This window comes from Sinohyriopsis cumingii, chromosome 8 (assembly GCF_028554795.1).
Source record: "Sinohyriopsis cumingii isolate HCF-2022 chromosome 8, ASM2855479v2, whole genome shotgun sequence".
Classification (NCBI taxonomy): domain Eukaryota; kingdom Metazoa; phylum Mollusca; class Bivalvia; order Unionida; family Unionidae; genus Sinohyriopsis; species Sinohyriopsis cumingii.
Window position 1 is genome coordinate 53,690,114 of NC_142968.1, and position 72,089 is coordinate 53,762,202.

The 72,089-nt window shown below is 35.3% G+C and overlaps 3 protein-coding genes across 9 annotated transcripts in view; all 3 read right to left on the reverse strand.

Moving 5' to 3' along the window:
- Positions 1–10,209: 10,209 nt before the first annotated feature.
- LOC149793538 (uncharacterized) lies at positions 10,210–22,605 on the reverse strand. Of its 2 annotated transcripts, none has more exons than XM_089966410.1 (5): positions 21,965–22,594; positions 20,822–20,992; positions 14,638–15,146; positions 11,904–12,391; positions 10,210–10,863 (listed from the first exon to the last, which is right to left on the reverse strand). In XM_089966410.1, exons 4-5 carry the CDS (start codon positions 12,237–12,239, stop codon positions 10,741–10,743), a joined length of 459 nt encoding a protein of 152 aa, XP_089822536.1. In that variant the 5' UTR covers positions 12,240–12,391; positions 14,638–15,146; positions 20,822–20,992; positions 21,965–22,594; the 3' UTR covers positions 10,210–10,740. The 2 variants fall into 2 exon arrangements, 1 of the variants encoding a protein (XP_089822536.1); XR_016422572.1 differs by having other exon boundaries at positions 10,211–10,863; positions 21,965–22,605.
- Positions 22,606–30,039: 7,434 nt separating this feature from the next.
- LOC149793539 (uncharacterized) lies at positions 30,040–58,324 on the reverse strand. Of its 2 annotated transcripts, none has more exons than XM_089966411.1 (9): positions 58,220–58,324; positions 57,454–57,756; positions 56,305–56,604; positions 43,104–43,142; positions 42,419–42,457; positions 41,253–41,291; positions 40,515–40,628; positions 33,731–33,957; positions 30,040–31,279 (listed from the first exon to the last, which is right to left on the reverse strand). In XM_089966411.1, the coding sequence occupies exons 1-9, from the start codon at positions 58,287–58,289 to the stop codon at positions 30,821–30,823; spliced, it is 1,590 nt and encodes a 529-aa protein (XP_089822537.1). In that variant the 5' UTR covers positions 58,290–58,324; the 3' UTR covers positions 30,040–30,820. The 2 variants fall into 2 exon arrangements, 1 of the variants encoding a protein (XP_089822537.1); XR_016422573.1 differs by lacking the exon at positions 30,040–31,279 and adding an exon at positions 35,523–35,768 and having other exon boundaries at positions 33,820–33,957.
- Positions 58,325–70,052: 11,728 nt separating this feature from the next.
- The window catches only part of LOC149793540 (uncharacterized), a 25,007-nt gene continuing 22,970 nt past the window's right edge, over positions 70,053–72,089 (reverse strand). For all 5 annotated transcript variants that reach the window (XM_089967512.1, XM_089967511.1, XM_089967510.1 and 2 more), the window contains one exon: positions 70,053–71,379. In XM_089967512.1, the coding sequence (XP_089823638.1) occupies positions 71,138–71,379 (242 nt within the window). In that variant the 3' untranslated portion in view covers positions 70,053–71,137. The remainder of the gene's footprint in view (positions 71,380–72,089) is intronic.

Genomic DNA, 72,089 nt, shown 5'->3' on the forward strand with positions numbered 1-72,089 from the left:
TACATCTAACATACCTATCCAGAAGCCAGAAAACTCGTTCAGGCCAAAACCATCCTTCTCCACTTCGGTGAAGAACAATCTGAAAACAACAAAATTCTCTCAAACACAAACAGATAAACCCGATTCAACACCAAGTTCTAACACACTCCATTACTAAGCACAGAAGAACACGGCATCTACTCATACATGGAAACAGGCAACAAAAAGGGTCAGATGAACCCATCAAACTCTATAACAGGTTTGGTGACATTGCGAACAGGGATGCAGAAGACACTGTTCCATGTGCTCAAGGTAGCTCCAAACCTACAAACCAAACATTCACCACCGTAATGCCTTCAGAGAAATTACCACACAAATTGCCTCCGCGAAAGGTGTAACCTAGCTCCACAATCTTCAATTTAAATGTATAATAGAAACCTTCATCATACAATGGAACTGTCGAGGACTTAAAGAAAATTACAATGATATTCTCCTCCTTTTAAACAAACATGATCCTGCGGTAATATGCATTCAGAAAATATTTTTGAAAGTTACGGGTAACATTACACTTAAAACTACTCCCTATTTAACACATACTCCCAAAATGTTGAGAGGGCCCCATGAGGAGTTACTGTTGTTGTGAACAATACAGCCCCTCATAGCGTCATCCCATTAAACACAATCTGCAAGGTACTGCTGTAAGCGTCACTCTACATCGAGTGATTATCTTTTGTTCTATTTACTTACCACCAAACACCAAGGTAGTACCAAACAAATTAGTCTAACTTGTTCAACAACTTCCCGCACCATTTGTTTTACTCGGGGATTTTAATGCCTATAACAATGTATGTGGGTCAAGCGGCATAAATGACTGAGCCACAAAATATATGGATTCATTTCTAGACACGATTTGTGTTTATATAACAACAAATCACCGACATATTTACACCCTGGAACGGGTACATACACGAGTATCGCTTTGACAATTTGTTCTCCTTCGCTGCTTTTCGATTATGAATTGAAGGTCGCTGATGACCTTCACATCATGGATCATTTCCCAATCTCTCTTAAGTACACCGACGCTACAATTAACGAAACAATTTCGCAATGGAAGTTAAAGAAGGCCGACTGGGCCAAATATGAAACGCTTTGCACAACTAGGCTAGACAGAGATACCGTGTTAAACGATCAAAACCTTTTCAATATTTTACTTCTGCTTTAAACAACATTGCAGTAGAATCCATTCCTAAGTCCTCACCAAACTGTAAAAGTTCTAAAAAACCGTGGTTCACAAGCGATTGTAAAGAGGCCATTAGACAACGCAGAGAAGCACTGAAAGAATTTAATAATCGTCCAGCGCCCGAAACTTTATCTAAGTACCGTATTGTTCGGGCCAAAACCCGCCGCACGATTAAAGAAAGTAAAAGAGAATCATGGAAAAAATATCTTTCAAATTATCGTTACTCTATAACGAAATTTTGGGACACGATCCGCAAAATAAATGTGAAAGGGAAAATTCAATTCCCTTCGACATCGCAAACTAAACAACAAGATTTTCATATCCAAACTTGGCATAGTTAATATATTTGCTGATAGTTTCGCAAACTTAACAACAAGACTTTCAATTCCAAACTTGGCATATTTAATATACTTGCTGATAGTTTCTGCAAAAACTCATCCTCGTTTAATTTTTCAGAAGCCGCCAGGAGATACAAAACTCAAAAAGAAAAGACGGTTGAAATTCACATTGAATAATTCAACCGTTTACACTGTTTGAGCTGATTGAATCCCTGAACAAGGCCCACGATACATCCACTGGACCTGACGAAATACATTACCAGTTTTTAAAACACCTTCCATAACCTTCATTAACAGTTCTTCTTGAAATCTTCAATGAATTATGGATTACTGGTAATGTACCTAAAATTTCGAAAGAAGCAAAATTAATACCAGTTCCTAAACCAGGTAAAGATAGCGCAGATCCTAACAGATATCGACCTACTGCACTCACAAATGTGCTTGCAAAACATCGGAACGAATTATCAATTCTGTATGTTACCTGTAAACTAATAATTTAATATCTCATTACCAAAGTGGCTTTCGATATGGCCGGAGCACCAGTGGTCATCTGTTCAGACTGGAAACATTAATTCGCGATGCATTTATCAAGAAGAACATTTAGTATCGATTTTCTTTAATTTAGAAAAGGCCTATGATACGAAATGAAAGTACGGGATATTAAATGACCTGCACGATGTAGGTCTAAAAGGCCGTCTGATCCTCTTTCATATCATACTTTCTCTCAGACAGAGAATGCAAGGTATGAGAGGGCTCTACCCTTTCAGATCTGCACAAGCAAGAGATGGGTGTACCCCAGTATTTTATGTGACGCTTTTCAACATCAAAATTAATAGCATCACCAAGCTTTTATCTCCTGGTGTGGATTGCTCGCTGTACGTTGATGATTTTCTAATAAGTTATCGATTAAAGCAAATGCATAAAACAATCGAAATTCAACTACAGCAAGATATAAACAAGATTCAAAATTGGGCCAGTACTAACTCTTTCAAATTCTCGAAATCAAAAACGGCATGTTTGTATTTCTGTCAGTTACGACGACACCATGAGAGATTATTATTCCACACCAAAAGAACTTGAAAGATAAATGCTTGAAATCTCTAGATTCTTAAAGTAGTAGCGCACACTGACTGGGTGCTAATAGAAAAGTCATACTCAATTTATTAAGAACAGAGTAATTGAGCAGAGCCTTTCCGATGCAATACACTTCTTTGGCCTGTACTTCATCTAGACCGGTGGTCGGGAGGGCCCGGTCTCGACAAATCGTCTGGTCACGACAGGCCCTAGGAGATCTTAATTTACTTGATCACTTTCTCAGTTTTTCTTCATGTATTTCTCTTGATTCCACCGTTTCCCTTACTCTATACCCATTTCTTTTTCATTTCTCCTACTCAAAGATGACTTCCTAGAAGGCGGTTCTCAACGGGTCAATCGGGAGATAATATTACTTACTTAGTATACCACCTTTGTATTACTGGCACTTGAAAAGTGTCCCCCTTGTTGGACTTCGTGGCGGGTGGGGAGGACGTGTGACGAAACAAAATTATCAAAAAGAAACATAAAATGGAAAATCAAAAAGAAAAGGTCAACACAAGAGAACAAAAACCGTTTTGGACTCTGACGATGAGCCATGGGGCGTGGAATCTTTTCCTCGCTTCATGGTCATTCATTCCAAAGAACAAACCAAACCACTAGCCGCACTATTGCCATTTAAAGTTGAAAAGACTGTACTTGGATTAGCCGGAAAACCCAAAAGCTTTAAAAAAACTTAAATCAGTTGGTCTGCTTGTTGAGTGCGAACGTAAAGCACATACTGAGACCATCCAAAAAATTAAGACCATTCATGAAATTCCAGTAACTTGTTTCGCACTGACATCTCTTAATACATCAAAAGGTGTCTTTTTGTTGCCGCGACCTAGCTGGATTGAGCGACAATGCAATCATCGAAGGGGTGAAAAATGAAGGTGTCACCGCAGTCCGTCGAATTCGTATCAAACTAAATAACAATCTGCAGGACACCAACACCATTATACACACCTTTAACAAACATACAGTACCTAAAGTAGTCAAGGTTGGATCTTTATAGGTAAAGGTTGAGATATATATATGCCAAATCCCCTTCGATGCTTCAAATGTCAAAAACACGGCCATCATGAGGACCGATGCTCGAGAAGCCAAGTAAGTGGCCGATGCGGTGACCCTTTCCATTGGGAATCCGAGTGCAGATCCGCTCCGCATTGCGTCAGCTGTGGAAAGGAACACCATGCTAATTCAAAGGATTGTGACACCTGGATACAGGAGAAGGAAATACAGAGAATTACATTACCTCCAACATCCCCTATCCAGAGGACAGGAAGCGTGTACAAATTAGAACAAAAGCAACGAAAGACACACAAACCAAAACAAACCTATTGAATACTCTACCAGCCCAAACATTCCGCGTTACAAACTTCTGAAATATTCAATATCGACCCAAGCGATATTCAACAACACTACACCGACAAAATCACCAAACAGTAAAAATAAATCTCAAACAAATAGGCAACAAAACTGGTCCGATGACATTATAAAGCTGCACAACAGGTTTGGAGAATTTTAGGATATGGACGCACAAGAAATTATTCCATTTCCTCAGGGTGGCTCTCAAGGTAGATCCAGACGTACCAACAAAACATTCACCCCTGTAATTCCTCCAGAGAAATAACCTCACAGATTGCCTCCGCTAGAGGTCTAACCTAGCTCCACAATCTTCTTTTTCAATATATAATGAAGAACACCACCGTACAATGGAACTGCCTTCATGAAACGTTCTTGAAAGATCCGTATAACATCACTCTTAAAAGCTACTCCCTGTTTAACACCTACTCCCAAAATGTTGACAGGGTCCCAGGAGGAGTTTCTGTTGTTGTGAACAATAGATCCCCTCATAGCGTCATCAGTATAAAAACAAATATGCGTGGCCTAGTGGTTAGAACATCTGCATCGGATGAGGGAGGTCGTGAGTAGGATCCCTGGCCGAGTCATAGAAAAGACTTACAAAAATGGTACTAACAGCTACCTCGCTTGGCTCTCAGCATTAAGAGGTTAGTGTTATGACTGGTCGGCCTTGTGTCATGATAATGTGACTGGTTGGGACATCATACAACATGTCTGCGGCATGATGTCCAGTGCTAGACATCACCATAAACTGCCACAAAACAGACATCGTAGCGATAGGACTGAAAAATTGTTACAGCTACGTTAAAAATCAAAATCACACACATATGCAAGTCTGCAAGCCATTGCTGTAATAGTCACACTGCATCGAGTTATTACCCTTTGTTATATGTGCTTACCACCAAACACCAACGTAGTACCAAACTATTAAGACAGACTTGTTCAGCAACTTCCCTCACCATTTGTATTACTCGGGGATTTTAATGCCCATAACATTTGAAGGAGTTCAAACCACATAAGTGACCGAGGCAGCAAAGTAGAAAACTTCATTTCAAGACACGAATTGTGTCTATATAACACTCAGTCACCGATGTATTTACACCTAGGAACGGGTACATAAACATGCATCGATTTGACAATTTGTTCTCCTTCGCTGCTTTTAGATTATGAATGGAAGGTCGCTGATGACCTTCATATCAGTGATCACTTTCCAATCTCCCTTGAAATATTATTTCTACAATTGAGGACGCAATTCCAGAATGGAATATTAAGAAGGTCGAATGGGCTAAGTTTGTAACACTCTGTCAAACTAGGTTGAATGAAGATACAACGTTAATTATCCTATTCAGGATTTTACTTCTATTTTAATCGAGATTGCAGAAGAATCCATTACCATGTCCTCAACAAACTGTAAAAGAACCCCAAAGCCTTGGTCCCCTAAGGGATGTTAGGAAGCCACTAGACAAGCCGAGAAGCATTGAGAAAATTCAACAATCGTCCGACGTCTGGGAATTTAAGTTTACATCGTATTGGCCGGGCCAAAGCTCGCCGAACTATCAAAGGAAGTAAACAAGCATCATGGAAGAAATATTTTTCTTCTTTAAAATCTAGTTTCTTTATTACAAAAGTTTGGGAAACTATACGCAAAATAAACGGAAAGAGAAACCACACATCTCTTCAACATCTGAAACTGAAAAATAACAATTTTAGTTCAAAACGTGACATAGCAAATATTCTTGCTGACAGTTTCTCTAAAACTTCTTCATCATCTAATTATTCAGAAGCCATCCGAAGATTAAAAACTCAAAAAGAAAGGTCACGTCTAAAATGCACATCCAACAACTCGGAAACTTATAACCAACTGTTCTTACTACTGAAGCTTAAGGAGGCTTTAGATGAGGCCTATGATACATCCACTGGTCCTGACGAAATACATTGCCAGTTTTTGAAACACCTTCCAGAATCATCATTAAAATCTCTTTTGAAAATCTTAAATGATTAATGGATTGCTGGTAATGTACATACAATTTGGAATGAAGCAACAGTAATACCAGTTCTCAAACCAGGTAAAGATAGCGCAGATCCTAACAGCTATCGACCTATTGCACTCACAAATGTGTTTGCAAAACATTGGAACGAATGATCAATTCTGTATGGTACCTGGAAACTAACAATTTAATATCTCCTTTCCAAAGTGGCTTTCGATATGGCCGGAGCACCAATGATCATCTGGTCAGACTGGGAACATTTATTCGCGATGAATTTATCAAGAAAAAACACTTAGTAGCGGTTTTCTTTGATTTAGAAAAGGCCTATGACACGACGTGGAAGTACGGGATATTAAATGACCTGCACGATCTGGGTCTAAAAGGCCTTCTGCCCGCTTTTATATCAAACTTTCTCTCAGACAGACAATTCAAAGTACAAGTGGGCTCTACCCTCTCAGTTTTGCACTAGTAAGGGATGGGTGTGTCCCAGGGAAGTATTTTATCTGTGACACTTTTCAACATGAAAATTAATAGCGTCACAAATGTTTGACTCCTGGTGTGAATTGCACACTATACTTTGATGATTTTCTAATATGTTATCGATCAAAGCAAATTCATACAATCGAAAGATAACAACATCAACATATAACCAGGATTCAAAATTGGGCCAGTACAAACTGTTTCAAATTCTCGAAATCAAAAACGGTATGTATGCATTTTTGTCCGTTAGTAAGACAAAATTATGAAGCTAAACTCACGATGGACGGAACACCTATTCCAGTTGTTGAGGAAACAAAGTTTTTAGGTATTATCTTCGACAGAAAACTGACTTTTATTCCACACCTAAAGAACTTGAAAGCTAAATGCTTAAAATCTCTAGACCTACTTAAAGTAGTAGCGCACACTGACCGGGGTGCTGATAGAAAAGTCATCCTCAATTTATATCAAATGTTTAATCGCTCCAAACAGGATGATGATTGTGTTGTGTATGGTTAAGTCAGAAATGATACACAAACACACACACAGATATATATATATATATATATATATATATATATATATATATATATATATATATATATATATATATATATATATATATATATATATATATATATATATGTATGTATATATATATATAGATATATATATATATATATATATGTGTGTGTATGTGTGTGTGTGTGTGTGTGTGTGTATCGTTTCTGTATTAGAGTAATGTTTATTGCTCTTAAGTCTTTTTCCACCTCAAAAATGTAGCCTTGAATTTCATGCATTTTTTCCAATTTTATTTTAATGGTTGTTTTCTGCGCTTTTAAATAAACGTATATATTGCTCCTACATTACATTTTTCAGCAGTACATTTTGATGGAAAACTTGAAATATGTCTAGCCCTAAACAGATATGATTCCAAATCAGTTTAAAAATCGTGCCGATTACTCTGGATGCATATATTTGCCACAGGATGGCTACGATGCAAACTCCAATGATCAGGAGGAAGACGACAGCAGTGATTAGTCCAATCCAAAACAGTCCCAATTGTTGACCTGAAATGCGGGTTGTTTTGTAATTGTGCCTTTGTAATAAGAACACACAAAAAACAAGTATGCATTGTGAAATAAAGCAATGCTAATGATATGTAGACTTCAAACTGTATATAAATTGTAATACATAGTGACAGCAGAGTTGAGTTATGCACGATATTGACAGTTAGGTAGCAACAAAATGTTTATCCATACGCTAAGGAGAATTCCTATATCGGATGCTGTATATAGACTTAAATGTGTCAGAACTGCATGTTGATATAATACTTTTATCAGATATACTTTTTTGAAGACTTTGTACTGGATTAAGATGCAGGAACAGTTCCAAAGATTGAGTCACCCAGATAGGATCCCTTATGAAACGAATGAAACAATAAAGACTGCTTTTAAGCAGCTGGTATTCGAGAGAGAGAGAGAGAGAGAGAGAGAGAGAGAGAGAGAGAGAGAGAGAGAGAGAGAGAGCGAGAGAAGAAAGCAAACGGTCTATTATAGTGCCAAGACGATCACCAGGCAAGTGATGTGATGTGATTAGGATTTTTAACGTAGCTTTGACAATTTTTCAGTCATATTGCTACGATATCTGCAGTGTGACAGTTTATAGTGATGCCTTGCACTGGGGCATCATGCTGCAGACATGTAGTATGATGTCCCACCATGTCACATTATTCTGACACCAGGCCGACCAGTCCTAACACTAACCTCTTAATGCTGAGTGTCTAGCGAGGCACCTGTTAGTACGATCTTTGTAAGTCTTTGTATGACTCGGCCGGGGTTCGCACTCCCGCTTCCGAGGCTGACGCTCTAACCACTAGGCCACCGGTGCAGTTCTCCAGGAAAGAGCGATACCTTTCTTAAATTATACGTGAGTTTCATTTATGTGCTACTCTAAGTCTCTGCTTTGAACAATTGAAAGTTAAAACCTATTTTTCCTCATACTCTTGTAAGAGTAATGTTGTGTGTCTACAAACTTTGCCTTACCCTGATGTGTAAAGGTAAAGAAGTGTGTTTATAAACACTGCCGTAACTCTTGTATGCCATGGCATGTTTGCAGGACTGTGCGAAAGTCTGTGTCTACAACCTCTATATTCACATTGTAGGGGTGTATGTGTTAGGATTATATATGCGGTATATTGAAATAGTATATACAAATTTCATCATTACATTTTCTCTTCACTATTTTAAAATTTTCATCCCTTTTTAATCCATAAACACTTTTGACCATATATGCGCTTTTGACCAGATTAACACCTTATGCACATACATCACCAAAACACGATGACCAGATTTTGTGGTACCTTTATACAGGCTGCCAGTGTAAGCTGTTTTAAATATTACTAAGCTACTCAAATGCAGTCGAAATACTGCCAGCTTGTACATTATTCGTCTCTATTGAGTAATCAGTTTATGCCACTTCCACTACACATATACCACGAAGACCGCTACTGAACTAAGCTATGCACGTGGAAATTCAAATTTTAATTAATATCAATTTTATGGGTAGTTTTTTTTTTTAAATATTGTTCTTGGCTCGTATTTTAGTTTCATAAGTAGTCACATTGTAGAATATTTCCATGATCGGAAATATAACCGAGCATATGACATGGCGAAAGGCAAATAGATGATAATAATAAATAAAAAGGAAACTCCAACTTGGCTTGATACTGAATCAAGTTCATTGCACAAATTTTATTTTTTTTTAGATGTCACGATTTAGAATTTACTTGTGCCTGGAGAAATGGAGGGATATAACGATGAGATGCTGAATGGGTCGTATATATTAAATAAATTCACATACATCAATTAGATTTAATACAAATGCTATAAAATGACTACTTCCTTAAAATTAGAATTGGGTTGCATCTGATATATAAAACAAAGCAACACTGAAAGAGCTTAAGTACTACTTGACGGAAGAGCGTTATCTATCATTGAAATCAAACGTGACATCTGGCCATTGTTAAGTTACAAATAATGAAAAACATATGAAGACACATGTATAACACTTTGCTGCTGTTTTTCTTCCTCTTGGTCTAGCTTCCGATTCGTGTTTAGATATTTATTAACAATTGTGATGGTTTCAAATCGCAATATAACGTATCAATGAAAATAAAAAAAAAACTAGAATATTTACAAAAGTATTTAGAGAAATATGATGTACACTATATACATATATATAAATCCTACTATACGTAGATGCGAACCCAGGTCCGCGGGTAAATGGCACCCATCGCCTTGCCTGCACACACGAGCCCCTATTCCCTCCCGACTGAACCAAATCGCTTAAAAATGATCCTACGCAATCGGTGTTATACGCACTCCTGTGTAGCAGGCACACTCGAATGACGACATAGTAATGAATTATCTACACAGTCATTCCGGATTCCTATGAGAGAACTCAAGGCAGATATAATTAATTATAGAGATTTATAAATATACACAAGAGAGATAATAATATGTCTGAAAATATTAATTATGTCTACTATTATCAAGTATTCTTCTATATAATCGAGGGATATCACTTTCCGTTCTGTTTGGTGCATATTTATAATCCCCCCCATCTATCTATGTATCTATCTATCGATGTATCTCTCTCTCTCTCTGTCTCTCTCTGTCTCTCTCTGTCTCTCTGTCTCTCTCTCTCTCTCTCTCTCTCTCTCTCTCTCTATATATATATATATATATATATATATATATATATACTCTGTGAAAACATACAAAATATTCGCTATTCTTGCCGCACAAATCTTTCTAATAATAATAATAATAATAATAATAATAATAATAATCATTATGAGGAATTTGTATAGCGCCTAATCTTTACAAGCTCTAAGCGCTTTGCAACGTTAGGCCACACCTATAACATAAAAAAGACATGCATAATGATATTATTACAGAAAACAAACACCACGAAATTAGAAAACATAAAAACATGCAGTAAATATTTAAGGTATGGAACATTATTAGGTCTTTAAGTTTGTTCTTGCAGTCGAAATCAGTGCGTTTTAAGAGCACTCATGAATGAGATTGCTGTGTCTTTGTGTCTGAGTTTAGTGGGCAATTAATTCCACGTTGATGGGTCCTGGTATGCAAAAGACCGTTGTCCATATGACTTCGTATTCATAGTGGGAAAAATGAGTAAGCGGACTGTTAATGCTGGTTAGATTTCATCCTCTATTAGAAGCGAGTGCTTCAGCATTACAAAAACTTCATGGATTTCAAAGAACGGGCAGAATAGCAAAGTCATAATCGTTGTTTCCAGCGTCAGGACTTCTGTAGCCGTTTTGTAGAGTTTCATCATCCTCGTTGGCTTTGAAACAATGGTAGGCAGACAATTTAGCCTACGAGAACAATATGAAGAAAAAATAAATATATTCAAAGAAAATAAATATTTAGATGGACGGAAAGAACGAAATAAATATCTGCAAAATATCGCCAACACAAGATACATGATAAGTGATTACATGCTTGTAATGAAACATATATCACGTCCTATGTGGGTAAATATTAGATCAGACATATTGTGCTGAGTAATGTAAAGTTTTATGTGGTAAACTGTAAATCATGTGTATTGCAAGACATAAAACACTAGCCACTGCATTTCTAGCCATGAATGTAACCGGAGTCCGATTCTCTTAATTTATTTGCATAAATCACGAAGTACATCAGGGCGGAAGATATATCATCCTGCCAGCACATGAATTAGGTTAGAATGAAAATTCTTTCTTTTAATGACCTCTGGTGGCATAAACTTTTAGATTGCGAACATAATACTCGGATGACTATATTTCTGAAATATAAGTTATCCGTATAGTGAAACATTAAACAATTAAACATCAAGATTTTCGACATGTGAATCAACACACTAATCAATATAAATTAATAATTGCGATCGCCATAGTTATAAATTAAACTGCGATGCATTGGTAGTTTTCTTTCAAAATCCTAATTAAATTGTGGTCTATAAATCACCCGTCATAAATGCACTCTCTTGGCACTCATAAATAACATGATTCAGTTCAGACAATATGAAACGTAAACGTTTGCTTATCTATGATAATTTATATTCCATAAGAGTAAGATATTCTTCAATGTATATGACCAATGAAAGTCTAACATGCTCCATGAAGTAATATTATTCTGTTTTGGAGGCTTAGAATTAGAAAGAATACATTAGATAAAGAAAGCAAATACGGCTTTAGTGAAGAATCTTGTTCAGAAAACAAATTGTTTAATTTGGGTAAAACTCTTATATTAAATCCAATATCATTAAACCCTTTTATCAGTTGCAATCTCCCTTTGAGATTATATTTTCCCGCTCTGACATGCATATATTGAGAGATACAGAGAGGTATTGAGAGAGGAAGCTGTCACAGTTTACCTCATCTATAGTACTGTATTGTTCCTCCTTGGACTGTTGCTCAAAACCGTCAGGTGGGAAGTTGTTCAGGCTTACAGATCTTGTACGAATAGTCTCCTCATAATGGCTAACTCCACTGTCTCTTTGAGCCTTTGAAGACAAGTCATCCAGATTAAGTAGGTCTGCAGATACGTTCAGACTTGACATGCTGTCTGTCTTAGAGCAACATGTCGCGTTCATCGAATCATTACTCTGAACCTGACTTCTATTCGCATACAATAATTGTGTCAAAATTTGCAAAGTCTGCAAAGACAAGGCTTGTCGAACTGGATTCCAAATACCGTAGGTATGACTCATAAGTGTTTGCAAACTCCCGGATATTCTATTTATAACTGGATACCCCGATCTCCACGTCCGTGGGACAGTTAAAGATCTGCCAAGGTTGAATCTGAACGATTCTCGAGCGACTTCTCTATTTGAAGATTCTACACTTGGCTGATGCTTTGTTCCTGAAGTTGTACAAATTTAATAACTAAACTTGAAGGACAGGAAGAAATTTTACATTTTTTAATATATTACTTATTCGTTTATCCTACCCGTATATGGAATTCATACACATTTTTTGTGGAACGAGAAATGGTTGTGAATTCAGACTTTAGGTGCTAATTATCACCTTATTATTACAAATGAAACGTGTAAGAAAGCCCCCTTCCACACACACACACACACATACACACACACAATGCGTTAGTATACAAAGTTCACCTATTTTGCGTTTCCATCGGAAAATATATAAAATAATGCATTTCAGAGTTTTGTAAAATTGACGGTTTCTTCGGTTCTAAGCACGTTTTGAAATCAGCCTAAGGAGTTCAAGTCCAAATAATAATATTTATTGTCGATGCAAACTATATCGTTCCTCTATTTCCTTAAGTAAATGAATCAACAAACTTGAAGTAAAAATAAATAATGTGGTATTCACTGCTTCTTGTATTCGCTTTGTTCCATTGTGAATTTGCTCCTAAGGCCTTGTTTAACAAGTGTATTTTCTTCTGAAACACTTTTTTCATTCCTTTGCATTTCGTCATTTATTCAGCGAAGTGACATCTCTAGATAGATAGATAGATAGATAGATGGCCTTTGTTCCTCTACTCAACTCAACAAAATATACTCTATCCATGTCGAGGTCACATCATCGATCTTTCTTTAATGCAATAGTACCTTCAATCTTCACCTCATCTGGAACATTATGAGTTGCTAGTTTCACGCGCACGTTATGCAAGTTACGTCCGTCTCAGCTGCTTGTTCCGTACGCACATTATTTGTTATCATTGTGTCACATCTCTCCCAATATATGCCCTTACCATAATACAAGCTTCGCATTAGAGCCTTGCTGTTAGTCTAGGTTGCGTCAAAGCAGTTTGAACTTTACTTTGTTGTGTTTAGAACATAGCCCTGATTGTATTTCTTGCTGTGCTATATCATGCATTGCTTTCCTATCTAATTTTCCTTACGTCAGTTATTGTTTTATTTCAAGACCTAGCACACAATCAATATTTCACTTGTGAAAATGGTTCATGCAAAAGAAGTTTGAAGTTGCGTGTTGTGATTGTGCATTACAAAATGTTCTGCTATTGCAATTCGGTTATGTCGGTCAGATCGAAGACCATGACATTTGATTTTCGTATCAGATTCCTTTATTTGTTTTGCATGGTTATTTGGCGTAATATTATATCTGATTTTTGCTTCCTTTCTTTCTATCCGGTTTCTGAATGTTTCCTTCATTTTTCTGTTAACATTTTGTGAATATTTCTTTTTTTTCAAATGTGTCATAAACAGGTTGTCTTAATTGTAAAAATGCGCATTAAACAGTCCACAATCAAGCTGCTGTTTAAATATACAGTCTCTACATCTCTGGTAGCAGACATTTTTAAAAAAAAATTCCATTTCGTCTGGCGATTGTCAGGTATAAATAGTGTAGCACGATAACATTTCTACTGATTGTCGCACCAAAGTTCCAATAACATGATATTCTAATAGTAGGTTGTCTTGTGATCATCTCCATTTATGTCAGCAAAAAAATGTGTTTTGCTTATGCACCTCAGGCATGTACTTGTGAAAGAGTTGTGCAGATGTTGCAACTACGACAAATGGTTTCGTTCTTATGCACTTTATTATATCTATTTTCTGCACTTTTCAGTGAAAATAAATTGTTGAATGTAACGGAAGTAAATTCTTATTTACATACTACGTTCAGCGTATTTTCCCTGCTTGCAAAATCAAACCTGCCAAAGTGTCATGGCAGAGACGTATTACATATGTTTAGAATTATGCATTATACCTGACACAAGTATAGCATAACCTGCCATCAATGAATGCATGTGTATAAAAAAGAAGCCGAACTAGCAATGCAAATGTTGTGCCATGAAGTTTATCCCAGATGGTCAGCAAGGACTTGTCAACGGCCGTGTAACGTTTGGTAGTATAAACCCATCTATGAGTTGTGTAAAGTAACAAAGTTGCAACATGCACATCAGCTAATTGTATCCAGCTCTTTAAGCTAGAATGGGACAAACTAAGTATGTTACCAGAGAGCACTAGACTTGGAAAAAATTTAGTTGGTGACCATTTAGAGAGATTATGCTTTTAATATCAACATTTTTCATTTTCATTTGGAGACAGAATTTATGCTAATATTTAAATCTTGTGAACCAATTAAATGTGGACACATTTAAAAACTAGAAGATAATCGTACCCGATCTGCTGAATGCGACTTTACACCTCTGCGTGAATAAAATTAGAACTCCAACGATGATCAAGGAAATGGCAACAATTACTAGTCCAACCCCAAGAAGCGGACCTAGTAGACCTGGAAGGAAAGACAAATATTCACTGTTTCGAAGCTTACATGTAGGAATAAAATCATGAAATCAAAACAGTATTATGAAATACAACACATTGGATCTAATGGCATGATTGTTTGCCATGTTATATGTGATACAATTTATAATATTGCGGCGAGATATCTTAGAGTAGATGCACTTGTATGATCGGCAATATTCATAAGCTTTTCCCAGCTATAAATGACTCTTATTTGATTGCTAAAAGCATATATGCATTTCATGGTCTGGTGCTTGAATCTCTGTGTCTGATCATTGTGATATGTTGTATTATAATAAATACACTATGGAGTGCCATAATACTTATCATTGAAATCTTGCTGCACAAAATTACTTCCGTTGATAGGTTTGGTACTTGATTGAGCTGAAAAGAAATGAAACGGGAAGTCAAACTTTCGATTGGCCAACCAACATATATCAATCCATTTTTAATATTTATATATTCAGAGCAATATCTTAAAACTGGATAAAGATTACACAGATGGCAAAATAAAGGTCATATTTATCAATATTTGTACTGAAAAGTTGTATAGAAGCAATAATGTATGTATTCAGGTGTGTATGTATATATTCGTGCAATGTATGCATCGGATGATTTAAAATATACCCATTGGATATAACCATTAAACCCAAGTCGGAACATTAAACTTTAAGGCATAGCAAATATTATGCAACACGAGCGATTATGAAATGTAAGTGGGTCCCTTTTGCGACGGACATGCAATTCTGGGGAAACAATACATATCATATAATACTAAAAATATGGTTTTAATATGGTAAAGAAATGAAGCAGATAAAACACTAAAGAGACATTATCAGGAAATAGATAAATAAATAAATATCATTAAAATTATTAATTATTATTAAAAATAAGAAATAGTTTAAATATTGGTCTCTGGAACATCAATAAAGGAAATGATTTTAAAGATTTAATGCATATCTTATGAAAAGTGTGCACAGTTAAGATCAAATTAATCAAATGATGAAATACACAAATACTTTTGATAAGTCATTTACAACTTGTTTCGGTTGGTAAAAGTCCAGCTGGATGCCACTGATTATATGGTTTGATAGAATTTAACGTTATATGAGACAGTGTCCTTAAAAAAATATCATAACATTCAAAACAAGTGGAGCAAAACTCAGAATGATCATTTATATGCTAATAAATTCTCCTAAGTTTGTCACAACAATACATAGTAAGAATGCGGGCATTTTTATTATTTTGTTACGGTAACTGGGTCATTTTTATAAGCACGCATTATAGTTGCAACTACTTAGCAAAGGTTTGATATCAACTATTTTCTAGAGAGCCACTATAATGCACGACAACCGGGTGGGATTTCATCGTGACACATTGTTAGATTTGTAAGGTTTTTGACGATATAAACGAAATGCACTATACGTACATGGAAAATTTTACGTAATGCCGCCATTTCGTAACCATGACCCTCTTGATACATGGGGAATATTTCATATAAAAACATCCATAGGCGTAGCATTGGAGTAAAACCAAAAGGCGTAAAAGTGGCTGTCAGTATGAGTATGTAAGGAACTATACATTGTTATCCAGTATGAGTATTTGTGCAGGACATTTTTCATTCTCCACACGTAAATGCCCTTTAGATATATTTCCGCGACACAGTTGTTGTTTGTGACATACCTCTTTGCTATCAAACCTCTTTGCTATTGCCTAAGGAAAACAAAATTTGGTTGTCCAATATATTGACAATTTTCTATTATTTTTTCCTTTCCTTATATAACAAAATTTTCGTGGCATCCGTCCGTCTACGGGAGACGATGGTGTAGCTTCAGAGTAAATTGTTGCTTCGCCTTCTTCCTGGCTCTCGTTTCAGAGTGCTTTATGTTATTGTTTTCCTTGGCCTTTTGAACGCCCTGTTTGACAACTATGCGCTAGTTGGAGCGGTCGTAGCACAGCTCTCCCAGATCGTTGACGTTGATGTTGGCCGTGTTCATGTCATTCTTACAACCGTCTTTGTAACGCAGATGTGGCAGTCCAGTCGGTCTCGCGCCTTCTGCTAGCTCACCGTACAGCAGGTCCTTGAAAATGCGGCCTGGGTCAATTTTCTATGTTGGGTACTTTGTCCAGCCACTGGCTATGCAGAAAACGCCACAGACATCTCAAGTAGAAGCTGCTGAGTTTCCTCTCGTGTCTCGCATAGGTGGTCCATGTCTCGCTGCTGTAGAGGTGCGTGCGGAGCACACAGGCTCATTAGACACGCAGTTTTGTCTTTGCAGTGAGGTTGGTGTTATTCCATACCCTCTGATTCAGTCTTGCCATCACTGTTTCTGCCTTGGCAATGGTGCTCTTTACCTCAGAGTCAATGAAAAGCAAGTTGGAGATGGTGAAACCGAGGTATATGAAATTCTCAACAACGTCCAAGTTGTACCCCTCGATGGTGATGGAGGAATTGGAGTCTGTCTCCATCGCCATGAGGTTCATTTGCTTCAAACTGATGGTCAGTCCAAACTCTTTACAGGCGTGGAGAGGTGGCATACCAGCAGTGCAGTTCATCTTCCGTGTGTAATGTCAAGGCTGCATCGTCGACGAAGAGCAGTTGACGGATGAGGACCTCTGTGACTTTAATCTTAGCACGGAGACGGGCGATGTTGAACAGCTTGCCGTCAGCCCTGGTATGGATGTACACTACCTCGCTGCAGTCCTTGAAGGCTTACCAGAGCAGCATGGAGAATAAGATTGCAAAGACCGTCGGCGCAATGACGCAGTCATGCTTCATTCCGCTGATGACTAGGAAGGCCTCCGATGCTGCGCAACTGAAACATACTGTGCTGTGTATGGTCTCGTATAACGACGTGACGACACGACAGCGAACAATCGAGGTGGGGGGGGCAGCCGATCTTCTGCAGGAGCCTAAAGAGTCCGCTCAGACTGACCAGGTCAAATGCATTCGTTAGGTCTAGGAAGGCGCAGTGAGACGACCATATTCACAGTTGACCGGCCGGCTTGGGAACCATGCTGTGACTCTGTGTAGACGCGAGAGGCTAGGGTCTGCGAGCGCGCCAAGGCGACACGGGCGAAAGCCTTTCCGACGATGTGGCCCCGGTAGTTGTTGCAGTCGCACGTTCTATTTTTTTCTTGTACAAAGTGACGATGTTGGCGTTTCGCCTGTCCTGGGGGATGTGTCCCGGTTCTCAGCAGAGGCAGAGGAGTACATACCGGGGTACGATCAGTGCTGATTCCCACTCTGGAGGACTTTGTCACACTGAACCGTTCAATAGGGTGTCTTTTGGAAGAACTAGAATTCTCACTTACTTAAGAAGTGCAAGATCCAAGGCCATGCATATAAAGCGTCTGCGTTATTAACGGCAAATTGGAATCTATGTAGGATGAGTTTACTACGGTTTAAAATCTCCCGTACGGATTTAATTTAGTATTCCTTCTGAATCAAAACCATCCAAAATATTTGACATAATTAAACGTTTTTAACAATTCATAGAAGAATTTGACATTATCGATGACAAAACACTCTCAAGATGAATCCGGTTTCACGTCCTACAGGCAGCATTAAACGTACAAAACCGTATCTCACATGTGCATTGTCTCCCTACTTTTAAGCGAGGTATCATGGAGATCGACATCGACTAGGATTATATGAGTGTGGCATGCATTATTGTGGTTTCCACAGCATATGCATCAAAAACCAATGCACCAGAATGAAAGCGAAAAAATTAGGGTGACCAAAAATGCAAGAAGCACTAGCCCCTCGCTATACGTTGAAAATATATCTTCAGTTAATTCGAGGGGGTCTGTTTTGAGGGTCCCCATTTCCTGTCGAAAACTGCATTCATGTTTATGATCGTCATTATCATTGCGATGTCAGTAGAAGTATCAACGGACATGCAGGGTGCAGTTTCTGCCATGAAAATGTGACCAGGAATTTATCAAGCAAGAGCAACATGTTCAATGTGGTAAGATATGTCTTCACAGTTTGTCTTAGAATCCTTTTGCTTGTCAAGTCGTCGATATGTTTGATCAGTGTAGGCCGCAAATATGTTAACACACTGAATAAGTTATTAGATCATTCAAATATATTCAGGGGACTTCATTATATCAGTTTCGAAACTGAAACGATATCGTACAGATATGTCCTCACTTGTTCAATACCGACGAAAGCAACACGTCGTGCTCCGTTATATTGCTAAGTCGTCGATGGTATGAAATAGATACAGAGGGAATCTATCTGAACTTGATTCCAATCCTCACAAGCGCTCCTTTTGATTTTGAATTGATGGGGAGTTGCTTCTGCGAAACAGTTGTTCTCGGGCAGCAGGTAACAGTTCAGTGACAACATTTATGCTGATTAGTTATCGAAAGAACTTCATGCCCGAGGATACCCTAGTACTTTTACCATCTCAATCGTACCATGCTGCCAAGGCTTCGCGTTTGTTATTTTATTAGTGCGAAGCGCGACAAAAGTTTACACAACAAAAATGGTGGAGGAAAACAGCTCGGGCTATATTCCATGGATGAGTGGTGCTATACTGCTTTGCCGCATTATTTTCAAGTAAAACTACCTTTCTCTTTCCGAAATCTTTAATCAAAGTTAAACTCGTCCTCACCATGACGCAGAAAGCTCCCTGAAAGAAAACTAAGTGGATGAGCGCAACATTGTGAGTTAAATCTCAAACAGATATAAAAGTTCTAACACAAGTCCAAAAACACGAAGTTCCATTTGCATTCCGAACGTATTCCAAATAAATTCTGATACTGAACGTTTTGATGTGCCTGCAGTCTCGAATGTGCTAATGTGACAATGACAAGGAATCTGGCGATGTGTTGACAGTATTATGATGTATCACAATACTATACTTCAAAATGTCCTAGTTTGAATTTTGCTATAATTCCAAATTAATATAATTAATGTAGTCCAATCATTTTATTGAGCACTTTGAAATTCAGCGAATAATAGTTTGACTAAATTAATTAACCAAAATTAAACACTGAACACAACAATAAGAATGATTCTGCTTCGGATGTTAAGGCAAGAATGAGTAATTTGCCAAGTATACAACATTTATAAACAAGATGTGATACAAAGATAGAGCCATGCTGTACGTCAGTCTACTCCCTAAACCATTTAAAGTTGGCAGCAATTTTAGGAATGTCCAAGCGAAAAAATAATAACCTACATTCAGATAGAAGTAAACAAAATTACTTCCATTGGTAATGATCTGAATGTTGAATCGATAATTTTACAGGCATATTATATGTGTATTATGTTGCTTACAAAATATTTTGTCATTGGTAGGGTACACCATATACTTGATTTTAGACAAAACTCAAGCACAAAGAACATTTATAAATAACGTATAATTATGGACAAAGTCAACAAACCGTATATATTAAATATACGCCACAGGGAAATATTTCGTTTCAGGTTATTGTCTTCTCAAATGGAAGAAGAGATCGAGGGGCTATTCAATCTGATGTCATACCGCAGAAGAAAAATACCATTTTAATCAAAGGTACCATTCCATAGAAGGCATCGACTTAGAACACATGGAGCTGACGACAATGGTAAATTCAAGTACAAATCAGCACAATTATCCATAATACTGAATCCGATGTGGAATTGTATCGTCATGCAATATATTAAACAGTCTATATCTCTCTCTCTCTCTCTCTCTCTCTCTCTCTCTCTCTCTCTCTATTTATATATCTATATATATATATATATCTATATATATATAATATATATATATATATATATATATATATATATATATATATATATATATATATATATATATATATATATATATATATATATATATATATATATATATCTGTTTGTGTGTGTGTGTGTTCAGAACAACAATTATTATAAACTTTTATTTGACACTTTCGAGAAAGTGTAATAATATAGTCTTTAAACTTGCATTATTTATAGAAGAACATTCTTTCACGGAAAGGTAGATTCACGGATACCGGCGTGTTGCAATATCAGACGACAAAAGGGCAGTAACTAAATAGGATAAAAATACCAATGTACTTACAAATATTTAATGTACATGGATCACTCTCAAATCCACCTCCGGACTGATTACATTTGTAAATGTTGTGCATACCATCAACTGTTAAATTTTGTATAGCAGGAATCGTGTTGTTTTGAGAATATGTGCCATCGCTTTCTATGATAGATCCATTGAGGCTCCAAGCAACCTTTCCTGTGGATATATTTAGGGAATTACACTGTAACTCTATGTAAGAATCAAATATGACATGTAAAACCATAGTTATCCAAGAACTGGTTCTTCGTCTGGAAAAATGTAAAACATACCCATAATGAGGATGGCTTAATCTATAGAAAATCAAACACTAGCGGCTTCATTATGAAAATAATTTATTGTCTGTAGTCGTTATCGAATTGTCATTGTAGTGAATATGCAGTTGTCATATTGAACTTGTCTAAATTTATCTTCTTCTCATGAAGTTTATAAACGTCTCTTCATGCAACTTTGGAAAAGAGAGGATAAAATGTCTTCAGCAGAATTAGTAACGATTTGTGGAAGGTCTTACATTGGAGACTTAGTCAGACAAAGGAATGAAATTAGTGGTGCAGAGGCCACAAATTAATAGAAATGATATCGCTCAAATGTTGAAATTCTGCAAATGTTAAACTATACCTTTGGCTCAGACATACTTTGGAAGTGCGATGCACTTAAAAAATCAGGCCACACGTTTATACGTACTATCGTCAGTTAAATCCTTCATCATAAAGTATGAAAAATTTGATTGATCTAAGATGTTTAAATATGCTTAAAAACAAGATGTAACCAGATTATTGTTTGTAGGGTTACACAGATAATTAAGAAGGTCAATATAAATCTTGGACAAAGTGTGTTAAAGACGTGTTTGTACAAAACAAATGAAACTCTTTAGAAACGTGTAAATGCGAAATACATAAGTTAGATCGTGCCTCTTTGTATAAATGTCTTCTGACATGAATAGCCAGCTGCAGACATGCTTTCAGTTTCTCAATTATTAACTATGATTATCCAATTAGGCATTATGTCTCTATATTAGTTATGACTTTTAACTACCTTAAACTGGCAAATTTATATAATGCTAGTAAAACGAACGCTTCCACTGTTGTAATTAACGAACAACTGATGAAATATAAGGTTTATGCAACATACCAATTTGTAATGTGACACTATCGTTGAAGTCCTCTGAATCCCATGATCGTTCCAACTTGTATATGCCAGCATCTTTTCTTGTAACGTTTGAAATGCTAACATTAACAGTTACCGTTTCGAAGGTAGCATTGTATACGTACACTTGTAGTCTCTCGTCTTTTTCATACCAGGCGACATGATTTGTAATTGGCCATACAAACAGAAAATTTGACGAGTTACGACTAATACGTATATAATTCCTGTTTGTATTGTTGTATGTCCATGATAAAGACACGTTTCTTCCTATAATACCTTCCACGATCCTTCCTTCTGAGACAAAACCAAATATTATGCAGAAAACTAAAACATACAATAAGAACATATTTCCTTGCACTTAAATGTGCTGATTCTGTCCAGCTAATACCGTATGATTCTATAGCAACAAACTGAATTAGTAATATTGTGTATTGTCCATAGTTGCTAAAGTTCTGTTTTGAATCAATAATAACCGTTGTATAATTTAAAATATCATTGATCAGTTTACAAAAGACGCATGTCACAACAAGAAAACAGGCTTTTCAAATTTTAAAAATAATGGATCGCAAAAAAATTATGTAGGAAAATGCCTCGAAAACCACACATTCTCCAAGTTCAATACTTAGATTAAAGTCTGAAGTCCAATGTACAATATTTATAGATAAATAAGAACATAATACACAGTATTTCCGTAACTTCAATATAAGTTATGAGCCTCCGTTTATAATTATTTGCTTCAGATTGTAATATGCGACAGAGTCGGAAATATGATTGATATTGTATCTTGGCCAATGGACAAAAAAGGAAACAAACTCAGACATTTTTTGTTCAGTATAAAAGAGGTTTGAATAGTTTTAACAGATAGCATCAATAAGGCAGAAACTAAAGAATATATATATATATATATATATATATATATATATATATATATATATATATATATATATATATATATATATATATATATATATATATATATATATATATATATATATATATATATGTGTATGTATGTATGTATTCGTCATCCATAATCACTGCTACTAACCAGAACAACTGCTGCTAATGATGATAGCATTATTTGCAAATTATTGTTATTTTAGAAGTAGATACAGTTATGCTAGTAAAGCAACAATAGTAGTAATTTTTGTAGCGTGTTAAACTAAATGACGAATAAGTATATCTGGAGATGAGTAAAGTACAAAGCTTAATTCCTAATTAAGTAACATGATTGGTAACACCTGTGTAGTCTCAATTATAACGTGCACTACAGTCATTATCGACTAGAGCGAATATGAATTTCAAAGATTCGACGTAAACATAAGAACATGAATATCATTATATTAAATGAACAATGATCACGGAAAGCGCTACATATTCTGTAGATCACCAAACTATTAGGATGAGAGGTGAACTTTAAGGGGAGAGAAAACGATGTTAAGGAAAACACACTCTGAAAAATTTAAAACGATTTGATAGAAATGGAGCTTGATTAAGGCTTGATAAAAAATTAAACACTGAATAAAAGAATGAATATAGAGAGAAAATGCTTGCATAAAAAACGTTAGAATGCTTGGTTAAGGCAATGAAATTATCAGTTATACAAGCAAAATTAAAACTGCTTGTCTAAGTGAAGATTGGTTTAGCTTGGAGACTTAAGCCAAAAAGGCATCTATTAGTGATTGATTATGTATTTATGTTTTGTTGACGTTTTGCCTCGTGCCTTGTTCTCCTGCCTATAACGGTACACGCACCAACAGGCGATCTCTGGAAAATTAACAAATGCTCAATAAAACAAATGAGGTAGCTATTAGGAATATTGGTATAGTAAAGCGTACTGAAATTACACTTTAGAATACAAGCAAACGATTTGTCTTGAAGATAAAATTAGTATTTTGAAATATACGTTTCACACGCGTTATGAAGCAAAATATTCATATCAAATGATCTCGAAATTACAGTTGAAACGATAATGATGATGAGGATTATGAATATCACAAATGTTATTTCTGATCTTATACTTTTGCTCACCATCAAGTAGTAGGGAGATGATATTTCATTGCCTTCTAACCATAAATACGTCAATAAATAATGTACTTACACTAGCAACGCGCAACAGGACATTCACGATCAACAACGTGAATGTTGTTGACATAGAGTTTAGCGTTACTATGGTACAATCCAGATGATGATACAAAGCAAGAGCTTCGTTCTTACTCAATTTTGATGCAATTTGGGAAACGTTTATGTCAAGGAATGATGTCTCGAATATCAGCACATGTGACGTATCAGTAGCAGTAGTAGTAAACAATTTTACCAATAGTCACATGTTCTAATGAGAACATGCAACATACAAATCTCGCGATCCTGAATTTCGTTGTCTCAGTTCATTATATACATACCATGAGGTTCAGGTTGTTGGGCTGTACGTTTTCCAATGTGGCAGGGCAAAACCCGAGTATCACAGAAACAGTAAGAGGATATATTTGAAAGACACACACACACACACACACACACACACACAAACATATATATATATATATATATATATATATATATATATATATATATATATATATATATATATATATATATATATATATATATATATATATATATATATATATATATATATATATATATAATAAGCTATAAGATTGAATCAACATGTATAATATCGTGTAATGTTCAAGTTTAAATTGAATACGTTATTTCCCTTGGTCATATTTATATATAGAAATATGACCAAGGGAAATAACGCATTCAATTTAAACATAAATAGTACATGATATTATATATTTTGATTCAATCTTATAGCTTATTTTGAAAATATCTTTAAAATGTCTATACTATACAATTTATATCATTACAGAATGCTTCGTTAGTAAACAATCGCATTACTAATTCAAGTCTAGACTTGTATAAAACGTGTATAAAGTAAAGGTCAATTCGGCTTCATTACATTATTGTTGATACTATAAATTTATTTCTTTTGATTTTGATTTTGCTCATTTAGTCTCCTTTACAAATCACGCTTTCTTGTTGTTCTAGCAAGACTATTTGTCGTTCGTGCAGTTTGGTTTGACAACACATTTACAATATTTGGCTTTCTTGTTTGCAAAAATAGTAGCAGGACTTTTATTGCAAGAAAAAACAACTGATTTAAGTCAAGTTCAATGTGCACATCATCATCTTGTTTTTTTGAGAATGGATAGTACATCTGTCAAACATACTAATTGACGTACACTGGCTACTGGTCCCAATAAGTCTTGCGTTGCGCCTAGCCGAACTTGTGCCACAATATTCAGCAATCATATGTCCGACAATAAGAAAGTAGGGTGACTAGGTACTCGAAATTCTCAGATTATACAATGTAGCGGTTCTACGATTCACATTGTCAGATTTCACGCAATAAAAGTACAGTACTCGTGGATGAATTTAAAACAACGACTCCATTTTTGGGTTCAGCTATATAGAATTAATATACCCTGAGTGACAGTACTACTCTTGTTGCTGTTGATACTATTACTTATCCGACGGCATCATATGCTCCAGAGAATGTATTTATTTAGATTTAGATGTTTATGAATTTGTATTATCGCATAAGGTTTAGGCGTCACTGAAGGCTAACTAGGCCTACACAACGTGCTCTAAAGATGTTAACAATGGTTTATCGTGATATCCTTCCACTAACATAAACAAAAGGATACAACATGCGTGCATCTCGTGTATTCTGAACTTTACGAATTACAAAGGGAAGTAATTTTGCCGGTAACAGCTATTGTTTTAAATTTGAAAGATTGTTTCAGTTTCTGTTTTTTTTTCTTAATGTTTAACGTAGTTTCGATTCTCTAATCCATAGCTGAATCATTATCATTGTAGTTTAAATGTTGTCTAACACATATTTTGAATAATTTCAGTTTGAGAGAGAGAAGATAATGTATCAGGTTGATACGTGTTGGCTGAGAAAATGAGAGTAGCTTTTCAGTGATTTAAGAACGATGTAAATGTAAACCTGTATGTATATGTTTGTGCGTGTTCGTGTGTTTATCTAGAATGTAACGAAATAATTTTTTTTATATTATGTGTCCACAATTGCTGTGCTTCAAAGAGTTAACCGGACATGACATCTTCTGTTATTCTGCAACTGTGTTTACTTTTGTCTTTTTTATAATCCGTTGTCAGTTTTCTTAAGAGGTGACACAGTTATGTTACACAATTTAAAAGTACAATATAAATTGTTATTTAGTAGCACAAGAACGCTCACACATTATACATAATGAAACTACGAAGAATAATTATATAATTGCGTTACAAAGAAACCGCACTAACTATAAGTAAACTTATGGTTCCTCTATTACTGAATATGTTTAATTAAATAACATACATAAATTGAAGAAGAGTAAAAAGTGCACCGTTTTATTTATACTTGTATCGTTTGACTAATCTAGCCTCAGATGCCATTTTAATGTAGCACATTTTCGACCTTAGTTTATGATTATTCATTCTCTGAATTTTTGGGACAGCGACATATCATTTAGAACGTCAGTATATAGATTCTTTGCTTGCAATACGAACATTTAGTACGAGATGTGTCATTTATGTATTTATTGAAAGCGCACCATATAAGACACAAGTACGGTAGGTTGCTAGTTCAATTTTCACAGCATATGACTGTTTTATGTACTACTGAGTAAGGTAAAATTCGACAGATCAGCATGTTCGTTTTTTTAAGCTTACACCTGCTGCAGGTTTTAAAATAGTGATACTGAACACTTTGAAGATGATGATGTTGATGTGTTACTGCCTGTTTTGTAGGACTCTTGCAAAATAATGTGTTGGGATATGTAGGGGATAATAACTTAATTACATAAAATATTTTGTCAATGAAGACATTCAGATTTTGCATGTGATATTTCATCTCTATAACACAACACACTATTTGTTAAGTTCATATAGCTTATGACAGATGTATTCATCATGCAGTATTCAAATGCACAGATAAATATTAATGATTATTATGTCCAGTCATCATTTGATAAATTTGAAAATAATGTTAATGAAGATTACAAAATGACTGAAACTTTCAAAATATTGACTATTATAATTTGTTATGTGTACTTTTCAGCAAGTTGTTCCAAATTTAAAAATACACTTCCGTTTCATCCATTACATTATACATGTGAGTTATGAACTGTAGAAATCGGGTATTTAGATGTAGTCATCGGCTTATCTGTTATGCAATTAGTTATACACGTTGGTTATTATACAATAAGCCTGGTTATATATATTATGATCATAAGATCATAAAAATTAATCACTTGCATTACCCGATTTGACGCTCTTACCTATATTACTGTATTACTGTATCGACAACGTTTGGCTAGCGAAGATCGGGCTATCTCTTTGATCGCATTTAACATGCAATTCAAGAAAACTTGTTCCTATTACAGAAGGGAAGTAAATTGTGATTTTAAGGATTAAATGACAATTTGATCCTATAATAGATATATACATAAATGGATAGCGACTTATAAAATCAAACTAAAACAAATAATTAAAATGTTAAAGTTTTCAGACTAAACAGGTTCTGCGCCTTTTCTGAATATATAATCAATTGCTACATTTGTTCAAAACTTTCACGAGTGTTAACGTTTATTTTTTGTGTGTCAAATAGGCCTTGTATTGAAAGGCTTATCGCCCACTGAGCCAATTTGCATAAGCGCTCCTATTCTCTATCACGTGGTACATCAGCCATTACATTCCTTCGAATTCGTCGCACTACGAGATGTTTTATGTTTACATTGGTTGCTTTTTAAGTTTACATGTATCAATGTCTCTTTATGAAAATAAAATATAAACCAGATAGTTAAATAAGAAATAACACGTAGTGAAACAAATATATTGAAATAACAGTATGTAAAACTGACTAAAGGCAGCAGTGAATGTTGAAGATAAGTTGTGAAAACACATTCATGATTGATTTAGCTCAAGGTGCGTTCTTGTGATGGTACTTATCTGATGTAGCTGTTATTGCAGCAGGTAAATTAGAAATATTTACTGCGTGTCATACGTTTTATGAAGACATTTTGACCAAAATGTCCTGAGAAAATATAAACAAGATTAATTTTGGTGTCGCTTGTGTTGAATTAAACGCCATGTGCAGGATGGCACGGTGTTATTGAGAGTGGATGTAAGTACACTGTTTACGAACAAGAGAGGTTATTCAATGATGTATCAAAGATAAGTTCGACTCTGTTTCCTTTTCTCTCTCTCATTAACAGCAAGTTCTAGCGATCACTAGCAGTTCATTATCGCATTTGTTATTTAAGTTTCCCATATTTTAATCCATATTGGCTGTAAGTAGATCGTAATTATCTAACTTGGTTGAACATTATGATCTAGACCTTCTGTATTTAGTAAAAACTTATACCAAATAAAATCACAATGTTCAATCAATTTACCTACATACGTGTCAGGTAAAAGGGGTTACTGATATTACTGGTCTTTGGTGAGCGTCAGATTTATGACGTGCTCAAACGTTGATGTCTCTGTCGATAATCGTATTTTTAGTTGTTAGCCAGACGTTCATCGACTGCGTTCACGTGCACGAATAAAGCTTGATATTGAACCGTTCCAACAACTTGATTTTTACGGGGATGCACCCATTTATCTCTTATATATATATATATATATATATATATATATATATATATAGTCGGTCCACTTTATATATCGTACGTACAGCTGCATATTTGTGGTATTACATGTTCAATACCACTTTATGCAATTCTGATTGGTCCATATAAGCCAATCTAATTTTTGTGCACTATTCGCATTATTGATGGGCTGCGAGCGTGAGAACATTGAATTACCCCGCCTACTGGAACGTTTTGTTCTTAGCATTACTAGTAATGTTTTGGTGTCCAATTTTAGAATCGACTGCTCAAAGGGAATTGTGGAGAAAAGGAGAAAAGATCACGTCTATCTGAATATGGCCCATTTACAACCATTGGCTCGTTAGGCCATGTGTAGAATATCATGCGATAAAAAATGGCGTTACATCCCAAATAACAGCAACAAAACAAATAAGGAAATTGGTCAAACTAAAACATTTAAAAATCTACCCAACATACACGGGTTGTTTACATATTAAGTGTTATGTGTAAATAATTTGACCTCTTTTCACAGAACAATGTGAACATAAACCGGTCTCCTAAGTAACAAGACTTTATCCAGCCACAGGAGCTCTTATCATGTGATGCGATTCAAGATTTGTCTCTGTGTACTGTTCCAAATCGAATAATGAGATTACCATGTCACATATATTATTGTATATCTGGAATATCTGCATCCATAATCATCCCCTCACATATCCAAACAAATATGTCCTCATAGATGCAACTTATAGTGACACAATTTCGCTGTTAAATATTTCCCAACCAAACTAAAATAATGTGATTTCATAATGTATATAGATTCTTTGATGAAAGATTATGTTGTTTGAGGCAAATATTATTGGTTTTCGGGAGGAGAGGTGCACTTACAATATAATTGGTAAATACACTAATACATTTAATTAATCATAGAACAGCGAAACATATTCTATATTTTACACGCAACAAATGAAAGGAGCAGCAGCTGAGTAAAATTAGATGGAAATTATTTCTTCTTTTACTCCTGTTTTAATGTATTAAAAAATCTATGTGATACACAGAATGTCAGATGTGTAATGATTTGATAGTAAATTATCAACCTCGTCGAATAATGTTCATATTTTGCTTGCCAAGGCTCGCAAAAGCTGGATACTATTCAACTCTCTTTATTCAATGTTGAATCAGTACCCATTTGATTATATATATATATATATATATATATATATATATATATATAGAGAGAGAGAGAGAGAGAGAGAGAGAGAGAGAGAGAGAGAGAGAGAGAGAGAGAGAGAGAGAGAGAGAGAGAGAGTTATGAGGCCATACTAGACTTGAAAGCACAAATGAAGCCAGGCAAGAGAGAAAGAGATTTTCTGCTGTGACGAAATTTTTTTAACACTGATGCAAAGTGGAAGTCCGATTTATTTTCAGTTGAAAGTAAACAATAACGTCAAAAACACAGGTCCATCATTAATTTGATAACCCTCACATTAACAGTAGTTTAGCAGCAGAATATTTTTTCTTCATATGTTCATAGTCTGCAACACAATACTGGTTTCTTGTGCTGAAATGCGATGAGTCACATATGCCATAATTCGCACCGCTGTTATACAAATGGGCTCGTGGCCCGAGAGTACCGACTGTGAACATCATTTCCGGCTGGTTATTTCGAGAACTGTTCAGCAATATACCTTTTCTGAGCTTAGCATGTTAAGATTGCCATTTATGGCAAAGTAACTGATAATAAGTAACTGATAATAACTCATGTGACTTGTTAAGTTTTAGATTGGTGTTTCATGGCACAGCATCGCAGGTAGGCTATTTGTGTAACTGGAGTACAGTGCCTTGCTCAGGGATAAACCACGGTATCTGATTCAGACTGATACAATATTAGGCTTCGAGCCTGCGCCTTTTTGTCTTGAACGCGGCTCGCTAACCACTGAGCCATTGCAACTCCCCACCCGCTAACTATAATTGTACCAATTTAAGTGATTATTATTATTAGCATTATCATTATTTTATTTTTATTATTATTATTATTATTATTATTATTATTATTATTATTATTAATTTATACAGTGTGCATGGTATTTACTCTGCTATTTGTGCTTCAGTTGCATACAAGTTGTGTCATTTTCTTCAGCAAGATATACTTCAATAGCACGAGAGAAATCATATATCGGAGTTATATATTTTCGTATGTTACGTGAACGTTTTTCTCCTCAGCGGTGTGTACTTCCGTTTCTTCGACGGGATGTTCTCCCGCAGGACGATCAAGATCACCAGCTGAGGTTATATTGGTTTGATATTTTTCTTGCAAGTTGGTTACGTCAGCCTGACATGTTCCAAGAGGATGTGCAAGCATATTGTTTGAGATTAAATTGTTTTCATATGTTGCATGCACATCTTTTTGCTCCGTACGCGGTATGTTGAATTCTTCATCCTGACATAGTTCAATAGGACTTGGAAGATCGCTTATTGGAGTTCTATACGTTAGATCTGTTTCTATGCTGGCCGTCTCATATTGACAACATTCTACAGAAACGTCAAAATGGTAGTGACTGTGTTCAGCACTCATGCTGACTTCATGAGAATGTTCAGCGCTTACGGTGTTTTTTGCGTGATCAGAGGCAGACATGGCAGACTGAAATGTAGAAATATATTTCAATGATTTTATTATTTTAAAGTACACCAGGAATGTCTCTTTGTTCCAGAATCAAATGAAAGTGTAGAAATATGACAATTAAAACTTTACCAATCAAACCATAACCTCGAACATTTATTGTGTGGACTAAAGAATAACTTAAGAAAATCAAACTAAAAGTTTAAGGTCAAATATGTCGAAAAACGTCAGTAAAATATGTGTACTGCTTTCTCAAGAAACATTATACTGATTGAAAATCCGTTTCTATGAAATAGGCTGATCCAAAATATTTCCCGAAATCAAGCGCTAACAATAAAGATGTGTTAGACTGACCAATACTACAGCTTACATTATAATTATTGATTCAGCCTCAGGTTCATGCTGTGCTTGACATTGTTTTAGAACTATTTGAACCTCAATTGCGGTATAAGTGTATTGATGGAGTGCTTATTATGAAATCGGAATATTGTATTTTGTTCCCTCTTTTCATCTATTGATCGAACAATTTGAAAATCATCTAAGCATGAATTACCATGTGAAGCATTGCACGTATTGTTGGTTCTAAATTCAATTCCAAGGGATCAAATCTCAACAATTCTTCTAAGCTTTGCAAAATGACTTAGCTATGCATTTCGGTAAGTAATTCTTTGTCACGGTTACTTTGAGATGATGTCATGGAAAATGGAGGGAGATCGTAATGAGGAGAGAGAAAAAGAAGGAGAGATAAATAATATGTAGTCTCTTTTCAAAGACTATCCTTTGCTATTATATTATAGAAGTGCTTTTAGTGGACACCTAATAGTAGGATCGTGAATAAGTACCGATAAATCCTTTACATATAATTATAAAACGCTGATTAACTAAGATTAAACAAGTAGATCAAGGCGCAGGTAAAACCTACTTACATATTATTTTAAGAAATATTACTTAACATTTTAAAGGGCGACGAGCTTTTGCCACATCGTTTAAATCAAAAATAGATATGTTGTATATACATTTCCTCTGCGAGACTAGAATGCTATATCGTAAAGAGAATACATTCTTTACAACAGATGACTGCGTTAATGCAATGGTTATAATACATATTAGTAACTTTTCTTGTCACTATTGTCATCTATATTCGTTTTAAACAATTGATACATATATTGGATGAAGGTGTAGGAATCATAAGCTTTATGTTAATTAATGTTCAGTTATGCCCCAATTTGTGTCGACGGCTAATCGGGATGTCTCCTGTAAATTTATTTACCAAATTCTGATACCAACTAAAACCAAAGTGAGCTACTATAGTAACGCATATCACCTACATTGTTATTCAACTGAAAACATTGTTTCTGTTTTCTATACTCGATATTTTTTATGATATACGCAGTATCGTAGATCAGCTGAAAATACCATTCATGGAAATATGACATTTGTGTGACAGATTCATGACTTTGAATCACCCATTGCAGAGGGCACGAAGGCCTACAAGGCTATGCAAACATTGTACAGTATTGGTACATTGTTTTATCAAGTTTGCTTCTGCTTTTCAATTATGAATTTTATATGTTTTGTACATATACTATATTCCAATCAGTACATACTGCTGAACCTGTTCTCGTTTCTCGTAGGTTTGTTCTACTTCATTTTAACCAGAACCTGTATTTATATAACAATTGCTAACATCGAGAATGACAATCACCGAAATCCATATGATCGAGCACTTACTATGTGCAGGTATATTCTTCACTCATTATTATCGTTTGACGTGATCTGGTGTAGCTTATTGAAATCCTCTGCTTATTAAAAAGTCTAAAAATCCAGTATAAGTGAGTCATATGTTTCCCTAATACGCCTCTTCCTCGCACGTATAATGGAGAAGAAATTCCTGCTTACAAACCTCAGAGTTGTATAATTTCTCGACAACACACATTTATTTGATTAGAAAATGTATATATCTCACAAACATACTTGGAAAACAAACTGAGCATAGTTAATAAACGAAAGTGTTAACGAAACCGTACCTAAAAGTTCGCAACGGTTTCTCTTTGATATCTTGTTTTGATGAAATATTTTGTTTTAAAAAATGGAAATCGACATTATTATTGCATTCACTTGCAGTCCTTGTTATCATAGGAAACACTGTTTGTAAAGGACCATGATATCCTATCCGCTTTTGGCAGTTTTCTTGTCTTGTCGGTACTGTATTATTTACTAAATGTCAACAGCAGCAAGACACTTTATGAAGTAAAATTATTTAACCCAGATAGTTTGGTTTTCTTGTAAATTTATATAAATAAAGGCACATTATGGTAACAAGGTATCGCAGGCATATCACCAAATGGGCACCAAACAGAGCAACGAAATGTTGATGTTATTTTTAAATAAAAAATTGCATGAGTATTTTTGCTATGAAACAGATTGATAGATCGATTTATCGATATAAAGACCATCATCGTGAAATGTTACCTCATCAATAACATTGTACGTGTCTTCAATGAGTTCATCATTAACAACTCTTTTGTCTCTTTTTACTTTTCCAAGCCGTTGTAAAAGTCCGCAGCAGCTATTGCTTTGATTTTTGTTCCCTGTATCATCGCTTTTTATATAGTTTTCCTTGGTAGATGACGATGACAAAGTTTGCAAAGGCATGCTTTCTTTAATTTGGCTGCTGTTCGAAACATCTTTTGGCATTGCTGTAATAGGCATGAATATGTTACATTTTGATACGTTCTCTGGAGACTATTTCATGCCGCCTATACTTTATCGCAAACAATATAACAAATAGCATTCGTTTCCGAATCACCCAATTACAAAAGATAGAATCAAGTATATTAGTATATGCATATGCTTGTATTTTTCCATTAAGTTTATTTTGTCAGAATCGTGCGGTATTTTTATATACTGCACGGTTTCATATTGCACGTGTATGTAAAAATAGTGAAAATGATCTCGTGTATTACGAATTACTTTATGCTTATATAGCATAGGCTTTTGCTACTGCTTTATTAGATTAGTTAGTGGCTGTACTACACAATCTGTTTCGTCCATGTTAAAGTAGAGATGATAAGTTAACTATGTAGACAAATTCACTAGGTTACTTACGAACCTTTCAAACAAGAAAACAAATGAGCGTTATATTCTCAATATCCACAACAAACGTGAGAAACGCAATATTGAAAATGTCATTCTGATCAGTTAAACAATTATTTGTGTGAAATTTTCGTAACCGTTAGTCCCCCTGAGGGTCCGGGGTTGTAGAATTGGCCCGACGTGCCTCACTACGTGTCGTAAGTGGCGACTAAGTAGAGGTAACCTGTTTGCCGTGAGTTGTGTCCCTTGTCGGGGAAGGAAAGGATCCTGGTAGTTGAGCAAATGCTTTCCGATGCAATGCACTACTCTGGCCTCTACTTCTCTTAGACGGGTAGTCGGGATGAGCCCGCTCTCGAGAAATTGGCTGGTCACACAGAGCCCTAGGAAGTCTTTTATTTACTAGCTCACCTTTTTATCTTTTTTCTTGTATCTCTCTTGATACCACCGTTGCCCCGACAGTCTATTCCTTTATGTTTCCCTTTCCCAAGTCTTAGAAAACTTCCTAGAAGGCGGTAGCTTAGCGGGTCAATCAGGAGGTAATTTCACCGACCCTAGAAGGCGGTGGCTTCCCGGGTCAATCATAGGTAATTTTATCAAATGAATATACCATCTGTGTATCCCTGGCACTTGAAAAGTGTTCCCTTGTTGGGCTCCATGGTGAGCGGGGAGCACGGGTGCTGAATTTTAAATCAACCAACATGGATATTTCCACAAAAAATCAAACCAAACGCACCAAAACTCTATCTGACTCGGATGACGAACCATGTTGTTTGGAGTCATTTGCACGCTTCATGGTCATACAATATAAAGATGCCACAAAACCAGTTGCCTCACTATCTCCATTTGGCATCGAAAATACTATCACAGGATAAATTAGCACACCAAAAGGTGTTAAAAAGTTGAAATCGGGTTGTCTTCTTATTGAGTGTGAGCGATGATGTTAAACAGAAAACATCAAGAAAATGAAATATTTCTTCGATATCCCAGTGACCTCGTTCACATATACCACACACACTACTACTAAAGGCGTGACTCGCTGTCGTGACTTGGCTGGAGTCAGCGACATAGATATAACTGAAGGGATAAAAAACGAAGGTGTTACTGCAGTACATAGAAAACGTATTAAACGTAATAACAATCTGCAGGACACCAGCAACATTTTACTCACCTTCAACAAACCAACTGTACCCAAAGTGGTCAAAGTTAGCTTTTTTGCAAGTGAAGGTCGAGATCTATATTCCAAACACCCTTCAGTGGTATACGTGTCAGAAATACGGCCATCACGAAGACCGTTGCTCAAAAAGCCAAATGTGTGGCCGATGCGGAGAAAATTCTCATCAGGAATCTGTAGAGCAACTCCGTATTGTGTCAACTATGGAAAGGAGCACCACGCCAGTTCCAACTATTGTGATACCTGGAAACAGGAGAAGGAAATACAGAGGGTAAAATATGCATCTGACATACCCTATTCAGAAGCCAGAAAACTCGTTCAGGCCAAAACAGTACATCCTGGCCCATCCTTCTCGTCTGTAGTGAAGAACAATCCGAAAACAACAAAGGACGTTCAAGCACAAACAGATAAACCCGATTCAACACCAAGCTCTAACACCCCCCCCCCCCATTACCAAGCACATAAGAACACGACATCTACTCTATAACATGTTTCAAGACATTGACAACAAGCATGCAGAGCACACTGCTCCATTTGCTCAAGGTAGCTCCAGACTAACAAACAAACAATTTACTTCCTCCACAAAAATAGCCACACAAATTGCCTCAGCGAAAGTATAAGCTAGCCCCACAATCTTAAATTTAAATGTATAATGACGAACGCCATCATAAAATGGAACTGTCGAGGAACTTAAAGCAAATTAGAACGATATTCTCCTCCTTTTAAACGAATATAATCTTGCGGTACTATGCCTTCAGGAAATATTAATGATAGATACGGATAACATTACACTTAAAAATTACTCCCTGTTTAACACCTACTCCCACAATGTTGACAGGTCCTCAGGAGGAGTTTCTGTTGTTGTGAACAATAGAACCCTTCATAGCGTCATCCCAGTAAACACCAATCTGCAAGACATTGCTGTAAGCGTCACTCTAGATCGAGTGATTACCTTTTGTTCTATTTACCTACCACCAAACATCAACGTAGTACCAAACGATTTAGACAAACTTGTTCAACAACTTCCCGCACAATTTGTTTTACTCGGGGATTTAAATGCCCATAACTTGTAATGGGGATCAAGCGATATAAATGACCGAGGCCACAGAATAGAAGGCTTTATTTATAGACACGATTTGTGTCTATATAACAACAAATCACCGACAAATTTGCACCCAGGAAAGGGTACATACACGAGTATCGATTTGACAATTTGTTCCCCCTCGCTGCTTTTTGGACTATGAATGGAAGGTCGCAGATGACCTTCACAGCAGTGATAATTTTCCAATCTCTCTTAAGAACACTGACGCTACAATTAACGACGCAATTCCACAACGGAATTTAAAAAAGGCCGACTGTGCCAAATTTGAAACGCTTTGCACAACAAGGCTAGACAGAGATACTGTGTTAAACTACAAAAAAACCCTTTTCAATATTTTACTTCTGCTTTAACCAGCTTTGCAGAAGAATCCATTCCGCACGATTAAAGAAAGCAAAAGAGCATCATAAAAAAATATGCTTCAATATTAACTTCTCGTTCTTCTATAAAGAAAGATTGGGACACGATCCGCAAAATAAATGGAAAGGGAAGACACAATTTCTTTCGACATCTCAAACCAAGCAACAATAGTTTCAATTATATACTTGCTGATAGATTCTCTAAAAATTCATCATCTTCTAATTATTCAGAAGCCGTCAGAAGATTCAAAACACAAAAAGAAAAGACACGGTTTAAATTCATATCGAATAACTCAGAAAGTTATAATAAACCGTTTACAATGTTTTAGCTGATTGAATCTCTGAATAAGGCCCACGATACATTGACAGTTTTTAAAACACCTTAAAGAACCTTCATTAACAGTACTTCTGGAAATCTTCAATGATTTATAGATTACTGGTAATGTATCTAAAATTTGGAAAGAAGCAACATTAATACCAGTTCCTAAACCAGGTAAAGATAGCACAGATCCTAACAGCTATCGACCTATTGCACTCACAACTGTGTGTGCAAAACAATGGAACGAATGATCAATTATCGGCTTGTATGGTAACTGGAAGCTAACAATTTAATATCTCCATTCCAAAGTGGCTTTCGATATGGCCGGAGCACCAATGATCATCTGGTTAGACTGGAAACATTTATTCGCGACGCATTTTTCAAGAAGGAACATTTAGTAGATGTTTTCTTTGATTTAGAAAAGGCCTATAACACAACATGGAAGTATGGGGTACTAAATGACCTGCACGATCTAGGTCTAAAAGGCCGCCTGCCTTCTATCGTATCAAACTTTCTCTCAGACAGATAATTCAAAGTACGAGTGGGCTCTACCCTTTCAGATCTGCACGATCAAGAGATGGGTGTGCCCCATTACTTTATCTGTGACGCTTTTCAACATCAAAGATTAATAGCATCACCAAGTGTTTGGCTCCTGGTGTGGATTGCTCGCTATATGTTGATGATTTTCTAATATGTTATAGATCAAAGCACATGCTTACAAACAATCGAAAGACAACTAAAGCAAAATATAAACAAGATTCAAAATTGGGTCAGTACTAACGGTTTCAAATTCTCGATATCAAAAACGGTATGTATGCATTTCTGTCAGTTACGACGACACCACGATGAACCTAAACACACGCTGAGCGAAACATATATTCCAGTTGTTGAGGAAACAAAGTTTGTAGGTACTATCTTCGACATAAAACTGACTTTTATTCTACACCTAAAGAATTTGAAAGCTAAATGCTTAAAATCTCAAGACCTACTTAAAATAGCAGCGCACACTGAATGGGGTGCTGCCTATGGTTGCGTTGTTTATGGTTCAGCCAGAAAGCCATATTTGAGAATGCTTGATCCAATTCTTCATCAAGGGATAGGACTCACTCTGGGAGCATTTAAAACACCCGTGTGAAAGCCTCCTTGCTGAAACTAACGAACCAGCATTATCACATCGTAGAGGAATGCGTTATGTACAGTATGCTCAAAAATTAAAATCAAACCCCCTGAACCGTGATTTTTAGGCTGCTTTTCAACCCAAATACAAAACCTTGTACGAAAATAAACCAAACACCATACGTTCATTTGGCATTAGAATATCATCCAGCCTTGACATTTCAAATATTGATCTTTCTAAAATTCAGAAAACGTCCATTCCCGAAACTCGACCCTGGCTACTTAAACAAACAAAAGTATTTTCTACGCTACATGATGGCAAAAAGTCCGAGATAAACCCAACAATCTTCCACAAATATCATGAACGTCTCACTGAATTTAAAAAATACACATGAATTTATACCGACGAATCAAGTCACGAAGAAAAGGCTGCTGCAGCTTAATTAGTGGAAATTGCAAAACACAAGTTCGCTTACCAAATGGCATACCACTGTTTTCAGCCAAAATCAGAGCAATAGACCTTGCTTTGCACTATATCGAAAATAAACGCATTTTGAATAGCACCATCTTCTCTGATTCCCTATCAGTTCGTCAGTCACTGCACAATAAGAAACTGGAGAATTCATTATTGAATAACATACTCGTCACAAATACCGAGCTGAGTGTCTCGCACAATATAATATAGTGTTGGCTATCCAGCAATAATGGTATTAAAGGTAATGAAAAAGCAGATTGTGCTGCTAAAATGACCCTAACTCAAGAACCATCTGATTTTAAATTACCGTATAGTGGTTTTAAACCCAGTATCAAAAGGTCCTTACGTCAGAAGTGGCAGGCACCATGGAATGATGCAGTGAATAACAGACTTCATGCAATCAAGCCAATCCTAGGATAATGGACTCCTTCCTACAGAATCCTCCGTAGGGAGGAATTAGTCATTGCAATAATTCGAACTGGTCATACTTATATAACCCACTCCCACATACTAAAAGGTGAAGACCCACCAGATTGCTTTTATTTGCAATGATTCATTCACTGTTAAGGATATTATGACGGAATGTTTTGACCTGCAACCTACATGCGATCAGTATTACAATATGCATGTTATGAAGGAACGTTTTGATACAATACACGTAAGTTGCATTCAATAATTCTTAAAAGAAGCGAATATTTATTCTAAATTATAACTTCAATGCCATCACGTTGAGAAATGTTATGTAATGTAAATACCGTCCTTTACGTTCAATACCTTTTCATCTGTCATCATTAAGATACACCGTTTACATTCTTCGTACATCGGGGAGTTTTATTTATTACCGTTACTATTTTATCGTTTTATTTAGTGTTGATATCGCTGGGTGATATAAAATAGTTTATCCTTTTTCACATAATTATACATACGACCCTTTGTATGGGGCTAAATAGCCTTACAGTGCTGCTGCACCATTAAAAACAAACAAACAAACAAACAAAATTGAACACAACTAAAAATAATTGATTCAACTGATCAGATATTAATGTAGAAATGGTCATATTCAGATAAACAACCCTAATATAAAAAATATGTCACAATACTAGGACCAGGATGAAAATCATTTCATTGAATATTTCCATAAAATTATACACAAAATTCGTTTCTGAAATCTTCTTAGATCGGACTCAACGTTGTATCTAGAACTCAGAACAAGGTAAACATGCTTATCTTGCATGGCATTTGTCGTGTAAACACATAATTATATCTTCAACTATGCACAAAGGTCAATCACACGATACAAATTAAATATACATATCAATATATATATATATATATATATATATATATATATATATATATATATATATATATATATATATATATATATATATATATATATATATATATATATATATATATATATGTTATATTATTGTTTATTTTTATTGAGCTTGAGAATAAAGCTCTTATTATTATATATATGTTATATTATTGTTTATTTTTATTGAGCTTGAGAATAAAGCTCTTATTACGTTGCTAATACATTACATTCTGCAGCAGTAGATTTTGCTGGAAAACAAACTTCAAATAGGTATAGCCCAAATCAGTTTAAAAATCATACCGGTTACTCTGGATGCATATATTCGCCACAGCATGGCTAAGATACAAACTCCAATGATCAAGAGGAAGACGACAGCAGTGATTAGTCCAATCCAAAACAGTCCCAATTGTTGACCTGGAATGCGGGTTATTTTGTAATTGTGAGTTTGTAATAAGAACACTCGAAATCAATTATGCATTGTGAAATGAAACAATGCTAATGATATGTAGACTTCAAACTGTAAATACATTGTAATACATTGTGATAGTAGAATTGATTTATGCACGGTCTTGTTAGTTAGCTAGCAATACAATATTTATACATACGCTAGGGTTAATTCCTTTATCGGATGCTGTAGAGAGACTTAGATGTATCAGATCTGAATGTTGATGTAATAATTTTAACAGATATAATTATTTCAAGACTTGCACAACTAAAAAAGGAAAACTCGACTTACTGTTGTATAGCAAAAAAATGCGAATTTGCCTCTAAACAACATTTTAATATACTTGATTTATCTCTGCATAAAAATGCAAAAACATTTACATTTCCTACCTTTAAAAGTTGTACTTCCATTTCCCTAATTTTCTCCCCTCGTTAACTAAAACATCCCTCAAGTCTGAGCCAGTATATTGGCCCCATTAGGTTACTCTCGTACAATTACAAACTACATACATTAGAGGCCCGGAAAACATATTAGCGAGTTTATTTCCACGTCAAGCTTAAAGATATTTTATTGTCACTGGCAGACACATATACCTTCTTTCGATCCCGGAGTAGAAGAAACTGTAGAAGCCACTGTAACGAATTAATAGTTATCTAATTTAAAATATTGGAAAAATCATTTAATATCAAATATTATCAAAATATTCGCCAAGGGATCAATTACATTGTTGCATGGTTAGATGTTTTGGGTATGTATGTATGTATGTATGTATATAGGTATGCATGTATCCATGTATGTATGTATCTATGTATGTATGTGTAGATGTATGAATGCATGCATTACTAAATAACTGATTTAAGTGGTTTCCTGTTATAAAAAGAGTGCATTCTGCTTATTTAATTCAGGGTAATGGAAGATCTTGAAACACAGCAAAGAATCAAATAATAAAATTAAATAGTCACAAAAGTGAGCATCCAGTTACATATATGTCCACATATACATAAGGACTGATGTTGCCCATCAAATACTGCCCAAAGCAAACATATACGTATTGGTGTTGTCAACGCACTATGACCACACGTACACACACAAACATACACACTCATAACACATACACACACAAAACACATAAACACATAAAACATACACACACATACATTTATAAAGAAAGACAACGAGACAGTCAGATACATGGATATATAGATGGATTGATAGAGAGAGAGATAGATAGATAGATAGATAGATAGATAGATAGATAGATAGATAGATAGATAGATAGATAGATAGATAGATAGATAGATAGATAGATAGATAGATAGATAGATAGGTAGATAGATAGATAGAAAGATATATAGATAGAGAGATATATAGATAGATAGATGGATAAATAAAAAATAGAGAAATAGATAGACAGACATATATATAGATATGTATGTAGATAGATAGATAGATAAATAGATAGATAGATAGATAGTTAGATAAGTAGATAGATAGATATATAGATAGATAGTTAGATAGATAGATAGATACATAGATAGATAGATAGATAGATGGATAGACAGATATCAGAAGATCAACTTTTATGATGATTATGTAAACGTAATATATACTATAAACACTATTTAGAAAAAATACAAACTTAAATAATTTCAACAATATGGATGTAATATAAAAAGGAGACTTAAAAAAAATCTAAAAAGATATTTTTACTTAACAATCTATGTAGGAAGATTTTACCATAATATCTGCATTTATTTACCTTCTTTCACTCCGGCAGTAGACGAAACTGTTAAAGTAACTGAAACGGATTCATATTTCTTTAATTTTAACAATCATACAAATAGGTTTTATATCAAGCATTATCATAATCATACCCAAGTGATCAATTACATTGTTGCATTCGATCAGATCTTTTGAGTATGTATGTGTGGATTGATCAATTTGTGTATATATGTATCTAATTATGTATATATTTATGTATGGCTCATTAACGTACTTGATTTCCTATGCATTATGCTTATGCATTTCAGGACAATGGAATATCTTGACACACAGCAAAGAATGAAAATTACAAAATAAAATAATCACAAAAGTGAGAACCTATTTATGCAAGACTATATAGATATGTCTAAAGAGATATCAGAATTGATATGCTGATACGTGTTGGTAACATTCAACGCAGTATGTCCTCATATATAAATATATATATATATATATATATATATATATATATATATATATATATATATATATATATATATATATATTAGAAAATCAGTTTGTATGTTTATTAAGAAGACATAGTTTGTAATTAAAACAATTGTCGAATGAACCACATTCACAAATATGGATGTAGTATTAAAGAAAGCATTCTAAAAAAAAGCATCCCTTTTAACTTATAATGTATTTAAAGGTCTTTTACAGTCATATATGGATATATTTACCTTCGTTCCCTCCGGGAATAGAAGAAGCTGTAGAAGCGACTGAAAAGAATTCATAAGCATTATACAAATCATTGACTATTAAATATTATGCTAATCATCTCAAACTGATCAGCTACATCACAGCATCAGATGTATGTATGTATGTATGTATGTATGCATGTATGTATGTATGTATGTATGTATGTATGTATGTATGTATGTATGTATGTATGTATGTATGTATGTATGTATGTATGGATTTCACGATAAAGTGATGCAGGTATTAATGTTTTCAGTTTGATCTTTCGACATTGTGCACGGATAGTTACATGAAAGGCGGATTTTTGTAAATCAGTTTGAAGAACAATTAAGATAATTTGAGAAAGATATCGTTTCCGACAAAATAAATAAGAAGAACGTTAACCTTTGTATCGCAAACGTTATTGAGATCGTATAAGTAAAAGGAATAATTTAGTTATAAAATATCAAAGAACAATTATATTCCTTTTTATTGGGCATTTATATAACCATCTGATATTTGAAATGACTGCATAACATTAAATCCCGTTCTTTTAGAAGATTATAAAACGTTTTTACATGTCTTTGTTATCTCTTATCCTTTCTTCATACCTATATGTTGTTTTGTTTGCGTCCTTTTTGTTTTACTGTTGCTGGTGTTTATGTTTGCTCTTGAATGTTTATTTTGTATCAGTATATTATAAGGGATGGATTTATCTAATTTTCTGATAGCTGGTATTCCTACTACAATTACCTAATTTACCGAACCAGATATGTTTAAACAATTGAACCAATACTAACCATATTCCAATATAATAACAACAGGGGTATGCCCCTTGTGAATGTGTACCTACTATCTTCTGACACATTTCCTTTTCCATTTTGTTACGTAAATACGCCGTGAAAAAAGATGTTTTATATTGTATTGATCTTCTTAGGCAATTTATATGAACCCATCCTTTTATCTTTCTCCTTCCTATGCGTTTCCTCCGTGTCCTGCTGTACATATTTTACCATGTCGGGTAATATATCAAACAATAATGAGCCCAACCATATCTGTGATAGGGAACTTAAATATAACATGACCGGGTTGGGGGGTGGGGGGTAGGGCGGGAAGCTAAAAAGAAGCTTAAGATTTTAAAATGTATTGTCAATAATAAAAGTGGAAATATGATTCTACAAGAAACGAACTCTTTCAAGAACGTCTTCAAAACTGAATGGGGCAATTGATCCTTTTAAAGAGGTAATCGAAAATGTGACTTATGAGTCTTATACGTAGATTAAATGGCATTTGTTACATGAATTGAATTTGTACCTAAATCAGAGAGACTTACGGGCATAACTTGAGAAATGGAAAGGTATCTTTAATTGGTAGAATATCAGTCGAAAATGTTTTGCCATATATAAATTGATATTGCTAAAGTGGGTTCTACCAAACTCAAAACCTGAAATCAAGCTAGTACAAATAATTATGGGGAAGGTGAACAGTCACACATCGAAAATGAATTGGGTGTTGTCAGTATTCAATCAAATGATGGTGCAAATGGAAAGATATCGACACTCGTAAATAATTAAATAATATGAAGCAATCATTTGTTTCCTTTACTGAAAATTAGAAACTTCATAAACCTCATAAAACTAAAGTAAATATTTGTTATAAACACATACTATGAATACGGCAATTCTTCATTTATTGAAGAAACATACCACTGATTATGGGGCGAACACCCGTATACAACAATACAATTATGCAATTATACACAAGACAAATGTTAACGTAAAGGTTATGGATCAAGAAATATACCAAATACGTAGGGTTGTACATTCCTTCGAAAACCAGAGATATTTTAAACCTATTCGTAGCCATTACTCAATAAATACGTGATTGACAAAACCATGTATCACATTCAATTTTCTTCGATTTCAAAATTGTGGTTTTAATATAAATGGGTACCCAAACCATCCAGTATGTATACATAGCTGAAACAAATTTACATGAGGTTACTCAGATTAAATTTCTTGTTATATAGTTTAATATAAATTGTACACAATATATACATTTTAGTATAGAGGTGTTCAATGATTTATGTGCACAAGTGACAAGATATTATCTTAAGTCAGGTGTTTTTTCCACTAGTTTCTGACAGAAACACTATTTGTGGTAAAATAAATTTGATTTATAAAACCAAACTAATCCAAGTTACTACATGATATAATCATTTATTAAAAAGAAACATTAGTGAATATGCTGAGAACAGACTGCATACACAGTCTTACAGTTATCAAGGGTTTTAAAAAGTAATGGCTCCCTCATCATAGCTTTAGAGTACTATTTTTACCTATTTTAATAAACACTGGAGGTTCACTATACGTCAGCAGGAGAGAGAGAGAGAGAGAGAGAGAGAGAGAGGGAGAGAGGAGTGGGTACACAAGTAGTGAGGGGAAAATATGTGCAACTTAAAAATACTTCCAAAAATCATATTAAGATAAACAAAGTCCTAGGTGTACGTGGTTATGATTTATGTACTTACTTAAAAAAGGTCACGTAATATGATTTTGAAGATAAGCGTTTTTTCCTTCCTTTTTGTCGAGTACTTTTTACTAAACTGAAAGTTAAATTCTGTTAAGCATTGTACACGTTTACAGGTGTAGGGGAACCATTCACATGAAATTATTGATTATATGTACACCTTTATTTGCATCTTCTATAAATTATCACTGACTTAGAAACACAAGATGTATTACTTGAAGACCATGTAACCAAGGCAGGTTTTCTGATAATTAACAGGAATTTATGTATCTGTGGACAAATATGACCAGCAAACATGTTCCCTAACACATTTAATAAATATCACTGATTGACTGTAATTAAGACGGACATTACAACACTTGGACTAAGAGCTAAAGTAAAACAACTGCATATCAAATGTATTTTCACCAACTAATTCCCATGGGTCAGTGTTGAACAGAGTCAGCGTTGGAACCTTGCTGCCTGAAAAGTTAACCACTTCCTTTTAAATAGAGTATCACTCTGAATGTAGAATGAATATGGTCAGTTTTCTATGCAGTGTATTAATTATAATGGAATGAAGAAAGAAATAAAACGTAGTCTGTAGAAACCATTGTGAACTAAAATTATCAAGCAGAAAAAAAAAACTAGATATAGGGGATATTGACAATAAAATGCTGGCCACGGTAATAAGACATGGCATAAAAGAACTTTCTTTTATATGATATCAAAGTAAGTACTATAAAGAGATGATTAAAACCAGAGGTAAATTTTCCTTTCCTTGTGATTTTAAGCAACTAGTCTTAATGTCTCCTTCAGTAGCTATTATTTGTATCAAACCCTAGAAACCAGATTTTAGTGGATGATTTGTTTCCTTGTTTTGGTTGGTTTCATCAGCACTTTTTAACACATATTTGGCAATATCATGCAAAGGAAATGTGAGTGAAAAACATTTCCCAAGGACACACAACTAGTTGGCCCAGTTCCTGCCTGTGTTATATATACATTTATATATACATACACACATGCTCATGTACATTTAAAATAATCATACAATGTCACGAATGATGTAGATAAAATATAGTGAAATTTTTGGGCTTGTAATTTAAAAATAGCAAGTTCAAGTACTAAATCTTAACAAATGTGTAAAATAAATGCAAAGAGGTAGTAATGGCCTGAACATCTAATTGCGTCATTTACATATGAATACATATACATTTATTTATTGTTTATTTGTCTTCCAAACATAGTTTTGCTTTAATGTGATAATAATTTTTTCGCAAAAAAGGTTTGAATATTCTACACCCAAGTGACCTGCACAATTACACAGGAACAAACGCAGAATCACTTAGAACACATTTGTCTTTGTAGCAACTATAGCAAATTTGATTACAGCTAATTGATAATGATATTGACGAAATATCAGAACCTTTATGTCCTAGAATCAAGTAGTTGGTTCTCTCCTAAAGGGAAACGGATATCGGTTGTCTGGTCATTTCTGAAACTTCATCCTACGGGAAATGTGTCTGTATAGCAAAATGGAGCCCAAACATAAGTGGGAGATAACTAGAGCGATTCTAAATTCTCCTGTTTTTACGAGGTAAAATCACGGTATAAAATGCAATATATTTACTATAACAAACGAAACCCTATCTGATAGTGTTATACAACATATAAACCATCTATATCGAAAAGTTCTATATCGCTTAATGCTGATTCAACCGAGACTATCCCTATTAAAATATTAAGGGTCACTGGAGCTTGTCAGAACCTTATAACTCTTGGCTGATAAATCTTCTTTTTGTGAATGTTTCTTTTTCGGTCAGTAGAGTGCAGCTTTGTTTGTTTATCTCCATTGTGTAAATTTGTCATCAGACTTAGTCTAAGGATCCGTGTCTGTCGAAGCAATGATTTTTCTACAAATTGAGGTATTCATTTATTACCAGTCAGTGACCTAGCTGGAGATAAAGCTGTGGTTAATCAAATTGTATCCAACAAGGCTTGTTTAATTCCTGTGCAGGTGCTTGAACTATGGCAAAAAACAAATCTTGAGAACGATATTGATCAGGAAAGTTTGATATGGCTGACACATCTGTTAGTCAATCCTTTTATAAGGTCACATTCCCTTTTGTTGAATCCTCAAGCGGCATCGATCACAATGATACTCTTCTTAATACTCATCTACCATTATATATTTTGTTATCAGGGTGTCCAAAGACAATTATTCATTCTCGAACTGGAACAAGATCATGAGGTCTATCGTTTGTTTCAAAGTAAAAATGTCAGTCTGTTATTTCGTGAAGAATGGGATACATATGAGACCACCCGAGGTTACTGATGGTGATGAATGGTCATTGAGCTATTACATTATTGTTCCTATGTTATATCGATCTGAATATTCGTTCTAGGATATGAAACTCCCTTGGTTGGTTATTTAGGAATCAAGAACACTTATCATGAGATCTTTAATAATTTGGTCTGGCTGGCAATTGAAAGTGACGTTCTAAAATGTAGATCGTGTTACACTTGTCACATCGTATGAAGACCCAATCAAAATATATATAACGATTATCTGTAGCGAGATATTTCATTTGACGAACCATATAGCAGAAGACTGTATATGGTCTTTCCTACTATCAATGAAGCAAATAATCGTTTTAGACCATAATGTACGTTCCTACAAGATTTCCAGGGGCAAATCCTTTAAGGACCATAGAAACCTAAACGAGATTACCATTTTACACCTATTGGCCTTCCTCAATATATCCATTGTGATCAAGGATCAATTTTTGTGTCTGGAATTATCCAGCAAGTAATGCATCAAATATACATTCGACAGTTCAAATCTTCTGCCTTTCACCATTAACGTGGAGAGGCAACGGAAGGTACTTATCAAACGTTGAAGAATATAATTAGGTCATACAGTTTTGATACTGAAACCGATTGTGTTAAAGGTGTTCGTTTACTGTTGTTTGCTGTTAGAGATTCTGCTCAAGAATCATTAGATTTTAATCCTTTCGAACTTGAATTTGAACATACACTCTGTGGACCATTGATCATCTTTGAAGTGAAATTTATTCCAACTTAAGATTCCGAGATTAGTCTTCGTGATTATATCCCTAATTTCAAATATAAGTTGTCAAAGGCATGAGAAGTATCAGGAACTAATAATCACTCTAACCAGTCAAACATGAACAATAAGGTATGACTGAAATATAAAATAAAGGCTTTTTCAGTCTAGTGATAAAGTTCTAGCTCTCCTTTGCTAAGACCTTGATATCCTTTTCAAGCTAAGCTTTGCAATACTTATACAATTTAAATGAAACTACGTTCCTTAAATTATGTTCGTGATATTCCTGGAAGGAAAAAGAGAATCAACCTTGCCATATCAGTGTATTTATGAAATCTGTCGATAGAGATAGATATATTAATCACTCAACATTGAAGCTATTTATTTATATATGCCCAACTTTGTGAGGATTTAAACGATCGTATTGACTAGGACGGTAGTAACACTTTATTTTTTAACATGTCTTTGGAATTCAAAATAGTGCACAATAGAAAACAGACATATTTTTCACATGTACAGGAATGTTTGTAACAGGAAATTCCAAATTTAGTTCTTGCTGGAGAAATATTTTATTGGACGAAGCAAAGTTTCACCTTGTACTCTTGTGACTAACCCCAACAAAAACTTCCCGTATGTGTACTGACCATAGAAAAGAAAACAGTGTCACCAAAAGGTATTTATTTTCAAGGCCAAGAATAGCTGACTACAAAAACAACAATGGAAATGCAAAATGATAAGACTGAACTTGTGAAAGGATTCTGGCAAATTCCCCTCACGGAATGAAAGAAATTTCGGCATTGGCGACATCAGATGAAATATTTCGTACAAAGTCGTGCTTTTTATATGAAAATTTTTGCCTCAGACTTACAGCGTTTAATGAACGTTATAAGATATGTTCTAGATCAAGGTGATGCGTATATCGATGACGTCATCATTTGCAAAGACGCATGTAAAGATCACTTAGAACCATTACAAAATTATGATAGACTCAGTGATGCGAATATGACAACTATTTAAGTAAGAGTGAGTTTTGCCGTACTTGTGTCACATATCTGCGCACTTTTTGCTACTCTTTCAAGTTAAACCTATATAAATTAAGGTCCTGGCTATCTCTGAATCCACATGCCTATCAGTGAAAAGCAGCTGATTCGAATTTTGGGTTCTGACGGATATTATCAAAAAACTTAACTTTCCATAATTGCTGATCCCCTGAATATTTGGTTGTGTAAGAAATCGAAGTTTCATTAGTCTGACACATGTCAGGAAGCTTTATAAATCAAAGTCCATACTTATAGGTACACTAGTACATTCGGTTCCAGATTGCAGTCAATCACTTAAAATGTTGTATAATGCATGTAATGTAGGCGTTGGTTAGGTATTGATTTAAGAAAGAACAACTTGTATGGATCATCAGTATGTTTCTTTCTGAAAACGTTGTAAAAGCACCAGAGAAATTATCCCACAATCAAGAAGGAATATTGGCCATTTATATTAGCTTTGCAATACTTTGAAGGGTATATTAGTTCAGCTGCCTCTCCAACTGATGCATTCAGTGATCGATCCGCTTTACTTTCATTAGAACAACGAAAGTACAAGAGATTGTCCATACACAATTTGATGTGGCAGGAATACAGCATTACCATTATGCACTTCAGGGATAAAATAGTCGGATTGCAGATAGATCTTTTAGAATTATGTGGGATGTAATTCACCACACTGGAGGTGGTTCTTAAATTGTCAAATCATATCTTAGAGAATTACATTATCTGTTGAATTGACTAAACGTATTGACCTTGCATTGTTCTGATACTTAACCTAAGAGCAAAGAGTTGTAACAAGACTTATAACCCGTGGTTGGCAAAAATCGTCTTTGTCAAGTGAAGAGAGAGAGAGAGAGACAAATATGCTGACGGAAGAAGAAAGAAAAATCTGTTTAAAACAGGTGAGCGTCATTGACACCGTCAAAAGTATCTTAAGCTGAGATATTTCCAATAAAGTTAAAGAGGTGGCTGAGCTACCATTTGTAACGTTGGCTTTGTGTTGACTAGTCGCATTTATAATTGTTTTCGTCAATTGAATTGATATCAAATTTTCATAATGGTGAAACTGTTGTCTCCAGTATTTGTTCAAATATGTATCTTTTGCTTATGTAGATAATTTTAAGGTATTCATGTTTACAGGCTTTTATTGCTCTTGTATTGTGTTAAAGTAGCTAAATTTTGTTTTATTTTTGAACTCTCAAAACATGTTCTCAGATCCATCCATTTCGTTTGAGACAATACAACCGAAATTAGTTTTCATTAATCAAAGTAATAATGAAACATGACTAGCAATGTGGACACCTTTAAGTAATGTTTTGTCGTTTTATACAATAGTATAAACCTCAAAGTCACAACATATGATCGACATCACAATAAAATAATGTTATAAGTTGGACAACCGAACAGTTTTAAGGTAGAATAACAACATGTTTATGTTTTTGATAGGTGCTTTATCTGTCTTGGATATCCTTTTTATTACATCAAAAAGTGAACTTTTTCTGTACTTACATATTTTTTTTCTTTCGGTCCTATTTCAGATTGGAATTCACATTGACAGCATCATACATTTGAACAGGTAGTTTAAAACATAAAAAGGTTTACCGTCATATATATGGATACTGTTGAATTTGCAAATCTAATTGTTCCATTTTCACTTAAGAATGAATTACCTTATAGCAGATTATTTGCTCCTGCTGTTGCTGGCAAGATGCTTTTGTAAACGCTGTTGAGATTTATAATGGGCCCACTGTCGACAATGGATTTCAAAGAACGTATTAAGACAGTCATTGCAATAGATATGCAACGGTTCCTTTAGCTTTTAGAAATGTTGGTGTAAGAATTGTCCGGAGTAACAAAAACAAGCATTAAAAAGATTGCTAGCATGCAATAGCAAGTGATCTGAACGAATATTTTTAAAACTTTGAAAACCAACTATTTTTATATTTATTACGATTGAAGCAAGAAAACCAGCACAAATTCTTCTGGTTATTATTTATTAATTCTTAGAAATGTGTATAGGGCCATTTCGTTTCATACGCAATATTTACGATTGCTGTAAATTACAGAAGTGTATTTCATCAGTCTATCAGATGACGACTGAGGTGTCAAATAATTTCACTACATGCCTGAAATATATGTAAGACAGAGTTAAGTACAATGAGCAGTAACTAATATCCAACAACATCTAGAACCAATCGAACCGGCGATATATATTAATGTTTTAGAGGCTGAAATGAAGAAAGAGAGAAAACTAACTAAAAAGTTAAACTATTTTGCGCAATCAGGGTTAGAATATTCACAAAGATAGCGGAAGAAAGAAATCTAACAAAACAGCCATGACGATAAGGTGTTAAGAAATGATATTAGGAAAAAAAACTATGAATAAGAAGATACATTCTATCATAAAACCATTTTCTTGCTGCCGAAAATGTGATATTTAACACAAATAATGACCATAATTGATGACAACATAAACAAAATCAAAAGCAGATGAAACAGCCCATGTTGACGTAAAGGTTGATACTAATAGTTCTGCCGAATCCGACAGAAAAAGAATATGCATCTGAACAATTTAACAGATTTAGAACAACAGTTTACAGCTGTATTAAAACTCAATAAGATAAATGTGTTTAGAATCAATTGGTGGCATTGATAGTTTAAATTTGAACAAACGAAAACAGAAATATATTCATCAATGAATTAAATAAGAAATTATATGAAACATTATTGGATGAGATAATACAAAGTATGCTTCACAAAATGAAGTCAATATTAACAAAAGGGAATTCGGGAGTATATCTCTCTCTCTCTCTCTCTCTCTCTCTCCACATGTCGAGTCTAACTGTCATTGAAGAAAGGGTTGCTAGCGATTTTAAAGTTTGAAGGCACATCCATACACAAGTTAACAATTAAGCCATATGACATTAGGCTGAATATAGCTTGCATGCTTGTGATGTTATATAGTGATATGTCATTGAACAAAAATAGATGTAAGAGAGCAACAGGCTTATGGTCAATTTCTATCAAGGGTCGACTCTGCTTTGTAATTTTTTGCGTTCATTCCATTATGGGTAGGCAATAGCCATGCTACGTACGAAATCGATGTTGAAATATATCACGAACCTCATATTTTAAGTGATAAGGGCACACGTACTTACTCTACAGAAAAGTGCACTGGCCTAATAGTTCTAACAAACACTAATACAATATTCATGCATCGTAACCTAAAACAAAAAACTTGCAGCAGAATCAAAATTGTTTCTTTTTAAACGAAGATAAATTTGTAAAATCGGAATGTAGACTAATATTCTAGTATTTACATGGAATAGCAATCATTTAACTTATGTTATCATAATAGATTTAGTGAAGTCAATATATGGGAAACTGCACTGGGCAATGAAACCACATCAGCTGTATTCGTTTACTTGAAATACGAATTAAATACCAAGGATTGGTGACTCATTCGCTGAACAGCCACCATGATGCTCTAACTATATACGCATGTACACATCTAGGGAATAACAGCAAATCTAAATTTAAGCCGGAATACATCGATTGTCCCTGCTAGTTTATTTGTTTCGCCTTCTGAAGGCAACCGGACGTAACAACAATACTTTGTTTGTTAACTTGTGCAAAATCCTTGTGAAAGACATGTGGAAACAATGGTCTGTTATGTTAAATGTTGGCATCTTCATGCCATACAAAAAGTTTGGCTTATTGTTTTGGTTAGGATAAAATAGGACTGAACAAAGCATTAAGAATGTCAAGTTGAGAAAGATGCTTTCGAGGACAGGTAACGAACATAATACCACTACTTTAGCTATACATTTTGGTAAATAAAATAAAGAGAAGCTTAGAATAGAACTTGACTTTCAGATACTGGTAGGTTATTGCCCACTGCGTCCTTTGCTTCTCCAGGGACTTGTTGAGTTAATATTACACTTGAAAAAACATTTGACGTAGTAGAAATTAGTACTAAAAACAAAGAACTGCAAAAGATGTATTTGCATTACGACATGAGTAATTAGAATAAATAAATGCATGACATGTGTGTATTAATATATTATTATTAATAATTCCGTGTCCTCAATAGATATATGTTCGATACAAAACAATTACTTTCGTTTCATGTCCCTTGCAACTGCATTATAAGAGAGATAAAGACAGACAGACGGACAGAAAATATTTGATATACCGATAGACTTTACAATTATTCTTGCACTTGTTTTGATATTGGTTTGTTGATTATAATAACCTAATCGCCAGTGTATTAAAGTGTAAAAATTTCATTATATGCGTAAGACCTGATTAATAATATTGACTAACCACTGAAAACACTTTTTCTTTATACATTCCTATTTAAGAAAAATAAATTAAATTAGTATTTGCTAAATTTGTTTTCGAAAGTCAAGCATTCGTGACCAGGTGTTTGGATCTATTGATGGTGTTGCTTCTCATCACTTCATACAACAATTATCCGTATCCATGCTAATTTGAATCCCTCAGCACTATGGAACGTGCGACTAGTCACTATAGTGGTCATGTTCAGGGTGGAATCATCCGAATGCTTAAACACCTCTGCAAGTGAGGACATACCAACAGCAAAGGTTAGGACTTACCATCTAACTGCAACACACCATGACCCTATCACGAATTGGATCCTGCGTAAATCATCAGCTATTACAACAAACATTACAACATATTAAAGGTTCTAACAACACTGCATCATTCTGGGTTCATTTTAGCACATTAACACCTTAAAATCCGTTCATAGTCCAGATTTACTCAAAATATCTGTACGAAAGGTACCGTACAATAATGGCTGCTTATTGCCTTGGAGACAAAGGCAAAAAAAATCTTCGATAAAGCAGCCAAACTGTTATGTTTCCACCCGTTTCCGTGTGGAATGTTCCTTCTATGGATATCAAATAGCTTATAAATCGGCATGATATATACGTTTTGCAAATTATATGTAATGAATACACCAAGCAAAAGCAAGTGATATAGTTGATGAGGAGGTATTATCAAATATGAGGATGGTTTATCCGGATCGCATTTAGGACACATATCTAACTCGCCCATCCTCAAGGGTGAACTCTATCCTAATTGCTTATTTTACCAGTGGTTTATCACCGCGGAACATGTTCGTGATGTACGTATCGACTTCCACCGTGTAAGACAGACGTTCGTTGATGTGAAATCACTTAATGAACTTTATGGTGATGTGCTACCCGAGAATATGCCAGATCTTACGATTTAATACGGTTATAAAATAAATTTGCTCTATATTTTAAAGATGTTATAAAATAAATTTACTCTGTATTTCAAAGATGTATAGCATTTAGTATCTTTACCATGCTTCTTTCGTCTTGTGGTATTTTGTGCTTACATATCTTGAGATTGGTTATTTTTAGTATATTTTGGTAGTTCGTTATATTTTCAACATTTTAGGTTACTTCTAAACATCTCTGTATAGTTAGCATTATCCTGGCGTGCCATTAAACCCTAATGCACAGATACACAAATGTGATGTGTTTGATCTTCCCCAAAAAGATGTATCTATCCAATGTATAAACACTAGTTTAAATTTAATATATATTGTTTTCTTTAAAGCAATAGTTCAGGAGATAAACTTGTTTGGAGTCAAAATAGATTCATACGTCATGCAAATAAATATGTTTAGTGTGATAGAAACGAAATGTATATGCCCATATGTATGTTAATTAGTGTACTTGTCTAGTTCTGTATATATGTGCTCTATATTTTGCTTTTTCTTCTTACTTTGAATTAGCGCATCGTTTTATGTACTTAATTCGCCTGCATATTAAACAGCAGCAGAATAAATGTTGCGGTATACTTATAATATGGCAAATATGTACCAGGCGAATTGTCTTCAGAATAACACTCAATATAACTGTATCTCTGTGCATGCATTTAGCATGTTAACTCGCTTATTGGTTCCATCATTGTTAAACCTAGGAACGTCAGGGTCGAATTATTTGTATGTAAATAACTTGCATAGTTCAGATGTGAAACATTTAATTATCAATTGTGAGAGGTATATGCGGTGCTACGTTTTGTTGCAAATGATATGAATCGGGTCACAGTAATCACTTCAGGTTCATTACCCACGAATATAGTCCCAGTCTGGTTTTACAGCATGTTTTCGTCTCTCATTGTGATGGTGATAAAAGAGTTAGATTTAGATAATCTTGGTTCTGGTTGAAAGGTAATTGTTTATATTTTTATAATGTTAGCATTGTGTTGGGGTTGTCTGTGTGTATTGTGGAGACAGTGCAAAATGAATAATGAAGCATTGATGATAATCCGGAAGTGAACTTCGTTACACATTGCAAGGTGCTTTGTTTACAGCACACCTTCTAAAACAAATGCTGAATAAACTAGGACAACATTTTCCAAGTGAGTTCATATTTTAAGGTTTTTTAGATTAGCATTTCAGTTATTAGAATTTGGACATAACCAAAATTTAATAGCAATAAACAAAGCTTGAGATTATATATGATACATAGTTGTGATCTGAGTCCATGTAAAATAACAGCAGCATAAATATCACAGTATACTTACAGGATTGTAAAACTGGATAAGGCTCACTGTCTTCGGAGTAACAGCTACAGTTTGCGCATTCCTTATGATCACATCTCTGTGTACCTATCTGACATGTTAGCATGTTTATTGTTTCCGTCATAGTTACATTTATGTAAGTCAATGTTGAAGTATTTGCATATAACTGGCTTGCATCGTTCAGATATGAACCATTTAGTTTCCAGTAGTATGTTAGACAGTCAGAAGTATAAGTGGTGGTACAATTTGCTGCAAAGGATCTGTGAACAAATGGGTTTCCAATTTGCTTTATGCGTGGTGTATCTGTAATGTAAACACAAAATATGTTGCAGTATACTGTGAGGTTGCAAAACACGTTTGCTCTTTTAGTCATATCTAACTAAATGTCGGTAAAGCCAATTTAGAGTATTTTCAGAAATTTTAGAACTTGTACAGATTTTGAAACATTGGACTAAATCTTCAGCATCAAAGTTTAAGTCAACTTTATTTCACGTTTCATAACTGTCAATAAAATGTATCTTTAATGCAGCTTATCTATTACTAGGAACAATGTCGTGATCTTTTAATCACAAGTCAGCGTTAGTCTTGAGTAGAATAAAGAAGATGTGTTATCCAATCAACCTTATTTAAAAGCATACAATAACCATACATAACGCTACATTTGAAACAGCTTATTTGTGATCATAATTCCTTTTATTAGAAACATCTTTATCATCGTATCGTATCTTAATTAACTGCATGTATTACTTTTGTCAGGCTTGTTTTCTGCTTTCAGTTTGCTCCAAAGAACTTGGTTCGTTATGGTTTGTCATTAAAATACAAATATATATGTTTACTTTGAATTTCGTTTTAATGTGTGGCATTTTTAAGCGACCAATCACACAAACAAAACAAACGAGTTGTATGTTAATGTTTAGAATTATAAAATTATCTTGTACCATCGATTCGACTACCAAACTCAAGTTTGTGTGATTGCCATACTGAACAAGAAAAAGTCATTACGTACATTAAGTTCGACACAAAACAGTTTCTATATATTCAACTGTAATATTATTTTCCATGCGTCAGTGCTGTATTTTAATTTCTAATTTATAACAATTTCGACTGCTCCACAACTGCTATAGATAAAATATTTGTTAGCATAATACATACCTATCACAATGAACTGTTTTGTAAAAGTTGCAAACTTTATTCCTTGCTTGACATGTGCTGTGTAATTTCCGCTGTGACTTGATGTGACATGGATAATATGTATCAAAATAGTCAGTTCTTTCTTTTCGTGCCGTATTGTGCATTTCACCGATACATCCTCTCGACTTGCACACGAACCATGTTGACCTTCAGCTAATATATTCCCAGTTGAATCAGTGATGCGAATGCCGATTTGTTCAAGTTCAGATAAAGCATTTTCCAGCTTCCACTCTAAACTGGCATTGCATCCAGTAAATGTAAATACTGCAGTTAAGAAATTAAAGCGCAATATTAAATTGACATATAAATGGAATCGTGAAATAAAAATCGTCAAACGAAAGGTTAGCTGGCTACTTATTTTCATAGCAAATTACATTTAGTATAATATGTGGTGGCCTTGGCCAGAAGTATTTCAGGTTATTCCTAAATTTGGCTACGTATGTATGTATGTATGTATGTATGTATGTATGTATGTGTGTATGTGTGTGTGTTTGTGTATGTGTGTGTGTGCATGCGTGCGTGCGTATGTATATATATATGTATCTATGTATGAATGTATGTATGTATGTATGTATGTATGTATGTATGTATGTATGTATGTATGTATGTATGGATGGATGGATGGATGGATGGATGGATGGATACATGTATGTATGTATGTATGTATGTATGTATGCATGCATGCATGTATGGGAAGATAAATGCATGTATGTGGACGAATACTTACTACTGCAAACAGCGAAATGGTTCAAGAAACAAACGCATATGCCAATTTCTACAAGAATAAAGCGAATCATAGTAGAAGGAGCAAGAATGAAAACATAATTATGTTTGAAAGCCTTATAAGTCGTTTTGATACATCTGTTAGTCACAGGGCTGATTCAACATATCGATACTCTTTCTGTCGCATGCATATATATATATCTATATATTGTATTTTTCCTTGTGTAAAGTGGGACAGTTCAAAGGAAACACACAGCACGAAATGTCTCGAAATGCTACAATACTTATTTTCTGACATCATATACACTTGTAACACTTTTGACTGATATATACGATGTTTGTAAATTATAACTTAAAACTACATATTATAATAAGTAGCATGTTGCATGTACTTGTGGATGAGATGGAATTTGCATAATCTATCTAAAAATGGTGCATTAAAGAGAAAGAGAGGAATGAAACTCTAAAAACTACAAATTGAATGTATATTAAGATATCTCATGATAGACATGACAATCTAAATTGAATATGAAACCCTCTCAACTTTTGCCAATTATTCTTCACCTTAACTAACATATGTGACTTTTCTTCATATTACTTCTTTTCCTGGAAGTCCCGTTTCCAAACATACTGAATGAAACAATTCTTGCATGTCGGTAGATAGAAGACATAATCTCCAAAGCATATTTTTTCCTGATGATACAGCTTAATCTTGTTGTGGAAATGTGATGTGGTCTTTTGAAACAATTTTTTGTCAGCATTTGTCTTTAAAATTATTTTGGATGTGAAGTCCATAATAGTCGGTGCGAGTAGCGGGCTCTCTTCTAATTGTTTAGTCTGCTGTTCTCAAACATACGAACGTACTTAACTGTCCTTTAGATTGTGTGTAGATTCAATGAGGTGACAATGTTTACTGAATCTTTAGGACATCAGTGTGGTATGTCACAAGGAAATAATTAATGTATTACCTGCTTTGATTTGCGTCTAAAGAGAAGATCATTGATTGCGGATCCTGTTGATAGCTCAGCAAATCACTATATTGCCTTTTCTGTATCAGTGTCCATAAGAAATACATTGACCGTAGTCGTTCCAGATATGCGTACTTCTCCTATCATAGTTCCTTAATAATAATTTGTGGATTGGATTATCATTGAAAAACATTTTTGTTAGTTAAAGCGAAGAATAATTGGCAAAGGTTGGGATAGTTTCTAGCCAAACAGCCATGTATTACAGAATAATCTGAATTATTATCAAGACTTTGTAATAAGAAAAAGTAACAGCATAAATGTTAAACGCATATTGTCTAATATTAAATCTATTCAGCTATTGCCATCCCATCTATTGGCAGAGAACCAACATGCAAATTTAAAACTCACCGCACGTTGTTTATTGGGTACAATAATTACATACATATATTCAATTATAAATTAAGATGTGTCAAATAAAATGAATTGTTTATTTTATTCATGGTCTAGATAATGTAGTTGAGGCTGCCGATTTATAGTGGAGTCGATAATCTTAAAACGACCCAGTAAAAGACCGTTCAATAATATATGATATGCATAACGACTCAGATGAGTCAATACAATAAATAGCTAAGAGCGATGAAAAATATTTTTTATCCAGAAACGATTTCACAGTTGCATGGTTAAAACTACAGGATGGTATGTAACAAGCAATTTTTACAATTATCATTGGATATGCTGATAATTATCGTTTCCTGGATCAATCTATACCGCAACTCGAAAATAGTCTTGCATACTTTATTGTTGTTGCTGTTGTTTTTATTATTATTATTTTTATTATTATTATTATTATTATTATTATTATTATTATTATCATTATTATTATTATTATTATTATTATTATTATTATTATTATTATTATTATTATTAATATTATTACTATTATTATTATTACTTTTTTAATCATATAGACACACGTTTTAGCGATGAAATTTGTTTTTCTTATACTGCGGGTGCAATTAAATCCAAATGTTTAAGGAAAGGCAACTAATCCTATGGTACTTAAAAACGATTTAACGAGAAAAGCTATGAAAGTAATTGAAAATATCATATTCGGGTCGGATTTGTTCAAACATTATCAATTCTGATTAGCAGAATGTCACTTTTTGCTGGAGATCTATATCATTATTATGTCATGATTGTTGTCAATTTGTTTGGTGTAAGGCATGACAGTCTATACATGTTGGCCAGTTTAACGACTGGCGAAAAAGACCAGGAAAACTCCAGTAAGAAGCACCGACAAACGGGGAGCTACTGGCAAGTTTTTTTTACATACACACATTGGCTTAGTCCGGGACTAAAACAGAAAGGGACAGAGGTAATATACCTCTCGCTGGAAAAGGCATTCATGCTGAGACAGAAAACATGTACAGCCATATAAAAAAAATTATGCACTTATGACTATCTAATAGAGACAAAAACGCTTTGTATTCCACCAAATAATGACAAGGTTCATGAATGTTTTTAAAGTTTTGGTAGGATGTAAACCAGTCAGAAAGTTTTGTAAGTTAATGATAGTCTTTCGATCTTTCATGACTAACAACGACAAACGGACAGTCTGTAAAGCAATATAAAATTTACAAAACGTTCATAAATAACAAAGAAGAGAATCAAAATAAGAATTTTCCCACATTATATAAAGCATAAGACATATAGCAGCAAAATGAAAAAGTGTTATTTTTATGTCTATCATAAAACGTGTTTTTTAATGAACACGTCAGTACCTTGTGCGGAAAAGGAACTTAAACCGTAATGTTCACTGTATTTCATCTAGCTTACTTCAAGTGCAGTATCTAATTTTGGAGATCTTTGATCAACAGGTTGAACTTTTGTCAGATCACCCATTTTGATATGTAAATTCATCTGAATCAACCTCATGCAATGTTATCTCTTGGAGGATGTAACCGTGGAAAGCTGTCTCTACTAAACTCGACAGAGACTTAAAACAAATAATGTCTGCTTACATCGTTTCCATATGTTTGTGCATCAAGACTTACATCTAAAAGAGGTTACTAAAAATGAACACTTACATATATGATAGATTTTGATGACAACTTAGATAAATGTTTAGGTGCTTACTGATATATATCAAGCTACTTTGTTCCTTATTGAGGACTCTTGGAAATTAGAGAACGTAATTACTCCAGTACCAGCCGTAATTCAGTAGATTATAAAATCATTAGGACAATAAACAATCGTTTGGTTTATTATTTAAACACTTTCCTATAGGTATAATCTCTCAATATTCCAAATATATCAAATAAACGTGTCCAGTTCAGTTTTGCTTATATTCTATTTATTTCTATTATAACTATCTACACATTCATTTAATGCAAGATACTTTATACCTTCTCCGGTTTTTGAATGCAGCATGTGAACTGATGTGAAATTCGTGGATTGTAACCTCTTCTGTCGTTTATATTTTGTCATTCAGATATATGTGATATGACTGAAAGATTGTATCATGAAGTCGCGCTTTACAGTCAATTTGGTTTTAATGTCCCCTACCTTTGTGATTATTTATGTTGAACAATTTCAGATTTGCAACACTGAAGGTGTACTAGCGTTAGTAATGTTCATGAAATTCGGGATATTAATATTTGCGCCTAAATAATTCAGTAGAGTTTCTATTTCATTATTGTTCTCTTTGATTTCATTATTAAAATATCTCGTAAATTGTTCCAACTGCGAATATATATGGTTATTGTCTTTCTTGGTGTTTACTATTCCTCTACTCACTTCAAAAGTGATATTGATGTCTATCTCTATTTTACAGGTTGTATGTATTGTCCAACGTTAGAAATATTATCTGCTATTTCTATTACAATTTGCCAGAATTGCACAGGTATAGCTAAAATATCCAATCTTCTTCACCAATGTTAATTGTATACATCCAAAATTATGTTAGTATTATCAATTTCATTATATAACCGTAAGATATTTTTTTCTCTTTCAGTACTTTTCTGTTTAAAAGCTAGTAATTATTGGTTGCATTTTCTCTATGTTATATCTTCACATGTATTGTTCTTTAAAGTTTCATTTGTTTTAATATCAATTCATATTTCCGCAGTGTTAATATTAGATGAATCAAATGGTTTGTATGTGCTCTTCTTGGCCGCTAAATCAAACAATACGGAAATTCAACACAACTCTGTATTCTTTACATATAGTGAGTGCAGTTTAATATTTTTTTATATCACAGGACGTTAACATATTACTTTATGGAATTCTGATTAGCTTAATTAAGCCAATGCAATTCTTGCGCCGTATTATCTTCACTGATTGTGATAGTGGGACAATTATACTTAGCATGCCTCAAGGAACTTTTTCTTTCTACCAGTAATACGCAATGTTTGCAGCTATTATTCGAACCAAGTGTCTAAAGAAATTGCAGAAGAAGGTCACGACTTTCTTCATATGGCGAATTCACCCCATGTAATGCATATCATGCACTAAAAACTGGCGTTAAACCCCAAACAAGAACAACAAAAACAATAAATATAACCAAGGGTATTGGTCAATTAATTGCGTGCGCACTATATATATATATATATATATATATATATATATATATATATATATATATATATATATATATATATATATATATATATATATATATATATATATATATATATATATATAATAGTGGTTTAAATGTTATCTTCTAAAATTAAAAACAAAATTCACCTCTGTGCTTAGACGGATGAGGACAAACCTATCTCTCAACAGACATAACTTTAATTATCAAACCACATCATTTTGACTCTCTCAGATATTTATGATGATCAAATGTTTCTTAGGTGATGAAAGTCTGACTGTCTTCTGTTCGAAATCAACTAACGCAAGTCTCCGGTCACAAACACCTTCCAGAAATTATGGAATTATTTCATTAAGTTATCATCCTTTCACATGAATATAAACCAACTATAAGTAGGCAAACTGACATATATTAGGTGTAAACATTGCTACTTCGAGCGTATAACATACAAAATCATATTATGCGGCATTGGATGGAACTTCCAAACGCATTTTGTGTTTAAATATAATGTTTCCTGAATGAAATGTTATATTTATTCGGATGGATAATTGTTGTTTGAACTAAAAAAATTAAATAATATACCTTTAAACGTCACTGGTTATAAAACTGCATAAAACGTTCGGCAATAATTTGAGTCTGTTTGTATGCGCAATAAATGAAAGGTGGTACATCTAAGTCAGAATGAACGCAATTATTTCTTCTCCTTTCTCTCTGTTTCTATTAAAATGAATAATATTCAGTACGTTTTATAAGTACCTTATTAAATAACTTCCTTCTGAACTCCTCTATCTATGTAATTGTTTGACTTACAGGAACATATTTCACATTAAGTTTTAATCACGTATGTAAAGTCCGAATTCGCAAGAAACTCTACAAACTTATTTCTCCAACCATTGTTACATGATCTTCACTATTTACATGGAAGACATAACATAAACTCACACACTCACACCCAGAGAGAGAGAGAGAGAGAGAGAGAGAGAGAGAGAGAGAGAGAGAGAGAGAGAGAGAGAGAGAGAGAGAGAGAGATGTATAATACAAGTCGTCTTGGAAACAAATGACTAAACCAACGGATTGTTCTGTCAAATTTAACAAAGTCATACCAGGATGTTTTCCATCAAATGTGTCAAATTGCATTCAGTGGATCTGAAGAAGGCATTTAAGGCTTCTTTGCTTCAATTTACAATACATTTTCCCATTTTTCCAATCTAACTAAAGTTTGCAAGTATAAGAATGATTAATACACAATCTATCTGAGATAAGCAGTTCTTTGAAATAATCAAGATCTTAGATTTAAACGACGTTCAAATATTCAGTTTAGAATTCAAATGTGCCACACTTCATTTTCAGTCAACGAAGTTTCTTGTAATACCCATCTCTTTTAATAGTGATGTGATTCATTCATCTAATCTAGTAATAACAACATTTACACTTGGCGCACAAGCTGAATCGAGTGAGAATGAAGAAAGATTTGCTAAAGCGGATCTGAGAAGAAAGAGCATGCATTAGACAAAATAAAATTCGGGAGAATATTGTTGTTTACACAAGTTTACTGAAACAACACTAATAATTCAATACAACGCAGAAACTTTACACAGTTGTGTTCCATACTTTGTATAGTAAGACAATTGCAAAGTGATAACATCTTAATATTTAAGAAAATATTTATTTAATTTAAACATTGAAGATAATTTCTTTACATTAAACTGAATTATCAGCATTGTATCAGATAGCTTGTATCATTATTAGATCAGATACCATAGTTGATATTATTACTGAGCATTTTAAGCCTCATTTTAATATATGTATGCACCTAAAACAGAAACTGGAAGGCTTTTTAGAGCCATATTGGGAAGTAATGTTTGGCACACTGTATATCAAGAACCAATTTGCAACTGTTTGATCTGGACTACCTCGACTATAAAGTCAAGCACTTATGTTGCTATTAGCTTACTAATATCTGACAGGTGGCATGCAGTAAATTCTCAATATATCAGTTATATGGTCTTTAATGAGAGGACAGAGATATACCGCATGGACGTCAATAATATTTGTCATAGGCTCAGTGCATTTTGAAATATTGTTTGTCCTCTGAGCCACACGTAGTGAATGCAGAGATAACAACATGTGTAAATATATATGTTTGCATGGGCATGGATTATAATCTACAAGACTACGTCATATAGAACAGAACATGTGATGTCAAAAGCTTGTGAAGTATGCATAACTCGCTTTTTATTACCTCCTATACGTGTCAAATTGTATATATCATCCATTGTAATTTTATAATAGTGGGTTTATTTTCACTAATCACATTACTATCTTTTAATAATTCTACCTTATCAGCCTTATCACTTTTTTTATACCACTGACATATTCCTGACCACAATCTTAGATGTATTCTGTATGCAACTTCTAATTGCGTGTGGAATATGAATGTTAGCCATTATAAGTAATGGATGTATGTGTTTCTTGAAGATGTTGAATAAAAACAGTAGCATGTAAAATATGTTGATTTCTGGTCATGCTTCTCATTAAACGTGGACCAGAATGTCTTGTTGTTTTGATAAAAGATACAATCAACAAAGAAATAAAGAAGACCAGTCCCCGTGTATTCTAAACTTGATGAGCACGAAACTGAATAGTAAGTTCCAAGCAATAAACTCAGATATCATACGTGGAGGTATTCAACCTAATCGAAATCTGGCAGGCTAATAAAGGAATCGATATTTAGAAGATCCTGAAAGTAATAGGAGACTAACTTAACTGTAGTGAAACTATTTATACATCAAACGTCTGATTTTGAGCTTGAGCTTTTAACGTTTCACGAATATTGGGCAATAATTTATGCATGCAGCACCTGCTACCATCTTTGAACACGATAGTATCCAATAGCAATTTATATTCTGTCCAGTTCAACGTGCTACAACTTTCGATTACATTGTTTTGCTCAACGTCATTCAGTTTCAATGGAAATCACTTAACTTCGTTTTTACATTTCTTCCAGTCAGACTCAATATGCACTTGAGTAAAAACAACCAAGAATTTCAGTTTCAAGCTATATCTGCAACCATTATGAGTCATGTTGTGTCATATATACTGTTTTTTCTTTCTAGTTATAGAGATCAAACACTAAAATGGTGTTGATATGTTTCACCAGCTAAATGTTTAGATACATTGTATCCAATAGATAGTATTGTGGGTGTGTGTGCGAGGCCTGGGCCTGATGTCCCGCTTGCCAAAGGAAAGTGAAGCGTCTCTCATAGCCTCTCCTTCCCAGGTGTAGTGATCTCCGCAGGACCACTGTCTCGCGGGGCAGGAGGTTACTTGCATATGGCCTCTCCTACACCATTGTGCCCACAGCAGCACATTCACGCGGGGCCCCCTGTTTTAACAGTGCCTGCTGTATGGCGTGACCGAGTGCCCGGCTGTATAACTGGGTGGGCAGACTGGGCTCGTTAGCATTGGCAGGCAACCAGTCTAAGAGAAGTGAAACTCTGACTCCAAACCCGGGCAGATGAAGCTCGTTCGTCTTGTCAGGCAGTTCATCTAGGAGAAGGAAACTCTGATTCAAAACCCACCAAGTCCCATCCATTGGATTATGGCTCCACTGCCATGTGGATGTCTTCGGGAGAAGGAAAGGCTACGGGAGTAAACCCAGACAGAAAATGCGGAGTGGAGCCCCTAAGGCGGCTGGGGTTCGACTACAACCTCCTTCCGGCAGCTCCTGCATCCCAACTGGTACCAAATGACATGCTCAGCATTCCTTTGGATCCCACCAGCAACGACGAGAGGGGGATCCTGACGTCTGGGCAGCCCAGGATCTCCATACTCCACGCCCATGCTTGCGCCCTGGAGAGGACACCCCAGTCTCGCTACTGAGTGAGGAACCAACACGGAAGCTGACAGTTAACGATTTTAATTCCCACCCGATTGGTGTAGGAAAGGGGCGCCACGGGTCAGCTTTGACGGTGGGAGGGATCATCGTGTCCCACTGGCCAACTATCGTCCGCCTCAAGCCGGGCAGCCACCGGTCAATAAGGTGTTGACACGCCATCGTCTTCCTGCTCGAGTGGGTGTGTGGAACTCAGTGTGTTGTTTAGCATGACACGCAGACGGTAATCCCATACCAGACAAAAGAAGCAAGAAACAAATAAAGACTCCAGCTCTTCGATTTGCAAGCTGGAATGTGCGCACCATGTGTACAGGCATCTCCGACGACCTCGGAGAAGTGGACGACACCAGAAAGACGGCCATCATCGATAGAGAACTCACCAGACTAAATATCAGCATAGCTGCCCTCCAGGAAACCAGGCTCGCCTCAAGTGGCTCCCTCAGAGAGGAAAACAACACCTTCTTCTGGAAGGGTCGAGAACCCCAGGAGCCCGCCAGCACGGAGTGGGATTTGCCATCGAAAACAATATCCTGGCCTTGGTTGAACCTCCCACGGGGGACTGAGCGTCTCTTGTCCATCCGCCTCACGACTGCTTCAGGTCCTCTCAACATCATCAGTGTCTATGCCCCAACCCTCACGTCGTCAGAAGACGCGAAGGATCAGTTATATGGGCAGCTAGACGAACAGATCAGATGATGCCCCAAAAAAGAACCACTATTCCTCCTCGGTGACTTTAATGCCAGAGTAGGTGCAGACCACGAGTCATGGCCTACCTGCCTCGGATATCATGGCACTGGAAAGACCAACGAAAACGGTCAGAGACTGCTGGAGCTATGCACCTACCATGGCCTGTACGTCACTAACACCTTCTTCAAATGTAAGCCACAACACAAAGTGTCATGGAAACACTCCAGATCTCATCACTGGCACCAACTCGACCTGGTCATCTCCAGGCTCTCTGCCCTTAACAGCCTCCTCTCCACCAGAACCAACCACAGTGCAGACTGCAACTCCGACCATGCCCTCGTGAGCAGCAGAGTGCGACTACAGCCACACACGCTACACTGCTCAAAACCAAAAGGACGTCCTCGCATAAACACTGCGCATATGTCAGTCCCTGCGAAGGTGGAGGATTATGTGCCCGCCCTGGACAAGGCTCTCCAGGACCTGCCTTAGTACGACGCTACTATTGCCATGAAGGTTGCCATCTACAGTACAGCTTTGCAACGTTTGGCAAGAAGGAACGCCCAGCCAGGACTGGTTCAACGCACACCTTTCAAGGATGGGACCACAAATCGAGGAGAAACGAAAAGCCTTCATAGCTTACAAAAAATGCCCTAATGAACGGACACTTGCTGCTCTCAGAAGTGCCCGAAGTATCAACCAACGCATCGCTAGACAGTGTGCGAACGAGTACTGGCAACAACTGTGTGAAGGGATCCAGCGCAGTGCCTAGTCCGGACACATCCAAGGTATGTACGGTGGCATCAAGAAGGCTCTAGGCCCTACAGTGAAATGGGTCGCTCCCCTGAAATCTCTGACGGGAGAGAAGATCACAGATCGTGGGCAACAGATGGCCAGATGGGTGGAGCACTATTCAGAGCTATACTCCCGAGAAACGTTAATCACCGATGCAGCCCTCAGCAGGATAAAGAATTTGCCCACCATGGAAGAGCTCGACAAAGTGCCAACCTTAGAGGAGCTCAGCAAAGCAATCGACTCCCTTCCAAACGACAAAGCACCAGGTAGTACAGCATCCCGCCCGAAGCTATCAAACGTGGAAAACCAACATTGATTAAACCACTGCACGATCTACTTTTCCTCTGCTGGGAGGAAGGAGTAGTCCCCCAAGACATGCGAGATGCCACAATTGTGACCCTTTACAAAAACAAGGGCGACGGCAGTGACTAATAATTACAGAGGGATCTCGCTCTTGAGTATTGATGGTAAAGTGTACGCCCGCATCATACTCAACAGGCTTCAGTTGCTGGCGGACCGTGTGTACCCGGAATCACAGTGCGGCTTCAGAGCAGGCAGGTCGACAACAGACATGATCTTCTCCCTACGACAACTCCAAGAGAAGAGCAGAGAGCAAGATCAGCCACTTTACATGATGTTCATTGACCTCACCAAGGCTTTTGACTTGGTCAGCAGGAAGGGCCTTTTTGAACTTCTGAGTAAGATCGGTTGCCCCCCAAAACTCCTCAGCATGATAATCTCTTTCCATACAGATAAGAAGGGAACAGTCCTGTATGATGGATCCTCCTCAACCTTCTTCCCAATTAACAGCGGCGTGAAGCAGGGATGCGTGCTGGCACCAACACTTTTTGGAATCTTCTTCTCCCTGCTCCTGTCCTACGCCTTCGACACGTCCAAGCATGGCATATATCTACACACCAGGTCCGATGGGAAGCTGCTAAACCTGGCACGACAGCGCTCAAAGACCAAAGTGAGAGCTGTGCTCTTCAGGGAGATGGTTTTTGCAGATGACGCAGCTCTTGTGGCCCACACCGAGGAAGCCCTCTAGAGACTGGGAGACCGTTTTACTGATGCCTGCATGCAGTTTGGTCTCACCATCAGCTTGGAAAAAACAAATGTCAGCGTGCAAGATATCACCATTGCCCCTTCTATCAAAATCAACGGTGTCACCCTGGAAGCAGTCAACAACTTTACCTACCTAGGGTCAACCATCAGCAACACTCTCTCGTATGATATGGAGCTGGACAGAAGGCTTGGAAAGGCAAACACCATCATGGCTCGATTAACGAAGATGGTATGGGAAAGCAACGCTCTGACAGAGCACACAAAGGTAAGAGTCTACCAGGCCAGCTTTCTCAGCACCCTTCATGTACTCCCTGCTGATTAAACGCCGCCTTCGATGGCTGGGACACATCCGACGCATGGAGGATGGAAGGCTGCCAAACGACAGCCTATATGGACAGCTGGCCACTGGCATGAGAAGAGTCGGACGCCCCTCACTTCGTTTCAAATATGTGTGCAAAGGGACATGAAGGCATGCAAGATTTCACCGGATGGCTGGGAAGAGCTGGCCGAGGACCGAGGCACCTGGAGACTGACGGTAAGCAATGGCATATCAGTCGCTGATGCAAGGAGAGGTCAGTTGGCGGCAGAGAAACGTAAGAGAAAGAAGAACGCAGCAGCAACCACAGTAACGCAGACTTCCCAGTATGTCTGCACCAACTGCAATAGAGACTGTCACTCACGTATAGGTCTACACAGCCACAGCAGACGATGCCAACAGAGACAGACAACACCCCAAGGGCGCTATTCGCATGGTCTTTCGAGACTGAGTCGCCAATGATGATGATGATGATAGTATTGTGACTTATAAAAGGTGAAATGAAGATATTAAACGTCTCCAAACATATCACATTTATTTCTGTAAGATATTCAACATAACATGTGGGCATAGCCATCAACACAAGGTTGCAAAAACGTTAGTAAAGCCAGAGACTTCTGCAGGTTACATACGTCTAATGCAGATGCTAATTCGTAACTCGGAAATAGTTTATAGCACAGTCCTAAAAGTATGAACACTTACTTGGACATACAAAGGTACTTAATCCGTGCAGCCAGCATATATTTCTAGGTCTGTCCTTACACCCTAGTGACACCAGTGGAGTGCTAGATTAAAAGACATTCAGATCTCCATCGAAGACAGATGAAGTTGCTCGGTCATCAAAGCAATATAAGGTTGCTGGGTTGATTCATACCATCTAGTTATTGTCATTAATATGCTCTATCCTTGCTCATAATTACACTCATCAGATAATTTCATTATACTAATACATATACATGGTATGATCGTGTTCTGAGAGAAAGAGCACCTCATTGATGTGCCTGGATGTAGATCATAGCGACTAATTCATCTTAGATCTTTATGATATAACGTTACATGCAAATATGATCAACCCCATTAATATATACAGCTCGTAATCATGATGATATGAACTTAAATATAAATCTCATCCAGCATGCGAATTCTCTAAAGTTTAAGCAAACACGTTTTGATCGAAACGCACGTTAGATCATGAAACATTTCGTATCCATTCGTCCACTTGCCTTAGTCAGGTGAGGATAAAACAAATATACGTAATTGTTCGTTTGAAAATTATTCTCTGGACCGCATATATCTTATTCATATTCATTAATAATTTTGTTATTCAAAATATGCACTATATTTCTACAAGTTGTAATGTATTGTGAATTCATAAACATTTGCATGTTTTAATTGTTGTGCTTTTGCACAGAGATTTATGTTACCCACTGATCTATGTAATCAGTAACAAGTAAGATCATATTCTTTTTATGGATGGATGATAATTTACAATTATATATTCAAACGATGTGGTTATATGATGTGTTACTGATAATGTGAATCCACCTTAGGAAAAGATTTAAACGTATCTACAATCAATATGTTAACAACACTTCTCAGACTCAGTCAAAACGAATATTCATCTTTTCCTTAATAGATGATCTGCAGATTGGACACTGCTGTAAATGAGTACTGCAGTCAGCACACGTCGCTATATGCTTACAAGGCATAAGTAGCATGGTCATTTTGTTTGTATAGCATATTTTGCAATGAGCAGCGTGACGCAGTTCCTGAATCTCTTGCCCAGTTTTTGAATTGGTACTTGGTTCATGCTGAGTGATTGTTTCTGTCTCATGGATTGGATCTACAAAGGAAATAAAGTACTCTTCAAGATTTTTAAGGTGTGATAAACTATTCTCAAATAATTATAGTCGTTCTACAAAAGCCTTAGGACGTACAGCGTAACAATGCTGTTGTGCAAGTATGAATGTAACTTGCCAGCTTATTAAATGCATTAAAAATAATACAGAAATATATCTATGTTCTTCTTCTTCTTCTTCTTCTTCTTCTTCTTCTTCTTATTATTATTATTATTATTATTATTATTATTATTATTATTATTATTATTGCATTTTCTGGATTATCTTCTCAAAGCCCAATGCCGTAATAATATATTTTTTAAGAACGAATATACAGATTAAGATTGATAAATAATGACTATAAATGATTTGAAACGAATGCTGTTATATTTATAGAACATATTTAAGGTACATATGGCATAGCGGGATATATTATATGTCAAAACGATATCCAAAGCATCCTGTAAAAATCAGCATATCATAATATGTACAAGGACTATGAGATATTAGTGCTATTCTAGGACATGTGCTTTTGTAGCCTCTTCTTTAGGTTTCGAAAATAGCATAGATTACTAGACCGTCTGCATTTTCAAAATAAGATGTATTCAAAACTGACATTTGACAACATAGTTTATGGATCAAACATTGCTAGATGTCTTTATGGAGACTAATTAAAAAAGGGTTAAAATATATTTCTACTCTCCGGTTTATTTTC

What these genes read in the sequence shown, in the direction of transcription:
- LOC149793538 (XM_089966410.1), bottom strand. Translation starts at nt 12,239, where the DNA reads ATGAGTCATACCTACGGTATTTGGAATCCAGTTCGACAAGCCTTGTCT. An exon ending in AATACAGTACTATAGATGAG is followed by an intron (nt 10,864 to 11,903) that starts GTAAACTGTGAC and finishes TTGTTCTCGTAG; the next exon opens with GCTAAATTGTCTGCCTACCA.
- LOC149793539 (XM_089966411.1), bottom strand. Translation starts at nt 58,289, where the DNA reads ATGATTCGCTTTATTCTTGTAGAAATTGGCATATGCGTTTGTTTCTTG. An exon ending in TACTCCGGGATCGAAAGAAG is followed by an intron (nt 40,629 to 41,252) that starts GTATATGTGTCT and finishes CCCGCATTCCAG; the next exon opens with GTCAACAATTGGGACTGTTT. An exon ending in ATATGCATCCAGAGTAACCG is followed by an intron (nt 33,958 to 40,514) that starts GTATGATTTTTA and finishes TGCCTATTACAG; the next exon opens with CAATGCCAAAAGATGTTTCG.